This window comes from Eleutherodactylus coqui, chromosome 2, assembly GCF_035609145.1.
Source record: "Eleutherodactylus coqui strain aEleCoq1 chromosome 2, aEleCoq1.hap1, whole genome shotgun sequence".
Lineage (NCBI taxonomy): Eukaryota > Metazoa > Chordata > Amphibia > Anura > Eleutherodactylidae > Eleutherodactylus > Eleutherodactylus coqui.
The window spans coordinates 64,066,288-64,138,376 of NC_089838.1; the positions used below are offsets into that span (position 1 = coordinate 64,066,288).

At 47.7% G+C, this 72,089-nt stretch overlaps 2 protein-coding genes across 2 annotated transcripts; both read left to right on the forward strand.

Annotated features, from left to right (window-relative positions):
* The first annotated feature begins 6,506 nt into the window (after window positions 1-6,506).
* LOC136610568 (rab9 effector protein with kelch motifs-like) lies at window positions 6,507-17,439 on the forward strand. Its single transcript, XM_066589797.1, has 5 exons — window positions 6,507-6,526; window positions 14,883-15,044; window positions 15,139-15,288; window positions 15,429-15,578; window positions 16,955-17,439. The coding sequence occupies exons 1-5, from the start codon at window positions 6,523-6,525 to the stop codon at window positions 17,158-17,160; spliced, it is 672 nt and encodes a 223-aa protein (XP_066445894.1). The 5' UTR covers window positions 6,507-6,522; the 3' UTR covers window positions 17,161-17,439.
* A 5,656-nt stretch (window positions 17,440-23,095) lies between these two features.
* On the forward strand, window positions 23,096-37,636 carry LOC136609984 (rab9 effector protein with kelch motifs-like). The gene is made up of 7 exons (XM_066589258.1): window positions 23,096-23,160; window positions 30,535-30,692; window positions 32,482-32,699; window positions 33,759-33,940; window positions 36,802-37,061; window positions 37,156-37,305; window positions 37,446-37,636. The coding sequence occupies exons 1-7, from the start codon at window positions 23,096-23,098 to the stop codon at window positions 37,634-37,636; spliced, it is 1,224 nt and encodes a 407-aa protein (XP_066445355.1).
* Window positions 37,637-72,089: the final 34,453 nt, after the last annotated feature.

Sequence of the window (72,089 nt, forward strand, 5' to 3'; positions counted from 1 at the left end):
TCCTCCCCAATAGTGTTATTAATGCTGTTTAGCCTGGGATGCCCACCGTCAAGCATCATATTTGAAGCATGTTGATTCTGATCTAGAGTTTCACTGTGAAGGTTTTATAGGGTAGGTCACCAGGTCTCTCCCCAACCTATAGCACTTAGCCACACAAACACCACTGTTGGTATGTCATGTGTTGCCACCCTCCCAGCACTATGAGCCAACTATGTGACGGGAGGGCACAGTAGGAAAATCTGCAGCAAATCCACACCAAAAACCTGTGTCAAAATTTGCATTTTTTTGTAAATAACTGCTGTCCCCCTTGACATAATTTTTGATCCAGGAGACATGTTGTGGGCTTTCTTTTGTTTTCCGTAAGGCCCCTGTGATCCGAGTAACTCTCAAATGACTGTACACTATTATTACCACTTTTTTATGAGCAAAGTGTTTCCCAGATGTGTGGCTGCATTCTCATGCAGTTTGGGAGCATTTGGCTGCATTAGGGACCTTCTGGCGGTCAGTGAACCTGATCATTACTCCCATTGACTTAAATAGGAATCAGGTTCAAGTCATCCTGATTTCCTATTATTTTTGTAAAATTAGGCTGATCACTCCTGATCCAATTATTCCAATAATCGCTCATCAAAGAATCGGCCCGTGTAAAAGGGCCTTCACCCATGTACCTAAAATTGGTTTGAAATGTATACACTATTTGCAATCTAAAAAATATTTTAAGAAAAACATTCATTTTGAACAACAATTTTTAATATTAGATGTACATGAAAGGAATGTATTTAATACTTTGCTTTTGCTTTACTTGTACAGATTATAAAGAAGTCATATGGTTCTGGACAAACCAAGATGGCCACACCACTTTTCTGACAATTGGATGCACACTCTAGTACATCGGTAGTCTAAGATACTGCATTCTGCTCAGATGGGCCAGCACTGTTTGGCCATCACTTCTCAAGTCAGCAGTGCTGGCCAATCAGAACAGCATGTAGTGTATTAGACTACTGATGTAGTAGAGTGTGCATCAAGTTGTTAGAAAAGCGGTCTAGTCATCTTGGTTTGTGCAAGACCAGAGGGTCATACTGAGTTACAAGGTGTGTTCTTCTACATTCATTTGCAAAACAAAATTCGGAATTCTGATGGTTTTCTGGAAAGACCATTATGCAAATGACCTGACTCAAAAAAGTTTGAACTCCCAGGCAAAGGGCTGCCAGCATGCCCAGTGATGCTCCCATCCCCCTTCCTCCTTGACATTGTTAGGGCTTAAAATATGAATTTGTTTTTCTCCGCTTATGCGGCCGTGGTAATCACGTCCGCGTAACGGATCGAAGCAAAACCACTGATTTCAACGGATTCCAGTGGTTTCATTTTCACTATCGGGATTCTCGCCAGTCAATTGTACAGGCGAGAAAAGATAGGATTGCCCTATCTTTGCTGCATGTACTATTAAAGGAGATGTCTCGAGGAAGCAGTGAATTTTTTTTTTGCCCAGTCCCCCCCATTAAGTACACATTACTAAGCCCCCCTGTAAATGACATTTCTAGCTGGTTCGTACTTACCGTTCCAGCGTTTCAGCAACTTATAAAAGTTTCCCCAAGATGGCCGCCGGCTCTTTTCCCGTCGCTCGCTGCAGCCCGACGTGCGCGCTCCCGAGACGCTGCCAGCTGTGTCTCCATGGCAACCAGACGCCCCGCAGCCGCCGACCGGACCCACCGCAGCCGCCGACCAGTCACCCACCGCCAGGCAGCAGGTAACCGGCGCAGCCCCCCCGGCGCAGCGACAGCCCCCCCCCGGCCCAGCGCTAGTTCCCCCGGCCTAGCGACAGCCCCCCCCCGGCCCAGCGACAGCCCCCCCCGGCCTAGCGCTAGTTCCCCCGGCCCAGCGACAGCCCCTCCCCGGCCCAGCGACAGCCCCCCCCCCGGCCTAGCGCTAGTTCCCCCGGCCCAGCGACAGCCCCTCCCGGCCTAGCGCTAGTTCCCCCGGCCCAGCGACAGCCCCCCCCGGCCCAGCGCTAGTTCCCCCGGCCCAGCGACAGCCCCCCCCGGCCCAGCGACAGCCCCCCCCGGCCCAGCGCTAGTTCCCCAGGCCCAGCGACAGCCCCCCCCGGCCCAGCGACAGCCCCCCCCGGCCCAGCGCTAGTTCCCCCGGCCCAGCGACAGCCCCCCCCGGCCCAGCGACAGCCCCCCCCGGCCTAGCGCTAGTTCCCCCGGCCTAGCGACAGCCCCCCCCATCGCAGCGACAGCCCCCCCCCTCGCAGCGGCAGCCCCCCCCCCCCCCCGGCGCAGCCCGGCGCAGCGGCAGCCCCCCCGGCCCATCACTTACCAGGACAGCTGGACGGCGGGACAGCTGGGCGGCTTCTCCGGACAGCTCGGCAGCTCTGCACCTTCCTCTAACAGTGGAAGGTACAGAATGGCCGCTTCAGCGCGCTCCCGAGCAGTGACAGCTCGTCTGCGCATGCGCAGAAGAGCTGTAGCGGGGAGCACACTGAAGCGGCTCGTGCTGAATGGAGAAGACCGGACTGCGCAAGCGCGTCTAAAAAAGCAAGCTGCCGGCGAATTTAGACGGAACCATGGAGACGAGGACGCTAGCAACGGAGCAGGTAAGTGGAATAACTTCTGTATGGCTCATATTTAATGCACGATGTATATTACAAAGTGCATTAATATGGCCATACGGAAGTGTATAACCCCACTTTGTTTCGCGAGACCACCCCTTTAACTACATATGGGAAAGATAGGGCAGCCGCAGGACCCATCTTCCAGCTATTTAGCGCAGGAGTTTGTAGCGGCGAGTGTAGTTAAATAAATAAAAATAAATCATGGTATTTGTATAGTAGTTACGCATACAGCTGTCTAAAAAACCAAGAGATGCAAGATTTATATAGCAGTTATTGGGGTACATGTTAGTATACATGGATCTTCATCAGCTGCTAAATGATTCAAACAGGGGAGAGAACAAATGTTGTTTAGAAGTACCACGAGTTTGTGATCTGCATCCTGTCAGTGCTTATGGCTAAATTCTCTGCAGATAAGGCTGCCCCCTGCTGGAAGCAAGTAGTCTAGTAGCTTAAATAGAATAAAACCATGTTCTTTAGGCTAGGTGCACACTTGCGTGAAATATAAAATGTCCATTTTATGTCCACAAAAAACGAATGTTTTTCTTAAAGGATGCAGCTCTGTGTGGCCTCTGTATTCAGTCTGTTTGTCAGGGTTTTTTTTTCTCTGTATGACATACTTTTCATGTCTGAAAAAAAAATCAAATTCTTTTTTTCTGCATCTTCAAAAAAAACCAAACAAAACCATAGCGGACGGCAAACGTTTTTTCTTCTGTCCCCACTAACTTGAATGGGTGAGCCTCGTCCGTAAAGTGTATTCGAATAATTGCATGTGATGACTCTGCATGCTGTCCGTATGTAGTCTATTTTTTTATGGACTACACCCGGATGAAAAAAACACTAGTGTCTCAGAGGCCTTAGGCCTCATGTGCACCAGTGGATTTGAATTGTGGAATCCGCGCAGGGCACCCACATAGAAGATCTGCAGTTCAAGCTCCCCAATAGGCAAAGATGGTCGTCCACACCTGAATTAAAACATGCAGATTTGATTTGTGGATGTGGAAATCAAATCGCAGCATGTTGCATTTTACTGTGGTTCCCACATGGACGGCTTGCATTGAATGAAATGGAAGCCGTCTGATTGTGGACGGGCTGTGGTTTCCGCGGGAAAGCAGGAGTTTAAAAAAAATAAGTGTACTGCGCATGTGCATCGGTCCGCCAATCGGCACTTCCTCACACATCCACAGTACAGACCCGGACAGGTACGCAGGTTGGCCGGCAGCGGGCAGGGTCAGATTCAGCTGCGGTCTCCCGCATGCGGGATCCGATCGACCCGTGGACATGAGGCCTTAGACTGCATGTATATTTAGTGTTCAGGAGACATTACCAAAACTAAAGCCAGAACAAAACTGCAAAAGTTTCTTCTTTTACTGCTGGGTTCTGTTCCGAGTTTGAGAATCGAATGACTATGGTAGAATGGAGCTCCTGAGTGCCTGTGTGAATACACCCATGCTTTATGGGATATGCAGTCATGGGCTAGTTCACAGTGCATCTACATTGCCTGTTTACAAGGATATACAACATATTAGCCCTCTTCCAGGTGACTTTATACACTCATCCTCCACATAATTAAAACATAATATAGCGTAGGTCTTCTCACATGTTCCAAAACAGCTCTGATCTGATGAGAAATGGATAACCACAAGACCTCTGAAGAAGCCCTGAGATATCTGGAACTAAGAAATTAGCAAAAGATTCTATAAACATGTAGCCTGGGTCGTAAAACAACTTTTTAAAAGTGGATCTAACTTTGTTAAAATAATAAAAGCAGTTGTACTTGCCTGTCTTCTGTCCTGGTGATCTAGCGCTTCAGCCCAGCGGTCCTCCTGGTCAGGGGCGTACCTAAAGGCTCAAGGGCCCGGGTGCAAAAGTTCAGCTCAGGGCCCCCCCCTTACCTTTCTCACCGCGTACCCATACCTAAATCATGCTGCATACAGCTGCAAAACGCATTTCCATACATGAATTAGCCCTATTAACGCGTTTCCTGCACTAGATGAAAATCACACACACACACCGCTTTTTATGGCGGTATACTGCTTCCATTGATTTGAATGCGATTACTCAGACATGAGCTCGGAAGCGGTGATTTTTAAGCGCTATCTGTCCTGTATTTGCGTTTTCTAACGCACCTCCCCACCCATCACAATTGTGGGGTGCATTAAAACCGCTTTACCATGCGTTCAAAAGTGCTGCTGAAAATTGAGGTAAAAAACCCATGATTTTAAGCTGTGTTTTCTGAACGCACGTCTTAGAGCAGCCTTAGCCCCCCTGCACATGGGCGGAAATTCCGCTGCCGGATTTCCCGCAGAATTTCCACCCATGGAAGCTGCCATAGGATTGCGTTAGAAAACGCAATCCTAGGCAGACGGCCGCGGTTTGTCCGCGCGAAATCACACGTGGAAAACAAACCGCGGCATGCTCTATTTCTGTGCAGGGATTGCAGAGCCCCGCACAGAAACGTCACTCACCCGCCGCCGGCACCGGTCTGCGCATTTAGGATGGCAACTCCCACAGCCTAGAAGTTTGTATGATCTAGAGGCTCAGTCACAGCAAATGTGGACACATAATACCATATGGAACCTGTATGCCTCAATTGCCCCCCATATCACATCTTTTTTTATGACCGCAGGGAGAGAAAACGCATCAATTCTGCCATAGAATTTTGAGGTTTTTTTATAGCGTTAATCATGCAGCATAAATGATACACTACATTTTTTTCTGCGGGTCGGTACGGTTACAACGATACCAAAATTCTTATATATTTTTTAGGTTTTTCCACTTTTCCACAATAAAAAGCCTTTTTTGGAAATTATTATTTTTTTCTAAACTCACTGCATTCAAAGTCCTATAACTTTTTTATTTTTCCATGGACGGAGCTCTCTGAGGGCTTAATTTTTGCGAGACAAGCTCTAGTTTTTATTGATAACATTTTGGGGTACATACGCTTTTTTTAATCACTTTCATTGTGTTTTTTTTGTGAGGCAAAATGCTAAAATGCTTACTATAGCGATCTTAGGCGCTGGCAATACAGGACGCCGGTATCTGGCGTCCTGTTGCCCTAACAACCAGCCGGGCTCTGCGATAACATTGCGAGAGGCGGCTGAAGTCACAGAGGGAGCGCGCTCCCTCTGTGAACCCTTTCCCTGCTGCGATCTACATAGATCGCGGCAGGGAAGGGGTTTACAGTAGGGAGGCACATCTCCGATGCCCCCCGCTGTCGCAGCGGGAGGCGGGCTACTAGTGACAGCCGATTCCCGCTGCGGGATAGTGTGAGACCTGCTATGATCTTGCGCTATCCCTATGACATAAGGGTACTTCATTTTGCGAGAAGTACCACCCTGCCATGACGTACCCTTATGTCATGGGGCGGGAAGGGGTTAAATAAACAACTTTTCACACAAAAACAAGTCCTCAAAACAAACATGTCAACAAGAAAAAAAAAAAAGAGTTCTGATCCCAGGAATGCACAAAAATAAAGATTGAAAAACTGGTTGCTCATTAGTGCTTAAACCAGGCCAGTCATGAAGGAGTTAACTGCGGGCATTCACTGCTGGTCAGTGAGGTTACAGATGGAGGGTTGTTGGGTGAACTGCATGTAAATCTGCAATAGTTTGGGGGACTCCCAGCAGACAGAGGGGTTCTCCTCCAAGAAGCAGGCAGCACATGGTTAACTACCTGAGCCGGGTGCGGGTGGGTGCTGTCTGTCAAGGACCTCTGATGTCACACTCATGTGGCCAGTCATGTGACCAGCCTGTGGGAGGAGCCAATCGGGACTTTACTTCAAGAAAAAATGCTTACAGAACCAGAGAGAAGCCTGTTTGTCCCTGCCTGGACGTCACATTGTTGGCTGCCGACACGCTGCGGGAGGAGAAGTAACTGGAGAACTAACCCACGTCTGCAGTGTTCTCTGCATGGGTAAGTCAGCCTTGCCTCGCCTCCCCTCCTCGCTCCTCCCCTCCAGCAGCCACACACCCCAGCCGCACCAATCACGCAGCTGCTAGTGTAATGCCGGTCGCGCTGCTCCGCCTTCTATAGAATGCACAAGTGTGCATTTTAAATATGGCGGGGCTTCTGGGCCCCCTGCAGAGCAAGGGCCGGGTCGCAACGGCGACCCCTGCTCCCCCTCACGATACGCCTATGCTCCTGGTCTTTGTTGTTAAATGGCTACCACCTAACCTGTACTGCCAATCAGAGGCCACAGCAGTCAGATGGCGTTCTCCTGGCATCTGACCAGGTAAGTATGAGAACAGAACCTGACTAATCAGATGCTGAAGTAGTCAGGAGGCAGCCATTCCAGAACAGAGCCCTGGATGACCGCTGGGCTGCAGCGCTGGATCGTTGAGTCTGAGGACGGGTAAATACGGCTACTTTTATTTTCACAGAGTTGAATGTATTTTTTAAAGGTTGTTGTAACACGCAAATTTCATCTTTAAGTCCCGTAAGTTGTGAAGTGAGATTTATATGGATCGGACTTGTTTTTCAAGCATATCCCACAGATGGACAATCAGAATAACATCTGGGAAATTTGGAGGCCAAATCAACACCTTGAACTCTGTGTCATAAGCTTTAAAGCAATATTGAATACTTTTTGCAGTTGCTTTTGGTGGTGGACAAGAGTCAACAAGGGTACTCTGACGAGTCTGTGACTATGCAATCCCATACACAATAAGCTGTAATCAGAGGCGTAACTTGAAGCTCCCGGGCCCCAATGTAAAACTTGTAACAGGGCCCCCAACTATAATGCTTTACTCATAGTACTGGGCTCCCTATATGGAGAAGAGAGGCCTTATGGGCCCCCTAAGGCTCCTGGGCCCGGGTGCTACCGCATCCCCTGCATCCTCTATAGTTACGCACCTGGGATGCACAGTGTGTTCTGACACCTTTCTATTCTAATCAGCAGTAACATTTTCTAGTAATTTGTGCTAAGTAACTCTTCTATGGGTTTGAATCAGATGGCTAGCCTTCACTTACTACATGCATCAATTAGCTTTGGGTGCCCATGCTGCCAGTTTACCGATTGTCCTTCCTTGGACCACTTTTAATAGGTACTAATTGATTTCATCTTTCTTGAATCCAAAATCAATTGCAACGGCCAATCTGGACCAGAAATCAAGAGACGGATTACACTTGGTAGGAATGCAATGCAAGGAATGGAAAAGATCTGGAAAAGCAAGGACATTAGCATTGCAAGAAACACCAGAATGGTCAATGCAATCGTCTTTCCCATAATGACATATGGTTGCGAAAGTTGGACGCGCAGGAAAACAGACAGAAGAAAAATTGAGCGTTTGAGCGTTTGAACTCTGTTGCTGGAGGAAAATGCTGCGGATACCTTGGACTGCCATGACAGGTCACGTTAGATCACGTCAAACCGAAAATATCACTAGGGGGCAAAATCGTCAAACAGCATCTCTCTTTTTTTGGCCACCTGATGCGCGCTAACTCACTGGAAACAGTACTGATGCTTGGCAAGGTCAGTGGAAAGAGAAGATCAGGACCACAAAGAACAAGATGGCTAGATACAATCAAGGCCACCAAGAACATGTCAATCGCTGAATGCGTGGAGAACATTGATCCATAGAGTGACCGAAGGTCGGACGCGACTGAACGGATAATTATCATCATCAATCACTGCATACCAAGACCCACAATTTCAAAGATGCCCTGACCCAGTCATGCAGCCATCACGATTTGGCCATAACGTCACACAGATCCTTACATTTTGCTGCTTACATCAACTTCAAGAACTGACTGTTCCCTTGCCTCCTAATATATTCCATCCCTTGACAGGTGTCATATTCAAGAGATAATTAATGTTATTCACCTCAATTGTAAGTGGTTAACATGTTACAGCTGATTGGTGTACATAGTATATGATAGGTAACAGTGCTTTATTGAAGCACAAGCTGCTATGACCAAACTGCACACACACAGCGCCACCTTGTGGCAGAAGGCTGAAGTTGTTATTTGTTTTCACCTTGTATCAAGATAGTGTATCACATTGAATTTCAACACATGGCCATTTTTCTTGTTATGCTTTTAGTGATTGAATATTTATTTTTATTTATTTTTCTTGGACAACTTTAATGCACAGATCCCTTTATTTGCTGTGTGCTGAATTAAAAAATGGTAAATAAAAAATGATACAATGTATGATAAGAAAATATCATATGTAATCTAAATAAATTGAATTGCAACCTGACCACCAGATATGACAAGGCAACTATCACATCACTGCCAGCACACCTTTACTACAGTTGGTTCTATCCTGACTAGCTAGGGTTAATGTCTCCTGTCCTGACTAGTTCAGTTTAATTAGTCCTGCAGCTGTTAGCTGAGGTAGTGGTTGGTGATTGACAGCTTTGAAAGCCAATCAGCTTCTCCCTATATAATCCAGCTCTTCCTGGCTAGAAGTGACAGTTATATTTCAGTATTTCTAGTTAAGTCAGCTTGCTCAGTCTACCTGTCTGTTGTCTGGCTCCTGTCTTCTGATTGGTTCCCTGTGTTCCTGTTTGTTTTGTATTCTGTGTATTCTCATCTGTTATTTGTTGTCAGCGCTGTTTGTCCCTGGTTACCTGGTTCCCCTCTGACTCTGGACCTGGCCTTGTGCAGGTAGTGGGGTTATCCCTTTCAGGATGGGTGCTCTGCTTTGAGGCAGGTTCTATCAGAGGGGTTGAGAATGTCCCACTCTGATCGTTACACCTTGGTTCTGTCTGCTCCTGTGTCTAGCCACCTGAAGAGCAAAAACATACGCCTGTCCTGACTGCTCCGGTACCAAATCACCCCGAGGTTTTATCAGCAGTCCAGGATGAACGTGACAGGAAGCTCATACAGATGGGTCCCCACACTAAATAAAACTCACCTCTCTTAGGTTTAGGCCTACAAGATGAATACAGCATAGTAAAAAATTGACTTTTTTCTGCTTTAATTATTATTACTTACCAACAAAAAAAAACATTAATCCCAGAGCGCTGTACCTAATAATGAGGATTACAGTATATAACGATTCAAAAGCAAGTTCAATAAACATGACTAAATGAGTGGTACAGTTTGAGGCAGAGGAAGAGGGGACCTTGTCCACAATGGTTTATAATCTACAAGGGAAGAGGGAAAGAGATAGAAGCTGCTCTTATTGTGGTGGATAATCTGATATGTTGGGATAGCAAGTTCCAGGCTATAGGTGACACATGAGAGGAATCTTGGAGAGAATTATATGAGGAACGGACCATTGGAGAGCAGAGAAGGAAGTCTTGTGGGGTTAGGAAATGACATGTAGGGAGGTATTGGAATATTGGTCAGAAATGCATGAATGGGACAGGTTGTGGATAGCTTTGTGTGTCGTTGTTAATAAGTGAACTGAACCAATAGCTCTCGGTTTTGGGTTGAACTTTGAGAAAAGTTCAAGTCAGTGAGAGCCTGATCCTAAGGTGGTTTGTATTGGCTGAACCGAAAGTTCATAAAACAGACTAAAAATAGCATTGAACACCGTCAAATAGCCTTGAAAATGTGGTTCAATGGTTAGCCCTGTTGCCTTTCAGTAATAAGGCCCTAAGTTCAAATCTGACCAAGGACAATATCAATATGGACTTTGAAAAACTCCATGCAGATATTGTCCTTGGTCAGATTTGAACCTAAAAGTCCTGCAAGGCAACACTGCTAAACACTGAGCCACCACACGTCTTTTTACTTCACCAGAGGAAGAGAACAGGGAATACAAAGATGGCAGTACTGCAAGGCAACAGTGCTAGCCACTCAGTCACCATGCTCATTCTTTCTTCCCCCTTCTTCTTCTGAAGAAGAAAAAGAATGAGGTAGAGGAGAAGAAGCAGATTTCCTCCTTTCTATCCCCCCTCCTTCTTTTTCTCATTCTTCTCCTTCTCATCCCAAGAAGTTGTACTGCTTAATCATATACAGATCAGCGCTGGTTGTCAGGTACTATCTAGACTTGCCAACTGAAACAATTAAAGGTGCAAGTGCCACCCAGCAATTAGTGATGATCCGCTGACAAATTATCAGTATGATTGCTGAGAAACAAGCACATTATGCTGATAATTATATGTAAATGTCTCTTAAATGAGACTTAGCGCATAGGGCAGCATGAACTGTAAATACAGTCCATCTTACAGCTCAGGACCATTGCAGAGCCTTGTGCAAGAAGCTAATACAGGAGTGCATGGAACCTGTTTGGCAAGTGCCGTACAGCCTCTTTGCACTGTTGTACAGGCTCCATTAGACTCTGTATAAACACAAAGAAATGAGCAGCACCCAGAAACATGTACTGGTGTATGCCCAATAAGACTCAGTCCACAGTCCCTATCTTTATATGTATACAAATGAACTGTTGTTTGTTATATACGGCCAAATGACAGGACCAATCAGCAACAAACTTGCCACATAAGTAAATCTTGCAGTCTGGCCGTAGTGAAAAACCGTGAGATTTCCGCCAGGAAAGAGCTGCTTTAAAACCTGCAGCACTTAACCGCGACGAATTGGCTGTCCCGTGTAGACAAGATATTTGACAAATGTCATCCATATGGCTGGCTAATTCCGGGATTAGCAGCCGCAGGCAGATTTGCCGCCCTGTGTGAACCCAGCCTTAGGGCTTATTCACAGGTCCCTATATCGGCTGGGTTTTCACACCCGGACGATATACGGTGTCCCTTTCTGCAGGGGGAGGAGGCGGGCTGGGCTAGGAGCAGTGCACTGAACTCCCGCCCCCTCTCTGCCCTTGTCACTGTTTACAATCAGAGGGTTGGGACGAGGGCGGGGCTACGTTCCGCACGTTCCGTCCCCTCCCATTGCAAATAGTGGCGAACGGCGGATAGGGGACGGAGAGAGGGTGGAGAGGGGGTGGGAGCTCAGTGCACTGCTCCCACCCCGCCTCCTCCCCCTGCAGAAAGGGTCACCGTATATTGGCTGGGCATGAAAACCTGTCCGATATACGGACATGTGAATAAGCCCTTAGATTGGGTTTCTGCTCTCTATGACCTACACTTCTCGCATTATTCACAAAACATTTGATGCTGAAATTCAGTGTCAGACTCAGACATGACTGCAGTCTCAGCTGCTGGCTGCTCAGTAAATACTCAGACCCTGCTGTCCTCTTCCCAACCATGTTAGGGACAAGGGCTTTATATGCACTGCAATAAACTAGATATACACAACTAGATATACACCATACCTCCCAACTTTACAGGGCAGGAAAGAGGGGCAGGAAAGGCAACTTGCATAATGCCCTATGGCAATTTTTCTAAGCCCTGCACCCAACCAGTCCCAGCCCTTGACCACACCCACTTCCTCCCACCCCCTTGACCATGTCAAATCATGCAATATCAAATATAATAATAATGAAATAACGCAAGCATATTTCAACTGCGGATTTTAGGTCTTTAAAAAAAAAAGAAAAAAAATAATAAACTATTAATACCACAAAAGTTATAGATCAGGCTGTATCTCTCTATATCTACCTAGTTTGCATGAAACATGTATCTTTCGAGGGACAAAAAGTTTAACGAAAAAAAAATAAAAAAAAAATTCACCCCCATCCCTACCAAATGCCTTTTTTTCAGGAAAAAAACAACACATATTAGGTTTAAAGCAACCTGTACTATAAAAATATTATGTCCATTATCCAGTAAGGTGAAGGCCATAATCAATTTGTGAAAAGACTGCCAGAATTGCTATTTTTCACTCATTTGCCTCCTAAAAACTGCAATAAAAAGTGCTAAAAAAATTTCCATGTGCCCCAAAATGATACCAATAAAAACTGCAACTCATCCCACGCTAAACAAAATAAATCTTGGTATTTGTATAGCGCCAACTTATTCCGCAGCGCTTTCAGGTAATTTATTTATTACCCTCCAACAAGCTGGGTACTCATTTTACTGACCTCTAAAGGATGGAAGGCTGAGTCAACCTTGAGCCGGCTACTTGAATTGAACACTCTGCGCCACACGAGACTTCAAATGGTTCAGTTAACGAAGAAGTAAACATTGTATGGGTTATGGGATGCAGTAATGCAAATACAAATTTGGTATCATATTGACCCAATGAATTACGGTAAGTTGGCATATTTTTTATACTGCGCAGCAAGTGCCATGAAAAAAAGGAAAACAAAAAATCTATGCCAGAAGTGCTGTTTTTAGTTCATTTGCCACCTAAAAAGTGCTCAAAACATGCATGTATCCAAAAATAGTACTTTGGATCCATGTGACTTAGCATTAATGTAAATAGTCTTATAGCTACTGCAGATGAGCGTGATGTTATAACGCTCGTGAGAGCGTGACGTAATTGTGTTCTGAATGGGGCACTATCACGTCCTCTTGCGAGCTCCTTACTGTACTTTATTGCTGCCGGGTCCGTTCACAGTGGCGAGGGATATACCTGCACTATGTTTGAACAGGCGGGGCAGCCTACATAGTAGTCTACTTAGTCCCAGGTGTAATCGATTGATTGCTCTGTTCAATGCACGATTTTGTGCAGCTATTGAGCCTCGGGTGTGCAAATGCACACAACAGTAGAGTATGTTGCATATTTTTTCACCCAACAGAAATGCGGGTGCAAAAACCCTCCTTGTGAGGGAACTCATTGAAACGAATGGGTTCTTTTGGATGCGATTTGTGCGAGCGATTTTGTGCATGCAGAACCACGCTCAAAATCACCCATGTAAAGGAGCCATTATATTGTATAATGGGTCTGTGTGCTATCTGGGAAATTTGCAGTCAAATTAGGCTGTCTGAAAAAGGCATAATGATTCCACCAGATTTGGTAGAACGAGAACTTTCAGCAGAAAGTTTCAGATGGCCTGCACCATCGCCACATTTATTACCAATAGAACATGTATGGAACCTTTGGGACCCCAACCTCAACAGCCTATGAGTTTACATGATCTAGAGGCTCAGTTACAGAAAATGTGGACCAATCTGCTGCAGGATACCATACAGAACCTGTATACCTCTATGCCCGGCCGTATCACATCTTGTATCAAAGCTAGAGGCGGGCCAACAGGGTACTAAAGCCTCCATGCCCACCTGTATCACATCTTGTATCCAAGCTAAAGGTGCCCCAACAGGGTACTAGAGTCTCCATGCCTGCCTGTATCACATCTTGTATCCAAGCTAGAAGTAGTACAACAGGGTACTAGAGCCTCCATACCCCCTGTATCACATCTTGTATCCAAGCTAGAGGTGATACAACAGGGTGCTAGAGCCTCCATTCTTGCCTGTATCACATCTTGTATCCAATCTTGTATCCTGTGAATTCCTTTGTACTTGGAGGCTTGAAAAAAGCCCCCGATTGGGGCTGAAACGTTGCTTATCTCTTTTAAGTGTCTATTTATGGAGGATAAATAAAGATTTTCTTTCATCTATTGCTGTGCTGCCTGACATCCATTTTCTGCCATAATTTTTTTGGGACGGGGATCCAGTCCTGGTTTTGGCGTGCACGCTTGTGCTTTGCATCTAGACTGCAGCCGTGTGATTCATTCGGCAATATATATTGAGTGCTGCTGACATCTGTACTGTTACACATCTTGTATCCAAGCTAGAGGTGGTACAACAGGGTACTAGAGCCTCCATGCCCACCTGTATCACATCTTGTATCCAAGCTAGAGGCGGTACAACAAAGTACTAGAGCCTCCATGCTCGCCTGTATCACATCTTGTATCCAAGCTAGAGGTGGTACAACAGGGTACTAGAGCCTCCATGCCCACCTGTATCACATCTTGTATCCAAGCTAGAGGCGGTACAACAGGGTCTTATAGACTACCTTCTCAAGGGGTCAGTTTTCCACAATATATGATCCTTTTGCTCGGATATTCTAATCACTTACTTGTATCAATGTTACAATCACACATATAAAGCTCCATAACTGCTTCTAAGGGATTCTTTTTGACTGAGTGTACATTGGTTGCTCAATAAAGACTTATTTTATCCTATTCAAAGCCTTTTTTATTCCTTCCGTCACTTGATTTGTACTTGATAATCGTCCTTTCTTTACTGCAATTAGTCATCTTCCTATTGCCTAACAATCTCATGAGCCTCTGCTTCTACACAGCAGACTATGTGTATAAGCAGTTATGAAGTGTAAAGCATGGGGGAGCAATACTTTAATAACCAAAACACAGTAGAGGATACAGATAAAATGGAGTGACATGTCTGTTTGCCCTAATGGAGCAGAGTTTTACGACACCAAAGTGCAACCAATTTATCGCACCAGTATATTCATGACCTGTGTTTCAGTGGACATGAGTATTATCCTCTCTGTTTCTCAGAAGGCTTATCTTGGAAGAACCCAAATGTAGAAGGACCTTGCCCTTCCCCAAGGACATTTCATACATCCTCCTCCGCCACTGGGCACAAATTTTATGTTTTTGGAGGAGAAGAGAATGGTGCAGAACCTGCCGCAGATAACAAACTCCATGTGTTTGATACAGGTAAGTTATATTACTTTCTTTTCACATAAGGAGACCTAAATATGAACTTCATCTTAAGATACATGTTTTATTGCACATTTTGTTCTCTTCGTAGTCAGCTTGACATGGATGCAGCCTGTGACATCCGGTGATCCCCCTAAGCCACGTCATGGACATACTATCACAGCTGTAGGATCCAAACTATTTATTCATGGTGGGATGGCAGGCAGCTCATTTTTTAGTGACCTGTTCTGCATTGACACAGGTAAAATGACTGCATATGATTAATGCTATTATAGATTAGCCATTGGATAGGCAGTAATGTTAAATGGGTTTATGTCAGATTTAGTCGTAAAATTAACTCTATTCTTCTAGTTCTATGTATAAATTGCATCTATTCTTTAGATACTATGACGTGGGAGCAGCTGAGGACAAAGGGAGAGCCGCCTCCACCTTGTGCAGCACATTCTTCAGTTTGCTGGAAGAACTTCATCTATATCTTTGGTGGGATGACTGAAGCTGGGCCAATAAGCACAATGTACAGATTTGATACAGGTATGCAAGCCAATGCCAATGAAAGCTCCAAATTGGAGTAACTTTAAAGTTTTGTTTCTTTTCTTCCTTGAAAAAAAAAGTTATAGACAGGTTGTTCAGTTGTAAACTAATGATGGCCTATCTTCAGGATAGGTAAACAATAGTTGACTGGTAAGGGTGTGTCATCTGTCAATCCCGTTGATCAGCTATTATCTAGGCCAGTGGTGGCAAACGTGTGGCATGCGTGCCAGAGGCGGCATTCCTAGCCCTCTCTGCTGACACACGCGTCGGCTGCTGCTCACCACAGTAGTGAATACCGGCTGGGGTGCTGCAGCTCCCCTGCCAGTATTTACTCAGCAGTGCTGATCCCAGGTGCATGCTGTGGTGAGCAGCAGCCGACACGTGTGTCGGGATCCTCCTCCCCTGACCTCTCCTCCTTTGTTTCGCGAGAGCAGAGGGGAGGAGGCGTCTGGACGCATTCACTGACGTCCGCAGCGGCGCTTCGAAGAGAAGGTTAGTATATGGGTCTCAGGGGGGCACTATTTCCACTGGGGCTGATATAGGGGATACTATTAGTAATAGTGTTGCCTATATTGAACCGTTATCACACTCAGGAACATGTGATTTTGCTGTGGATGTGAAGCCTTTTTGTGTCAAACCTTGCATCACTTCAGGAAAGTAGCGTTCCTCCGGAGGATCGGCAAGTGTTTCCCAATGCTTTCAGGCCATGCAATTGTTTTTCCCAACCCCACTGAAAACAATGGACAAGGAATTCTGAGAATGAATGGCCAAAGATAGGACATGCTGCGATTGTTTTCCTGCACCGTGATATAGGAATAAAATCACTCGTGTATATGGCTCCATTCAAAAGAATGGGGTTCATATTCATGCGAGATTTGTGCCTCTCGCAAACACACAAATCTCGTGCAATTTTCTTTTGAATGGAGTCATATACATGAGCGATGTTTTCCCTCACAGCAATGCTCCTAGGAAAAAAATTGTAGCTAATTTTTTGCATTCCTTGGAAGTCCTCGCCCATTTATGCGAGTGCGATAATCACTGAGAAAGACTTCTGATTGCCTATTGCTTGTGAAAGTCACGAGAGAGGATCAAATTTTCATATAAGCAAGGCGTTTTTGCCTGAAAAACACTGCGCATTTGCGGATAAACCGCATGTTGATATCGTGTTTGTCAATGTGCAGTTAGCATTACTTATTTTTCTTTATTTTAGTCCCCGCAAGTGATTTGAACTTGCGATCGTTTGATCACTTATACAGTACAATGCAATACCTGATAGTGTGGCTATTTCATATCAGTCCCTTTTTAAGGTCGTCTATGAAGATGTATAAATGGAGGTTAATGCTTGAATATTTACAGGTTGTTTTTTTTTCCAATAGAGGAACACTTATGGGCACAGATGAAGTTTGAATCCCCGAGTCCGCCATCACGATTAGATCATTCCATGTGTCTGGTTCCTTGGAAAATAAGGGCAGACGCTTCTGCTGAGGATCACAAGTCTGTGCCAATCTGCCTCATTTTTGGCGGCATGGATACCGCTGGACAACTGTTCAATGACTGCTATGTAACTGCACTACAAGAGTAGAAACTGAAGCAATTCTTCAAAAATCAGATTACAACTATCACTGAATATTGTAGACTGTCCCAATAAAGATCTACATCAAAGGTTCAAAATGGCTGCACATTGTGCGTTTACTACTTGCCTGTCCGAGCGCCTGAGCTGAATGTCATTCCTCTTCTCTCTGATGTGGAAACTACATGTGAGCAGCCACCAGACAAGCATTCCTGATTGTGGACTACACAGAATGGCATTGTTGGCCACAATTCGGGAAGTGTCCCTCTACAATAAATGTCTTATGTTTTATGATTTGTAAGTACTTTTGTGTTATACTGAGCTCCAGCTAGTCTTACAAAGAAAATAAATTCGTCATACTAGAAGATCTCAAACCATAAAGTCACTGAGCGGTGGGACTTGTCTATCGCCAGCGGGGGCTGTACGACCGCTGATGCCTTCATTGTTACATATTCAAGAGCCCCATTCTCGGAGATCCAAGAGAAATCCACAGCACTCTCCTTGGTGATGCCAATGATGAAATCTTCTATTAATTTAAGTATATACATCCAGATTCAGTACTAAATAGTAGGAGTGTGGACAGAAAGCATCAAGCTCAGTCCATTTGTCTGGCAAAAGAAGAGATATATCATATGGAGAGGTCTAATGTGACTGAAATGTTCATTGACGATGATTAGCCATTCAGTTGTCGAATACGGATCAACTCGCCATTTTCATTTATCAAGTACAGCTTCTTCTAACAAGCAAATATTCATGCCAGTGTCTGCCATGATTGTGTCTAACCCGCGAGTTCTTTGATGACCTCTTCTTCATGAACCCGGCATAACATTCTTCTCCAGTCCATTCGCTCAAATGATGTGTCCAAATTAAGATAGCTTTTGTTTTGAAATCTTTGCGTCTTGGGATGTTTTAGTTTGTTTTTTTTTAACTCGTTTTAATGAAAAGTAAATAAATTACAACATCTTTTGTAGCATTGTAGCACATCAAAAGGTATTACAGATTAACGTACAAGTGGGAACACATTATAAAGAGAGCAACTCACCACAATAGCGTAAGTCTTTACATAGAGGGAAAGAGAAGGCCTTTAGACCTATTGTCAGTGGGCCTTGGGTTCCAACCCCCAAGATGAGCTTGTTAACGGGGGCGTCTCTGAATCATTAAAATGGAGGATGAGAGTAAGCATCAAATTTTCCTAGGCGTCTGCACCTTTTATAAACTATATAGTATAACGGAATTGACCAATTTCCACCACGTTGACACTAAGGGGTTCATATGATCCATCCAGCGCAATGCTATTACTTTCCTAGCTAAGAAAAGTACCTATCTCAAGAATATTCTAAGATAATGCTGCCAAATCTCCTCCTTGAGTATCCTGAAGAGGCCTATTTCAGGGATTTCCAAAACCTCAGAGAGAAGTTCCGTTACCTCTCCCCAGAAGCCTTGAATAACTGGACACTCCCAAATCATGTGCCAAAAATCAGCAGAGTCGTGTGGGCATCTAATGCACTTAGATTGTGGTATTCTGCCCATTCTCTGCAGCCTCAATGGAGTAAGGTAGCACTGGTGTGCAATATACAACCGTATCAAACTACTAACGACCACTTGTCTGTGAGTATGTATGTGTGTGTGTGTGTGATTCTTATGCTCCACCACTGGTGATGGCATTGCTCCGCCCCCTGCTGACATCATTGAAAATCGTACAACATTTATAAAACACAGAGACTGACTGACAGAAGAGCAACACAGTTAGGGCTCTTGAAAAGGGGAGGACAAAAATAACTAAATGAGAATACAACTAAACCGCTATTATGTCAGATTCAACTCAGCAGTCCTGACAGAACACACTGACCTACCAACTCCACAGAGATCCGGTGGGCTGAAGGACCTGTGCTGATGTTACTGCTGTGGGAGAAGCCAAGCTGTGTTTGTCTTGTGTGGTAATCAAGCTGCTGTGTGTGTGATGTGTGGGGATCATAATGCATGTACCATGTAGCAGAGCTGTGTGTGTGCATGTACCATGTAGCAAAGCTGTGTGGCGCATTGCGCCACCAGAAACACTGGTACTATAATTTCCTAATAATTACTAGTCATTTTTTTATTAGCTACAGGAGAAACAAATAGAGGGGATGCTAGTAGTTCTTGAAAGGAGTCGTCTGTCAAATACGGTATCAGAGTTTTCCATTTTAGCAGGGCCGGGGGAGTATTGTGTGAGGTCTTTGATGTGACTAGATAGGAGTACAACATGGATATGAGGCCCTGTGGGCCTTTGGAGCGTAGTATACCTATCAAGGGGTCTCTAGGGAAATTTTCAGCCAGACATGATCTAGTACTTCCTTGCTAGTGATTCTCGCTGTCCATGGGATCCATAGCATTCTTCTCCAGCACCATAATGCAAAAATGTTAAGGTTCTCCTGTCATTCTTTTAAAGTGTCCAGCCATCACAAGCAAACGTTGCAATGGGAAAAATAATTGCATTTACTAGGCAGCACTTGGTTCTCAAACTGATGTCTTTAATGAAAATGTTCAATATATGTCAGTTTCACTTTCCTACTAATTAACACTGAGTCTGGCTATATATATATATGGAAGAACAATTAAAGATTTCATAATAATTTAAATCACCCAGTAAGGTGATGTGGAATTCTGCGGAATTCTCTTTTATTTCTGATAAACTTGCCACATGCGCACCACCTGACTGAGCTACCGGTGTACCGAACACCTTGCATCTCTGAATGCCAATTCTTAAGATCAGTCCCAGCGGTCCACGTGGCCTGAGATTGCTCCAATGTCTCCGACGCTCAGTATCTAAAATCTGACGTGCCCAAATGTGCTCTAGGGTTTCAGTAGCTCTAACAGAGACACATGACGGTCGGCATCTAGGGTTCGGGGGACCTGAGACTGCTCCAATAGATCTCTAGCTCTGAGAGATGCGTGACGGTCAACATGTATTGTTCGTCAGACCTGAGATTGCTCCAATGTATCTCTAGCTCTGAGAGACACATGACGGTCGCCATCTAGGGTTCGGTGGACCTGAGATTGCTCCAATGTATCTTTAGCTCTGAGACACGCGTGACGGTCGGCATCTAGGGTTCGCTGGACCTGAGATTGCTCCAATGTATCTCTAGCTCTGAGAGACGTGTGACGGTTGCCATCTAGGGTTCGGTGGACCTGAGATTGCTCCAATGTATCTTTAGCTCTGAGAGATGCGTGACGGTCGGCATCTAGGGTTTGTCGGACCTCAGACTGCTCTAATGTCTCTGCAGCTCTAAGAGACACATGACACTCATAGAGATGAGCGAGCACCCAAATGCTCGGGTCCACGTTATTCGAGTCGAGTCTTTCGTAAAATTCGAGAGCACTACTCGAGTAACAAACCCCATTGACTACAATGGGAGACTCGAGCATTTTTGTACGTGGGATGCCGTGTCCCGAGTTTTTTTTTTCTCTTGGTTCTCTCTCTCTCTATCGTAACGAGCACCATCGAGTACGCTAATACTCGAATAAGCATCAAGCTCGGCAGAGTATGTTCACTCATAATCTAAAGGCCGACGGGCCTTAGCCTGCTCCGGGGTCTCTACTGCTCTAAGAGCAGCTTGTCTTTCATCTTGTTGATGCCTTCTTGCCTCAGATTCTTGGGTTCTAGTAATTTTCGCAACTTGAGCTCCGCTAGATCTGATTTGCGCAGCATATTAAAAGAAAACCAAAAAATGGATAGGAAATATGAATATCAAAAGGAAACCATTTCTTACACTGCTGAGGTAAAATAAAAGCTGCGCTGTGATTGGTTGGTATTGCTTATACTGCTGAGGTAACATGAATGCTGCGCTGTGATTGGTTGCTATGGGCAACACAGATTTTCTTTAAAATCTTAATCCATGCTAATGTGCCTTTCGTTCAAGTTTTAATCCCGGGCAACACGGGGTATCCCTGCTAGCTTAATAATCGCATACGAGCGGTAACTACATCTGCCCATTTGTGTAGGCATGGCTTATGATGTGCACCCTCCTTCCCTCCACCACAGCGCGGCGATGGAGCTGCACCTGCACATCACCAAATAAATCTGTCTTGTCACGCTTCTTAAAGAACTCTATATATTTTGGGGATATAATGTAGCCTATATCCTTCCTCAAGATGCAAGCCATCTCCCTGTCAAATTTCACCAAAATCTCTTCAACGGTTTAGCTGTGAAAAAGGTAACAGACAGAGTTACTTTCATATTTATAATATTAGCATGGATTTCTAATCCAGTGTCAGCCCTCAACAGACATTAGGATTTCCCTGTGTAGCTCTGATGTCAGAGGCTGTTCTGTATACTGTAACAGACGTATGCAGAACTGCCTCCAACATTGGACTTGTGCAGGGAAATATTTATGTCAGACGAGGTCCAACACTGGATTGGAAAGGGCTAAAAGAGAATTTTCATTAAAAAAAAACAAAAAAAACTCAGCTTTCTGCTGCCTTCCTTTTATTCATACGGTGCAGTTGTTGCAAGAGTTGTAGACATTCTCAGATTCAGTCTGGGCTTTGGTTTATATGGGCACTATGAATAGGTAAATCTCCTACGGCCACATGGGCAAAAGGTGCATTTTCTGGGAACATGATGTGCGGTTCTTGTAGACATGACTGTCAGTCTCTGACTTCAAAGTTCTCTGGGGAGAATACTACCGATGTATCATCAGGAAAGGTCATCAATAGTTGATTGGCTGGGTCCATCGCTTGGGACCTCAACCGATCAGCTGAGCGGGCACATGCTGTCAGCACCGCAATAACACTGAGGTCGGAGCGGGAGCCTCCATGCAGATCTCTGTGTAGTGGCCGGCGCTTGTAACTGCAAGTACGGCTCTCCTTGAAATAAACACAATTTCAAGTTTTATGGATGCCATTGTTGGTCAAAACATGTTGCTTTATGGATTTGTTACCACAAATACATTGTTCATGCCAGCCAGATAATTTAAATGGGTTTTCCTGTTGATGACCTATTCTCTGGAAGGGTTATCAATAGTTGATCAGTGGGGATCCTCTGGTCTGCTGTCAGCACAGCAGGGCTAGATATACTTCTAGCTCTGACAATGATGATTAAGAGAAAGGCTTGGTTCCCATTGAAACCAATGTGAGTAATTCTATGATACGTCTGGCTCCTCCTGCACTGACAGCGGGCTAGAAGATCAGCAGCATCCCCACAGATCAGCTGTTGATGAACTATCCTGAGGAAAACCCCTTTAGGCAGTGCAGTTTTGAAAAAGCATGCCGTTACAGTAAGGCTATAGTTTCTACTAGGCTTTGGCTGCCAGAGACATAGTCCTGACCATTTAATGAAAGTGGTTTCATTGCAACACTTACTGGAAGTGCATCAGGTTTATAGTTCTGGTAAGTGTCATGTCACCTTGTGGGTTGCAATATGACCATATTTCGATGCTGGCAAACATAGGACAGCCATAGATAGCAACGCAGCCCAAGCCTTACAAAACCTGAAGTTATCCAACCTGTAAGGGTTTGAAGCTGATGATATTCTATGTGGCATCACTAACTATATATACACACCAAGGTAAAAGTTTGTACAGATATACATTGGATTCTACTGAATGCTTGATTAGCTAGTCTAGTCTAGTTTCTGGTAAGTTATGCCTTGAATTTAACAACCAGCTTCCGTTTATGGTGGGATTTATTACAGCATATGTCACATTTTTAGGCTTCATTCACGTTCTGTAGCTAGTTTTCATCATTTACCAAGGTCAGTTTTAGGCAGCCTGCACACAAGCCGGTCGGAGTCCCACAGCAGTATTCGGCACTGCCAGCAGTGGCGTCCGCACATACCTTTGTTTTTCTTCATCTGTACAGATAAAGTCATGCTTTTTCCGTGCCGTCGCTAGGTGAAGTAAAAAACTGACATATATAATGCCAGGGTGATAAAGACAGAATAAGCCATTTTCGACTTGCGCTCGCCAACATGCAATTTCCCCGTGGATGTGAGACGTTTCTTGCATCAAATCCACCTCGCATCACTTCGGGAAAGTATGGATCCTTCAGCGAGGCTGACACCCAAGGCAGAGGATCGCAGAGTTTTCTCCCATTCTTTTCAAATGGGAGACCTCGCATCGCACTTGTGTGCACCTAACACAAGGTGCGATGCTGCTGTCAGCCCTATTAAAAAGAATGGGCGATGCGAGGGCATGCCCAATAACTGTATATGTTGCAGTTTTTTTTCCACATCGCAGCATTCATATCTGTATGTTTCGCAAACGCACAAATCTCACACGAGAATCTCGTCCGTGTGAAGCTGACCTTGGACCTCCAACACACTAGAGGGGTTTTTCACTCCATGTTCTGACCAAATAAAAACCGGACGAGTCTCACGCAGCACACGGTTCCCCACCGCTTTGGCCTCCCTGCGGCAGTGAGTGACTGTCCCCCCGCGTTGTCTATGGACTCCCTGCTGTCGTACACCTGCGGTACTCTGCCATCGCCGGCTGTCACAGTGTGTTTTGTGGCCTCCTTGCTGTCCTCTGCTGAAACTCTGCGGCTGCCGGCGCTGGCAGTGAGTCACTGCCCCCCTTCGTGCTGTATGGGCTCCCCGTTCTCCTCCTCCTGCTGCCGCCGGCTATGAATTTGTGTCCCATGGCGGTCTGGCCTCCGTGCTGCAGCGCCGGCGGAAAAGGCGCTTTACGGCGCTGCGGTGTCCCTGCTGAGGCCCCCCTCTGCGGTGAATAGGGTGCTGCCGGGGAAGGAGCTTCACGGCACTGTGATGTCCCTGCTGACGACCCCCTCTGTGCTGAAACACAGAGCGTGGGGCTGCCGGCTGGGAAGACATGCTCCTAGTGGCGTGCATTGGCTGGAATACACAGGCTGCTAGGACCTTGAATTCTTGCACCAATCGGGAGATAAGGGCGTGACAGGGGCGTTCCTCCATGGAAGGCCTGTTAAATCCCCAGCTTCCAATGGCGTCAAGATACACCAGTACCCACAGTGACTCCACCAGCAGAATAGTGAGTGCAGCTATGGAGTATTAAAAACAGCAGGGGTCCCCAACCACCGGTCCGCGGACCGGGGCCGAGCCGTTAGGTGGTTAGCGTCGGTCCACGGCACCGCCGGAACTTTTCTTCTAAAAACAAGGCTCGCGGGCCTAATCTAGCCCGCTGCCTCGTGTTATGTGGCCCGTGACGTGCCGACGCCACTCACCACTGAAGCGATTATCAGCAGGGGCGCCGCAGCTCCCCGCTGGTAATCGCGCTGATCCCGGCGCACACTGAGGTCTGTGTGCAGCAAGGATCCTCCTCCCTGAGTCCCCTGCTGATTAGTTCCACAGGAGAGGACTCGGGGAGGAAGCGCGCCGGGCTGCACACTGACGTCAGGGCAAGCAGAGAGAGAGCGACGCTGACAGCAGGGAGGAGGTAAGTATATGGGTTGGGGGGGCTGTTTATTTCTGGGGGGGGGGCTGCTTACTACTGGGGGGACTGCCTATAACTGAGGGGTGGGGGCTGCCTGTAACTGGGGGGGGCTGCTTACTACTGGGGGGGCAGCTTACTACTGGCGGCGGCTGCTTAGAACTGGGGGGCTGCTTACTACTGGGGGGCTGCCTGTTACTGGGGGCAGCTGCTTAGAACTGGGGGGGGCTGCTTACTACTGGGAGGGCTGCTTACTACTGGCGGCAGCTGCTTAGAACTGGGGGGCTGCTTACTACTGGGGGGGCTGCCTGTTACTGGGGGCGGCTGCTTAGAACTGGGGGGGCTGCTTACTACTGTGGGGGGGGGGGCTGCTTACTACTAGGGGGGCTGCTTACTACTGGGGGGGCTGCCTGTTACTCGGGGGGCTGCTTACTACTGGCGGCGGCTGCTTAGAACTGGGGGGGGGGGCTGCTTACTACTGGGGGGGGTGCCTGTTACTGGGGGAAGCTGCTTAGAACTGGGGGGGGGGGCTGCTTACTACTGGGGGGAGCTGCTTACTACTGTGGGGGGGGGATGCTTACTACTAGGGGGGCTGCTTACTACTGCGGGGGCTGCCTGTTACTCGGGGGGCTGCTTAATACTGGGGGGGCTGCTTACTACTGGGGGGCTGCTTACTACTGGGGGGCTGCTTATTACTGGGGGGCTGCTTATTACTGGGGGGGTGGGGCTGCTTATTACTGGGGTGGGGCTGCTTATTACTGGGGGGGGCTGCTTATTACTGGGGGGCTGCTTTTTACTGGGGGGGGGCTGCTAATTACTGGGGGGTTGGGCTGGTTATTACTGGGGGGCTGCCTATTATTGAGGGGTGGGGGCTGCTTATTACTGGTGGGGGGGGGGCTGCTAATTACTAGGGGGGGCTGCTTATTACTGGGGAGGGCTGTTTTACTGGGGGAGGAGATAAATTATATGCTGCCCTATGTGTGTGCTGGGGGGGAGATAAATTATATGGTGCTCTATGTGTGTGCTGGGGGGGAGGGGAAATAGATTATATACTGCCCTATGTGTGTGCTGCCAGGCGGGGGGGGGGATATATTATACTGCCCTATGTGTGTACTGCCAGGACATTCTAAATGTCATAATTGAATACGTATGCACTAAACTCCAACCCACTTCATAACCCCGCCCCATAGAACCAAAGCCCCGCCCATGTCCTGCCCAGCGCTGCCGGGCCTTGTAAAAATGTTCTTGCTTGAAGCCGGTCCCTGGTGCCAAAAAGCTTGGGGACCACTGTAATACAGGATGTAACACAGCATTGGTAGAAGATGTAACCACTACAGAAAGAATCCTAGGGACTCTGGTGATACATAGCAGCTGTGTCATATTGTGCTCCTGGGACCTGTAGTACTATGAAGGTGTGGATGATTCGTTTGCTGTGTGTGTGGATTGCTCCAGCCAATCACCATGGGAGTCTGGTTTCTGATCTGCATGCATGCGGTTTTGTTCGGTTTTTGTCTGATGTCCCTTGTCTAAACATCATCCTGTCTGATCCACCCATTCATTAGTGGTTGGACGCCTGTTCCATGTTTGTTTGTTTGTCCTGCCTGTCCGTTGGTGGGCGTACACCCAAAACATGTCCAGTTCATTCCCCTCTGTCCGTTGGTAGGTGGACGCTAGGGCCTTGTCTTGTCTGTCCATCTGCAGGTGTGCAGGCGCATTATGTGAATGATGTCCGATGTTTGAATTCACCTGCATCTGTATGTCTGCAGACATTTTTTGTGTTACGTTCTTGTGTGGTGTTCCTGCCTGTTACCATCTAGGCTGAGCCAGGTTTCCCTAGGTTCCAATGTGGAGCCGTCCTTATTGGGACTATTGCCCCGTTTGTAGGCAGGGTTCCCATGCTGTGGTTTAGTTGCCTTGTCTTGGGAGTTCTTACTCTAACAACGAGGACCCTTGACGTGGGCTTGTAAGCTTACGTGTTTTGGCCAAAATACAAACCAATACCTCGTATTTCTCCCCATTACCTTCTGTTTGTGTATTACTATGTTTGGTAAGTATTTTGATGGCTATTGTTGCCGCTTGGACTTCCGGTTTATGTTTTGGTGTGTACGGTGTTGGTTCATATATTCCCTTTCCACTCATCGCTCAGCCGGCTAGAAATTGTGTTCATGTAGGTTGCTGTTCATACGACTTGCAGGAACGTAACAAGCTGGTGAGAGGAGCATCCAAAGAGCGGTGTGACTAGTGACATGGATGAGACTGAGCGCTGCTCCGGCTGCCTCTTACTACAGCTGGTGAGAGGAGCATCCAAAGAACTGTTTTACTGGTGATATAGATGAGGTTGAGCGCTGCTCGGCCGCCTCTTACGACAGCTGGAGAAAGACAGACTGCACCCTGCAATAGTCGCAGACACACTACATAGTATTGGATGAGACGGACACATTATATGCCAGATATATACAACATCCGGCATTGTGCACCTCGCCTCGTAATGTGAACGCTAATTACTTATGAGGATTTACAATTATGGGTGTAACCCTCTGAAAAATACAGAAACAGACGACCAAATACGGCAGATTTATTAAGAGACGTGCGCAAATCGCCCCAGCTACCCTCTTGCTGTAGAATAGCATAAAATATACCCGTCTTTGGGTGTTTTTACATTTTGCTTGTTCGCTCGGCCGTCAGTTTAAACACAAAGATAAGTTTTATTTATTTTTTTTAGGCAGAATAGTTCATTCATTCAGTTCGCTGCATCAGTGAATGAGAACAATGGAACAACCGCTGTTTAAGGCCTTATTTACACGGGCTACAAAACCGCACGACTTTGTAGCGCTACAAAAAACACATGTATGTGAAGCTGATGGTTTCCTATGGGTTCTTTCAGGCTACAAAACGTCTCTCATGTGAATGAATCCATTGGAAACCATCAGCTTCACATACATGTGTTTTTGTAGCTCGTGTAAATAAGGCCTAAACCGAACGTCTAGCGAAGATGCAAACAATGATTTTTATGCTTGTATAAAATGACGAATGAATAAGTGAATGAATTATCATATATTGTTCATTCGTTGGCTGTGTTTACACTGAGCCATAATCGTTCTGTGTAAAGCGTCCTTAGTAAATGTGGCCATTACTTGCTGATATCGGTCATTGTGTAGTGGCGCTCCCTTCCATGTTATATTGGGTTACTATGACCACTTTTTGCATCCCTGTGAATGACACCTCTTTAGTCTGTCTCCTATTTTTTATACGAGACCCTGTGTGTCTTCTGTACTCAGTTACTCTTCTTGTTAGTCTTCAGCCTTTTTCAGGTAGTCTGTTGTGTAGACGCGAGGATACAGACAATGTTAGCGCCCCCATCAGAGACTGAACCCCATAACACTTATAACTGGAGGTAGGAGCTGACATGATGACCTCGCTGTAGGTGGAGTTATAGGTTCTCTGCTCTCTATATGGAGCCCCTATAGTTCCTGCCCTGCAGCAGCTGTCTCCGTGTCTTTGGGAGATGATACACTATATTATATGTAAGATAAGACTACTTCTGGAATATTAGGCTGCAGCGATCACTCCCATGATGGCCACTGTGCAAGAAAAAACTCAGATAAAAGACAAACACCACGATGTAGGTGAATAGAATTTTCTTTTATTAGAAGAGCAATAAGCAACATTGTAATGAAATATTACCGGCCCTTTAATAAATTACACAATGATCACAGTGACTCTCAGGTTAGGACTGGTGAAGACCACAGAACTTGCTGTGGTCCTTCTCACCAGTCCATCAATGTCCTAAGATGAGAGCCGCCGGATCCAAAGATCCAGAGGAAGGCAAAAAACCCCCCGGAGAGTTCTACCTCAGGGGCGCAAAAAATTCCTTCCTGACCCCATATGTGGCGATCAGCTATCACCCTGGATCTAATCTGTCCTGCTGCATATTGCTGTATATATGATTGTAGCCGACCTCGCTCTGGCCCCTGCTTCAGGCGACCTCGCTCCGGCTCCGGCCCCGACTTCACGCGACCTCGCTCCGACTTCATGCGACCTCGCTCCAGCCCCGGCTTCACGTGTCCTGGCTCCGGCCCCGGCTTCACGCGTCCTGTCTCCGACCCCGACATCACTCGTCCTGGCTCTGGCCCTGTCTTCACGCGTCCTGGCTCCAGCCCCGGTTTCACGCGTCCTGGCTCCGGCCCTGGCTTCACGTGTCCTGGCTCCAGCCCCGGCTTCACGCATCCTGGCTGGCTCCGGCCCCAGCTGCACGCGTCACGGCTGGCTCCGGCCCTGGCTTCACGCGTCCTGGCTTCGGCCCCGGCTTCACGCGTCCTGGCTCCGGCCCCGGCTTCACGCGTCCTGGCTCCGGCCCCGGCTTCACGCATCCTTGCTCCGCTCCCGGCTTCACACGTCCTGGCTCCGGCCCCGGCTTCATGCGTCCTGGCTTCAGCCCTGGCTTCACGCGTCCTGGCTGGCTCCGGCCCCGGCTTCATGCGTCCCGGCTGGCTCCGACCCCGGCTACATACCTGGCTCCGTCCTCGTCAGGCTGTCCTGCTGAAGTGACACCAGATGGTTCTGGTTTAGAACTTTCACATTCTGCACCAATTATGATGTCATGTACTCTCTATGATGTCATGTACCCTGTGAAATCATGTGAATTGTGATGTCATCATACGCTCTACTGCAGTTTTTTTTTCATAAGTTTTTTAACCTAATATACAGTACACTCCCTGACCCTAATAGCTGAAAAGTCAGCGATTAATGAGAATTGAAAGAATAGTAAACAATTTTTTGGCATTTACACGAGACAATTATCACTCAATTTTATTCGTTTGAATGAATTTTGACCAATAATTGTCCCGTGTAAATGGCCCTTTCAGACAACAAAAAGGTCACATGTTGGCACACAAGATGTGTCAGAAAATCTACACAAAATCCCTGCAGAAATCGACGTCGGTGCGGATTTTGATGCAGACTTTCAGTTACGGTTCTGCTACGGACAATCCACAGGTAATCCGCCCGATGTGAACATGCCCTTATAGATGGCAAATAGAAGCTTTTCCAGGTTTTTTCATAGATATAAATGTATTTTGTGCCTTTTCCATCCCGCTGACACCGCACCCGCTTCTTCTCACCACTCCTAGCAGAGATATTGAGATATGTCACCATCCACCCTAAATACAATTCATGCCGTGCCCCCACGCTGGCACACGGCACCATGTCCAATAATTCCACAGACTTGGCATAAATGCTCGGACGGCGGTCTGAAAAGAGTCAGATTGTCAGACCATCAGACCATGCACGCACCTCACTGGCAGACCCCACTGAGTATAAATGCTGCTCTCAGAGTGGGCTGCATAAGATCCAAAATCCCTTCTTTCCTGCTCACAAACTAAGGGGCAGTCTAGACGGGGCTGATTTGCCAAATAATTTATGTGTGGACCCTTCGCACAGAAATTCCGCAGTGTTAACAGCAGCAAAGTGAATGAGAATTTGAAAATCTCATCCACAAGCTGCGGAAATCGACGTGCGGTGCGGAATTCAATTGCAGCATGTCAATTTTATTGCTGTTTCGGCTGTGGAATTCACCTTTTCAATGAGGAGGTGAATTTCACACAGAAATACAAAAACCGAATTCAAAATCTGCACCAAATGGTGTGGGTTTCGGGAGAGCCTTTCCTCTGCCCACATTCCGCTGCTGATCTGCCCCCGTGTGAACCCAATCTTAGGATTTCATGATAAAAAAAAATCATTTGTATCCTGCCCGGGTTGTCCACCTCGCACCCTGCTAACTTTTAACACTATATGTAATGGGAATACCATTACACCTAGTATGTAATGCAAAATGGTTTTATGTTGGTATTAGTATATAAATAGGCTGACATGTAATAAGACATCACACTGTTGATGGCTAAGTGTAATCCGTACCTGATACTATACAAATGTATCATCGTTCTTTTCAATTAGTTTGTTTGATGCATTAAACACTTTCTGTTCTGTTTTGGATATATCTTCACAGGTACGCTTTCGCACCCAGCGGAGAAGCCCCAAGTCATCGGGTTGGTCACACATGTCTTTATGTTCCTGACCCAGATACCCAAGGAAAGGGAAAAGTGGTCATTGTTGGAGGGGCAGATCCAAGCCGCTGCTACTCTGATGCACACATTATAAATCTAGGTAAAGCAAATGATTATTGGTCCCTTAAGGAAATATAGTTCCATTTATATAAAATAATAGTCCCTCACACTGGGTTTGTTTTACTTGGGGGCTCCTGAGCTGTCCAGGTTCTCAATTAATCGCTATTCATAAGTTGGGGATTACCCTTCCAGAATGGAGTGTTAGTTTAGAAGCCACAACCTCCTTTGTTCCCAGTAGATCAGCCAAGCCTCGAGTTCAAGATCTTCTTTCAAAGGCTGCACCAACAACTCCTGAACTAGTGCTTACTGCAACTATGTAATGCAAGCAAAATATTGTGCGCTAATGTCTTAAAGGGAATGTGTAACCGGGTTCATGCTGTCCCAACCACAGGACAAGTGTGCACCTTCCTATGTCTTATTGTGGAGCATACTTTGAAATTTGACTCGGAGGGGCGCTCCAAGTCAGAGGTGGTACAGCACTGGCAGCATCTAGAGTGACAGCTCTCTCCCTGTTTCTGTATAGGTAGAGAGCTGTCACTCCACGTGATGCAGGCAAGGAGAGGCTGGGGTGGCACCAGCTCCCTTCCGAGTCAAACTTAAAAGTATGTTTATTGTGAAGTGTCAAAGCATGATACACATACCTGTCCGGGGTTCATGCTGTCTGTGGTTCGGGCAACATGAACCTGGTGACCGGTTCCGTTTATACATCTTGAAGGGAAAAAATAATAATTTATACTACTCACAAACATTGGCATGAAATCAGCATGCAATGAAAAGGGCAAGTCTTTGTATGGCAATCACCTCCACCCGACTCAAGTTTTGCTTAACCCAACTTCTTCCAGGACATAACTCCTTCTGTCACTGAAGGTTTTTAGAGCTACTGTTCACAATTAGCATTAATTGAAACGACATAACATTTTTTTTTTCTTCAAACACTCAACACTTCATATAGGCTGTGTGCACTCACACGATCAGAAGATGGGCGTCTTGGTACAGCCATTGAACGCCATACACTTAGTCACGTGACCCTGGGGTATAACGGGGGTGAGAGACTGTAGTCCAAATAAAGTGTAATTGTAAGTTAGAGTACTTGTGTTATGGACAGACCTTTAAGTTACAGGTCTGATCATTGCAGTTCTTCAGATCCATATCCCCATCTCAACACTTCCTGCACTGAGTTAGTTTCCATCTTCTCTCAGGGATATTGTGTGGATCCATCGTGGGCTCACATCAGTTTCCACATCCAAACTGAATAGCAGCAGTTTTATTTAGATTAAAGGGGGGATTCAAATTCTTTGTTTTACATAAAATTCAGCTCACCCTGCTATAAAACGATAAAAAGCCATATACTCTCCTCTGTCCAGTGTGTCCCACGACTTCCTCTGGATCTCCCCTCTGACGTCACGTTTACAGGCTTCCTCAGCCTGCTGACTGGATGTCATAGGCCTACAGCCAATGACAGAGCTCAGCGATTAAGTGCTGAGCTCTGTTATTGGCTGCAGCTTCTGTGACGTTTCAGAAACTGGGCGGGACTGCTGCTTGTAAACACCAGGAGCAGAACCATGCGGCAGCACGGTACACAACGAGAGTGAGGAGTATAAGCCTTTTTGTTATTTTATGGTAGGGGGAGCTTAATTTTATGTAAAACAGAGATCTCAGAAAACCCCTTAAAAAAAAAAATTATATATATACAGTTATTTATTTTTTAAGGGGATTTTCCAAAACTTTTGTTTTACATAAAATCCATCAAAATATATTCTTGCAATATAATATCATATCTTACTGCTTGCTGTATATTGATCAATACTTGCCTACCCTTTTACGTTTAGACACTTATGAATGGATTAACCCTGATTGGAAGGATCTGTTACCGCGCTACGAACACGCGTGCTTTACATATTTCAGTGATCCTACTAGAATTTGGGTGTTTGGTGGAGCTGAACAGGCAGAGAACAGAAACAGTATTCAAGTAATAAGCCCAGTTATCTTATTTGTATGTTTTTGTATGTATACTGTATATTCATGTATGTTCTTATGTTACCTATTAGTATTAAATACAATGTAAAACATATCATACTCTCATTTCCTTCCAAGGTATCTTGGAATATTGCTTTTGCACTTGAAGGTTTGTACCTCTTTGCAGGGGTTGTACCCGTATTTACTTTTATCACTTATCCACAGGAGAGGTGATAAAAAGTTTGATTGGTGAGGTTTCACCTCTGAAAACCCCACCGAACCCAAGAACAAGGGGTCCCTATCCACCTCTTCTTAGCACTGTGGGCTCGCTGCACCAATCTATAGGGACTTAGAGACTGAATAATACGGCAGTCATACATCTAATGGATCTAATGGAAATAGACAAGTACAAGTGCTTGGAAACCTATGGGACTCCCAATGAAGATGAATAGAGCGGTACCTTGCATGCTCATCCACCATTCCAATCAGTCTCCTCCTCACTGCTGGACATCCAGTGGTCCTGCAATGAGGGGGACATGGGTCCACTTTTTTCTAGATCAGTGGGGAGCTCAGCAGTGAAACTCTCACCAATTAAACTAATTACCTACCCTATGGAAAGCTCATAGAAGTCGATTTTTGGAAAACCCCTTTAATGTTCTTGTAGCTGTCCATGCATTAATGTAAATGTTGGTGGACTTTGCCCATTTTGACAGCATCCACTGACAATCTTATGTGTATATTGGCATGCCAAGTGTCCTCAACAATAGACATCAGAAGAAACAAGGATCAAGCATGTTGGATTTCAAAATACCGGAACTTTCATTTTGCCTAAAACAAGCTGTTATCCCAGCTATCTCGTGAAATTGGTCTAAAATAGTTTTCCTGGGAGCAATTACCTCCTTCCATAAACTGGATGTAAGGAGATGTGTTTTATAGTATTTAACTTCTACAGAGCCATGGAGAAAATCTGAAAGCCTGTTTATTGTCAAAGATTCAGCTCGGCAATTGTCAAGAAAACATCAACGCTAGCAGCAGCCGTGAACAAGCAGCCTAACACCAAAGGATTCTCTAAATGCGACTGGGGAAGAACAAGGTCTGAGTACAAGTAGTCACGGTTTTCTGACGAGAATTGACATTTTTTATATTCTAGGAATTAGCGAGTTGCACTGGACAGTTAATGGATATTTTCAGTCCGATGACTTCACATTGCACTATGCCGGACACGAGGAAATCAGAGGAATGGAGTAACCTTTATTACAAACTAGCAGACCTCAAAGGCAGTAGAAAGTTAAAAAACAATCAGAGACTGTATCATTGCTATCAGGATACATGGTAAGCCAGTGAACATCTCCATCTTACTGGTCTATGCCCGACGTCCAGAAAACTCCAAAGAAGGACATCATTTACATTATGGGCGACTTCAATTCCGAAGTTGGCAGCCAGCCAGAAGCAACCATCACAAGAAGTTTTGGGCTTGGTGAAAGAAATGAAGCTGGTGATCGCCTGGTACAGTTCTGCCAAGACAATCGGCTCAGGATAACAAACACATGGTTTATGCAACCCAAATGCCAACTGTAGAGTAATGGTGTGATTACATGAACGGTCTTGCCACCTGTGGTCCTAAAAGTGGTTCCACCCTTGTCCTATGAAAAGGCTCAGAGGCTCCTTGTGTGTAGTGACCTCCTCTTCCGCTTGTGTAGAGCTTGTTGACCACTAGACACCTGTATGACGCCATCAAAGATATTTCATCCAGTTACCAGAATTTGAGAGGGGGTGCATTAGTGGAAAGTGTAAAGCTAAATGGTCATATCGATAAACTACCCACCACCTGGGCCATTTTGACCAGACTGTTTGGTGTTGGGACCAGTGGATGCGTCTGATCGTCCGACAAGCACAGGCAGCTCAAACTATTTATTTGTCTACCATCCACGGACAGATGGCACCTTCGTTACACCCTGTGTCTGTCAGAACCATTTTTGGGCACTTCGCTGAAGGACGTTTGGTCTCACGGTGCCCATTACGTCTACTGACTTTGACACCCACTGTCGCCTCTGTTTGCAGTGGTGTCATGAACAATTAAACTGGACTGCTACAGAGTGGAACTGAGTTGTCTTCAACATTGAATCCCGGTTTAGTTTGGGCACTGACGATGGCCCTGTTCGTGTCTGGAGACCTATGGGTGATCGCCTCAATCCCGCCTTTGCTGTGGAGTAGCACACTGCCCCCTGCTGGTGTGATGGTCTGGGGAGCCATCGCATACGAGTCGGTCACCCCTAGTAGGAGTACGAGGGACAATAACAGCTAGGCTATATGTTCAGGACATCCTGCTGTCACATATTTCCTTTAATGGCTGTTTCCAAGAGGCATCTTCCATGAAGTTCATACTCGGCCGTACACACAATGGTGACAAAGGAATGCCTCCACAACATTGCCACACTTTCGTGGCCTGTACCATCACCACATTTATTACCAATAGAACATGTATGGGACCATTTGGGACCCCAACCTCAACAGCCTATGAGTTTGCATGATCTAGAGGCTCAGTTACAGTAAATGGGGATCGATCTGCTGCAGGATGCAATACAGAACCTGTGTACCTCTATGCCCGGCCGTATCACATCTTGTAACAAAGTTAGAGGCGGCCCAACAGGGTACTCCATGCCCACCTGTATCACATCTTGTATCCAAGCTAGAGGTGGTAGAACAGGGTACTAGAGCCTCCATGCCCACCCGTATCACATCTTGTATCCAAACAAGAGGTGGTACAACAGGGTGCTAGAGCCTCCATTCCTGCCTGTATCACATCTTGTATCCAATCTTGTATCCTGTGAATTCCTTGGCACTTGGAGGCTTGAAAAAAGCCCCCCTATGGGGGCTGAAATGTTGCTTATCTCTTTTAGGTCTCTATTTATGGAGGATAAATAAAGATTTTCTTTCATCTATTGCTGTGCTGCCTGACTTCCATTTTGTTCCATAATTTTTTGGGACGGGGATCCAGTCCTAGTTTTGGCATGCACGCTTGTGCTTTGCATCTAGACTGCAGCCGTGGGATTCATTCGGCAATATATATTGAGTGCTGCTGACATCTGTACTGTTACACATCTTGTATCCAAGCTAGAGGTGGTACAGCAGGGTACTAGAGCCTCCATGCCCGCCTGTATCACATCTTGTATCCAAGCTAGAGGCGGTACAACAGGGTACTAGAGCCTCCATGCCCACCTGTATCACATCTTGTATCCAAGCTAGAGGTCGCCCAACAGGGTACTAGAGCCTCCATGCCCGTTCGTATCACACCTTGTATCCAAGCTTGAGGCAGTACAACAGGGTACTAGAGCCTCCATGCCCACCTGTATCACATCTTGTATCCAAGCTAGAGGCGGTACAACAGGGTACTAAAGCCTCCCTGCCCGCCCGTATCACTCCTTGTATCCAAGCTAGAGGCGGTACAACAGATTACTAGAGCCTCCATGCCCACCCCTATCACATCTGGTATTCAAGCTAGAGGCAGTTTAACAGGGTACTAGAGCCATCATGCCTGCCTGTATCACATCTTGTATCCAAGCTAGAGGTGGTACAACAGGGTACTAGAGTCTCCATGCCCACCTGTATCACATCTTGTATCCAAGCTAGAGGCGGTACAATAGGGTCCTAGAGTCTACATGCCCATCTGTATCACATCTTGTATCCAAGTTAGAGGTGGTACAACAGGGTACTAGAGCCTCCATGCCCACCTGTATCACATCTTGTATCCAAGCTAGAGGCGGTACAACAGGGTCCTATAGACTACCTTCTCAAGGGGTCAGTTTTCCACAATATATGATCCTTTTGCTTGGGTATTCTAATCACTTACTTGTATCAATGTTACAATCACACATATAAAGTTCTATAACTGCTTCTAAGGGATTCTTTTTGACTGAGTATACATTGGTTGCTCAATAAAGACTTATTTTATCCTATTCAAAGCCTTTTTTTTCCTTCCGTCACTTGATTTGTACTTTATAATCGTCCTTTCTTTACTGCAATTAGTCATCTTCCTATGGCCTAACAATCTCATGAGCCTCTGCTTCTACACAGCAGACTATGTATACAAGCAGTTATGAAGTGCAAAGCATGGGGGAGCAATACATTAGTCACCAAAACACAGTAGAGGATACAGCTAAGCTGTAGTAACATGTCTGTTTGCCATAATGGAGCAGAGTTTTACGACACGAAAGTGCAACCAATATATCGCACCAGTATATTCATGACCTGTGTTTCAGTGGACATGAGTATTATCCTCTCTGTTTCTCAGAAGGCTTATCTTGGAAGAACCCAAATGTAGAAGGACTTTGCCCTTCCCCAAGGACATTTCATACATCCTCCTCCGCCATTGGGGACAAGTTTTATGTTTTTGGAGGAGGAGAGAAAGGTGCAGAACCTGCCGCAGATAACAAACTCCATGTGTTTGATACAGGTAAGTTATATTGCTTTCTTTTCACATAAGGAGACCTAAATATGAACTTCATCTTAAGATACATGTTTTATTGCACATTTTGTTCTCTTCGTAGTCAGCTTGACATGGATGCAGCCTGTGACATCCGGTGATCCCCCTAAGCCACGTCATGGACATACTATCACAGCTGTAGGCTCCAAGCTATTCATTCATGGTGGGATGGCAGGCAGCTCATTTTTTAGTGACCTGTTCTGCATTGACACAGGTAAAATGACTGCGTATGATTAATGCTATTATAGATTAGCCATTGGATGGGCAGTAATGTTAAATGGGTTTATGTCAGATTTAGTCGTAAAATTAACGCTACTCTTCAAGTTCTATGTATAAATTGCATCTATTCTTTAGATACAATGGCGTGGGAGCAGCTGAGGACAAAGGGAGAGCCGCCTCCACCTTGTGCAGCTCATTCTTCAGTTTGCTGGGAGAACTTCATCTATATCTTTGGTGGGATGACTGAAGCTGGGCCAATAAGCACAATGTACAGATTTGATACAGGTATGCAAGCCAATGCCAATGAAAGCTCCAAATTGGAGTAACTTTAAAGTTTTGTTTCTGTTATTTTTGAAAAAAAAAGTTATAGACAGGTTGTTCAGTTGTAAACTAATGATGACCTATCTTCAGGATAGGTGAACAATGGTTGACTGGTAAGGGTTTGTCATCTGGGAATCCCGCTGATCAGCTATTATCTAGGCCAGTGGTGGCGAACGTATGGCACGCGTGCCAGAGGCGGCATACCTAGCCCTCTCTGCTGACACAAGCGTTGGCTGCTGCTCACCACAGTAGTGAATACCGGCTGCGGTACCACAGCTTCCCTGCCAGTATTTACTCAGCAGTGCTGATCCCAGGAGGAGGTCTGCAAATGTCAGGGCATATTAGAAGTTCTAGTCCTATCAAAAACTCAACAGACCAATGACATGCTGGGATTTGTAGTGAACATCAATCACTGTCCGAGGTGTAAGGGGCTGGTTTATCGAAATAACTCTGCTACATGCTACAACTCTGCTCAGTGAGTGGAACAGGTTGTCATGGGAGGTGGTGAGTTCGCCTTCAATGGAAGTCTTCAAACAGACCAATATCACGCTTGCAAAAATTCAATTTTTTAGAAATGCGTAATACATCTCTGAACATGCAATTTTCACGCATGTTTTTAACACACATGAAAATCTGATGTATTTTCCATAGGAAGAAGTAAAAATCGTATACCACGCACATAAAACTTGAATGTACATGGGAGTGCAATGTGTTTGCGATTTTGTCTCATTTTTTTAACACCCATTGGAAATAATGGGCGAGATTTCTGCAGACTTGCAAAAAAAAAAATAGAACATGCTGCGATTTTTCAATCTCACTGCAAGAGAAAAATCATCCATGTGAATAGACACATTGAAAATAATGGGTTATACTTCTGTGCAACTTCCAGCGCACAAAATGCAAGCGATAAGATCGTCTGTGAAAATATACTCTTAGGCTACTCTCACATGTGCATTTAGAAAACGCTGCTCTAAATCACAGAATTTTTACCACGATTTTGGGCGGCATTTTGGACGCATGTCACAGCATTTGACAGAACTTTTTAACGCACCCCATCATTGTGCTGGGTGATAAGGTATGTTAAAAAGCACTAAAACAGGCAAAAATAGAACAGACAGCGCTCGAAAATCACAGCGTTAGAAACGCCGTGTTCAAACGCATGTCTGGAAAGCCCCAATGAAATCAATGGTAGTGTTATACCGCTGTTAGCACGGCGCTCCGGATGCTGCGTTAATCGCAGTAAAAAGTGGAGTGTGTGAAAGAGTTCGGCCGGCTTTACACAGGCAAGATTTGTGTGTTGTGAGATGTATAAGGCTGCCTGTCCATGGGCGTAGCGATATCCCGCGGCAGATCGCCGCCGTCCGGGAGCAGGGGAGAGCTGATGGTTCTCCGCACTGAGCCTGAGGCTCACTGCGGAGAATCGCGGCAATTCTCAGCATGCTTCGAATTGCCGCCCGCGAACGGAGAATCGTTTTGATTCTCCACTTGTGGACAGGGGGGCTGCACTCTCCATAGCAACGCTATGGAAAGCGTTCACTGCGTTCCCCATGACCGGATTATCGCTGTGGGGAATGCAATGAAAATTCGCCTGTGGACAGGCAGCCTAAATCTCGCACAAATTTGAACCTCTTTCTTTTGAATAGGGTCATACACGTGAGTGATCTTTTCCCGCATCACATCAGATATCTTTAGGTGCCCCATCGCATCGCCCATTGTTTTTAATGGGGCCGGTGGCAGCATTGCACCGTGTGCAAAGTGAATGCTAGTCCGATGCGAGGTCTCCCCAATGAAAGCAGTGGGAGACACTCCACCATTCTCAGCTGCGGCTGTCATCCGCGCTTGGAGGATAGCTAATTCCTCAAAGTGATTCATGGCGGTTTTGATATACAAACACCTCACATCTGCGTGGGAAATCTCATGTTGGTGGCCAGATATTGCACTTGCCTGTATGAAGTTAGCCTTAGGCCTCTTTCACATAGATGACAGCAATTTTGCCACGAGAAAAATCACATCTTTGTTCCTGTGATTTTTTAGTGATATTGCTATTTTTTGTTAGAGTAATCACGCATTTTTTTACCACAAAAGTCAATAGGACTTTCTAATGTTAAAAATTAGAGATGAGCGAACGCGTTCGTCCGAGCTTGATATTCGTGCGAATATTAGGGTGTTCGGGATGTTCGTTATTCGTGACGAACACCATGCGGTGTTCTGGTTACTTTCACTTCCTTCCCTGAGACGTTAGCGCGCTTTTCTGGCCAATTGAAAGACAGGGAAGGCATTACAACTTCCCCCTGCAACGTTTAAGCCCTATACCACCCCCCTGCTGTGAGTGGCTGGCGAGATCAGGTGTTCGCCTAATATAAAAGTCGGCCCCTCCCGCGGCTCGCCTCAGATGCGGTGTGAGTTAGATGAGGGACAGTGCTGTTTGTACCGGAGCTGCTGTAGGGAAAGAATTGGTAGTTAGTGTAGGCTTCAAGACCCCCAAAGGTCCTTATTAGGGCCACTGATAGCTGTGTGTTGGCTGCTGTTAGCAGTGGGATTTTTTTTTCTTCTCAAAATCGGCTCTGCAGAGCGTTGCACCTGGCATTAGGGACAGAAGTGCTGCATAGGCAGGGAGAGTGTTAGGAGTGAGTGTAGCCTTCAAGAACCTCAACGGTCCTTTCTAGGGCCATATTTATCCGTGTGCAGTACTGTCCAGGCTGCTGTTAGCTGTGCTGCATTTTTTTTGGGCTTCTCAAAATCGCCTCTGCAGAGCATTCCACCCTCCATTGATACTGCAGGGAAAGAATTGTATAGGCAGGGCCACAACACAGTTATTATTCATAGAATATACGCAGTGCTGCCTGTTGGTGGGAAAAAACTGAAAACAAATCTATTTGTCCAGCCTCTGTCCGTCCTTACGGGCGGTGGACACGTGTGAGCTGCGTGAAAAACATTGCTAAATCATACGCAGCCAGCTACGCTTTACTGCTGGGTTCGCCATTTGCTTTCCTTAATTGGGAAAAAAAATACCTGCTCTCCAAGAGTTATAATAACTCTGCTACCCTCACGTTCTGTGACACATAAGCAGGGACACAGCACAGTTATTAAACTTCTCAGGTTCATTGAATATACGCAGTGCTGCCTGTTGGTGGGAAAAAACTGAAAACAAATCTATTTGTCCAGCCTCTGTCCGTCCTTACGCCTGTGGAGACGTGTGAGCTGCGTGAAAAACATTGCTAAATCATACGCAGCCAGCTACGCTTTACTGCTGGGTTCGCCATTTGCTTTCCTTAATTGGGAAAAAAAATACTTGCTCTCCAAGAGTTATAATAACTCTGCTACCCTCACGTTCTGTGACACATAAGCAGGGACACAGCACAGTTATTAAACTTCTCAGGTTCATTGAATATACGCAGTGCTGCCTGTTGGTGGGAAAAAACTGAAAACAAATCTATTTGTCCAGCCTCTGTCCGTCCTTACGCCTGTGGAGACGTGTGAGCTGCGTGAAAAACATTGCTAAATCATACGCACCCAGCTACGCTTTACTGCTGGGTTCGCCATTTGCTTTCCTTAATTGGGAAAAAAAATACTTGCTCTGCCACAGTTAATAACTCTGCTACCCTCACGTTCTGTGACACATAAGCAGGGACACAGCACAGTTATTAAACTTCTCAGGTTCATTGAATATACGCAGTGCTGCCTGTTGGTGGGAAAAAACTGAAAACAAATCTATTTGTCCAGCCTGTGTCCGTCCTTACGCCTGTGGAGACGTGTGAGCTGCGTGAAAAACATTGCTAAATCATACGCACCCAGCTACGCTTTACTGCTGGGTTCGCCATTTGCTTTCCTTAATTGGGAAAAAAAATACCTGCTCTGCCACAGTTAATAACTCTGCTACCCTCACGTTCTGTGACACATAAGCAGGGACACAGCACAGTTATTAAACTTAGATAATTCATTCACTAGAGGCAGTGGGGCCTTTCGTTTTCCAAAAAGGGCAAAAATTATATTTGGCCTGCAGTCTTGCGCCAATTTATTTCCTGCCTGTGAAATCAAATCACTGGTAATACAGCATGCTGAGGGGTAGGGGTAGGCCTAGAGGACGTGGACGCGGCCGAGGACGCGGAGGGCCAAGTCAGGGTGTGGGCACAGGCCAAGCTCCTGATCCAGGTGTGTCGCAGCCGACTGCTGCGCGATTAGGAGAGAGGCACGTTTCTGGCGTCCCCACATTCATCACCCAATTAATGGGTCCACGCGGGAGACGGTTATTAGAAAATGAGCAGTGTGAGCAGGTCCTGTCCTGGATGGCAGAAAGTGCTTCGAGCAACCTATCGTCTACCCGCAGTTCTGCGCCGTCCACTGCTGCCAATCCGAATCCTCTGTCTGCTGCTCCTCCTTCCTCCCAGCCTCCTCACTCCACTACAATGACACCTGCTCAGGAGCGGGAACACTCCCAGGAACTGTTCTCGGGCCCCTGCTTAGATTGGGCAGCAGCGGTTCCTCTCCCACCAGAGGAGTTTATCGTCACTGATGCCCAACCATTCGAAAGTTCCCGGGGTCCGGGGGAAGAGGCTGGGGACTTCCGCCAACTGTCTCAACAACTTTCTGTGGGTGAGGAGGACGATGACGATCAGACACAGTTGTCTTGCAGTGAGGTAGTAGTAAGGGCAGTAAGTCCCAGGGAGCAGCGCACAGAGGATTCGGAGGAAGAGCAGCAGGACGATGAGGTGACTGACCCCACCTGGTGTGCAACGCTTACTCAGGAGGACAGGTCTTCAGAGGGGGAGTCAAGGGCATCAGCAGGGCAGGTTGCAAGAGGCAGTGCAGTGGCCAGGGGTAGAGGCAGGGCCAGACCGAATAATCCACCAAGTGTTTCCCAAAGCGCCCCCTCGCGCCATGCCACCCTGCGGAGGCCGAGGTGCTCTAAGGTCTGGCAGTTTTTCACAGAGACGCCTGACGACCGACGAACAGTGGTGTGCAACCTTTGTCGCGCAAAGCTCAGCCGGGGAGCCAACACCAACAGCCTCACCACCACCACCATGCGCAGACATATGATGGCCAAGCACCCCGCAAGGTGGGACAAAGGCCGTTCACCGCCTCCGGTTTGCACCCCTGCCTCTCCCCCTGTGCCCCAACCTGCCACTGAGATGCAACCCCCCTCTCAGGACACAGGCACTACCGCCTCATGGCCTGCACCCACACCCTCATCTCCGCTGTCCTCGGCCCCATCCAGCAGTGTAGTTCAGCGCACCGTTCAGCCGTCGCTTGCGCAAGTGTTCGAGCGCAAGCGCAAGTACGCCGCCACGCACCCGCACGCTCAAACGTTAACCGTCCGCATCGCAAAATTCATCAGCCTTGAGATGCTGCCGTATAGGGTTGTGGAAACGGAGTCCTTCAAAAGTATCATGGAGGCGGCGGCCCCGCGCTACTCAGTTCCCAGTCGCCACTACTTTTCCCGATGTGCCGTCCCAGCCCTGCACGACCACGTCTCCCGCAACATTGTGCGCGCCCTCACCAACGCGGTTACTGCCACGGTCCACTTAACTACGGACACGTGGACAAGCACAGGCGGGCAGGGCCACTACATCTCCCTGACGGCACATTGGGTGAATTTAGTGGAGGCTGGGACAGAGTCAGAGCCTGGGACCGCTCACGTCCTACCCACCCCCAGAATTGCGGGCCCCAGCTCGGTGGTGGTATCTGCGGAGGTGTATGCTTCCTCCACTAAAGCACCCTCCTCCTCCTCCTCCTCCTCTGTCTCACAATCAAGATGTGTTAGCAGCAGCATGTCGCCAGCAGTCGGTGTCGCGCGGTGTGGCAGCACAGCGGTGGGCAAGCGTCAGCAGGCCGTGCTGAAACTACTCAGCTTAGGCGATAAGAGGCACACGGCCCACGAACTGCTGCAGGGTCTGACACAGCAGACCGACCGCTGGCTTGCGCCGCTGAGCCTCCAACCGGGCATGGTCGTGTGTGACAACGGCCGTAACCTGGTGGCGGCTCTGCAGCTCGGCAGCCTCACGCACGTGCCATGCCTGGCCCACGTCTTTAATTTGGTGGTTCAGCGGTTTCTGAAAAGCTACCCACGCTTGTCAGACCTGCTCGTAAAGGCGCGCCGGCTCTGCGCACATTTCCGCAAGTCCCACACGGACGCTGCCACCCTGCGCACCCTGCAACATCACTTTAAGCTGCCAGTGCACCGACTGCTGTGCGACGTGCCCACACGGTGGAACTCTACGCTCCACATGTTGGCCAGGCTCTATGAACAGCGTAGAGCTATAGTCGAATACCAACTCCAACATGGGCGGCGCAGTGGGAGTCAGCCTCCTCAATTCCTTTCAGAAGAGTGGGCCTGGTTGGCAGACATCTGCCATGTCCTTGGTAATTTTGAGGAGTCTACCCAGGTGGTGAGCGGCGATGCTACAATCATTAGCGTCACCATTCCTCTGCTATGCATCTTGAGAAATTCCCTGCAAACCATAAAGGCAGCTGCTTTGCGCTCGGAAACGGGGGCGGGGGAAGACAGTATGCCGCTGGATAGTCAGGGCACCCTCCTGTCTATTTCTCAGCGCGTACAGGAGGAGGAGGAGGAGCATGAGGAGGATGAGGAGGAGGGGGAAGAGACAGCTTGGCCCGCTGCTGACGGTACACCGGCTGATTGCCTGTCATCCTTTCAGCGTGTATGGCCTGAGGAGGAGGAGGAGGAGGAGGATCCTGAAAGTGATCTTCCTAGTGAAGACAGCCATGTGTTGCGTACAGGTACCCTGGCACACATGGCTGACTTCATGTTAGGATGCCTTTCTCGTGACCCTCGCGTTGCACGCATTCTGGCCACTACGGATTACTGGGTGTACACACTGCTCGATCCACGGTATAAGGAGAACCTGCCCACTCTGATTCCCGAAGAGGAAAGGGGTTCGAGAGTGTTGCTATACCACAGGACCCTTGCGGACAAGCTGATGGTAAAATTCCCAGCCGACAGCGCTAGTGGCAGAAGGCGCAGTTCCGAGGGCCATGTTGCAGGGGATGTGCGTAGATCGAGCAGCATGTACATCCCAGGCAGTGCAACAGTCTTTAAGGGCCTGGCCAGCTTTATGGCTCCCCACCAAGACTGTGTCACCGCTCCCCAGTCACGGCTGAGTCGGCGGGAGCACTGCAAAAGGATGGTGAGGGAGTACGTAGCGGATCGCACGACCATCCTTGGTGACGCCTCTGCCCCCTACAACTACTGGGTGTCGAAGCTGGACACGTGGCCTGAACTAGCCCTGTATGCCCTTGAGGTGCTTGCTTGTCCTGCGGCTAGCGTGTTGTCGGAGAGGGTGTTTAGTGCGGCTGGGGGAATCATCACAGATAAGCGTAGCCGCTTGTCAACCGACAGTGCCGACAGGCTAACACTCATCAAGATGAACAAAGGCTGGATTTCGCCAGACTTCTGTTCTCCACCAGCGGACAGCAGCGATACGTAAGCAATACGTAGGCTGCACCCGCGGATGGAAGCTACGTTCTCTCTCACCATCCAAAACGGGGACATTTCTGCTTCATCAATCTGTGTCTAATATTCCTCCTCCTCCTCCTCCTGCTCCTCCTCCTGAAACCTCACGTAATCACGCTGAACGGGCAATTTTTCTTAGGGCCACAAGGCTCACTCAAATAATTTTTCTGAACAATTTTTATAAGTTTCAATGCGCTTAAAAGCATTGGAACTTTAACTTGAACCAATTTTTCGTTACACTGGGCTGCCTCCAGGCCTAGTTACCACTTAAGCCACATTAACCAAAGCGATTAATGGGTTTCACCTGCCCTCTTGGCTGGCCATGGCCAATTTTTGGGATGTACATTAGTACTGTTGATACAGCAATTTTTGTGGGCCCTCGCCTACAGTGTAATCAAATTAATTTTTAGCCCACCTGCATTACAGCTGACGTTACCTCAGCTGTGTTGGGCAATGCAATGGGATATTTTTGTGTACCGCCGGTGGGTTCCAGGGAGCCACCCATGCTGTAGGTGCACACTGAGTTTTTAATACTTCTGTACACTTCTAAAGAACCCGTCTGACTGGGGCATGCAGTGTGGGCCGAAGCCCACCTGTATTACGCACGACATTACTACCTCAGCTGTGTTGGGCAATGCAATGGGATATTTCTATGTACCGCCGGTGGCTTCCTGGCACCCACCCAGGCAGTGGGTCCACAGGGAGTTAAACCTACATGTGTCCACTTGTAAAGAACCCCAGTCTGACTGGGGCATGCAGTGTGGGCCGAAGCCCACCTGCATTACGCACGACATTACTACCTCAGCTGTGTTGGGCAATGCAATGGGATATTTTTGTGTACCGCCGGTGGGTTCCAGGGAGCCACCCATGCTGTAGGTGCACACTGAGTTTTTAATACTTCTGTACACTTCTAAAGAACCCGTCTGACTGGGGCATGCAGTGTGGGCCGAAGCCCACCTGTATTACGCACGACATTACTACCTCAGCTGTGTTGGGCAATGCAATGGGATATTTCTATGTACCGCCGGTGGCTTCCTGGCACCCACCCAGGCAGTGGGTCCACAGGGAGTTAAACCTACATGTGTCCACTTGTAAAGAACCCCAGTCTGACTGGGGCATGCAGTGTGGGCCGAAGCCCACCTGCATTAACCCTTTCCAGTCCACTGTGTGACCTGTGAAGACATTAGGGTTTAAGGCTGTACAGCTCCGTTGTTGGTAGACGTCCGTCGGGGTTCTCTTACTGTATATTGCCAGCCTCTCTGCTGTCGGAGCCTATCCTACGTGTCAGCTCATGCAGTACTGGCTTTAGCCAGCATATAGCGCCGTTGTATAACAGCAGAAAAAGAGTAAGCCCCCTAGGAAAACCATATACAAATTGGATTGGAAAGGGTTAAGCACAACATTACTACCTCAGCTGTGTTGGGCAATGCAATGGGATATTTCTATGTACCGCCGGTGGCTTCCTGGCACCCACCCATGCTGTAGGTGCACACGGAGTTTTTACTACATCTGTACACTTATAAAGAACCCCAGTCAGACTGGGGCATGCAGTGTGGGCCGAAGCCCACCTGCATTAAGCACGACATTACTACCTCAGCTGTGTTGGGCAATGCAATGGGATATTTCTGTGTACCGCCAGTGGGTTCCAGGGAGCCACCCATGCTGTGGGTCGACAGGGACTTCACAATAGGGAGTTGTACCTGCCTGTGTCTATGAATTAAAAAGCCCGGTCTGACTGGGGCATGCAGACACCTTGACAGAATGAATAGTGTGTGGCACATAGGTTCCCCATTGCTATGCCCACGTGTGCAGCTCCTGATGGCGGTGGCACAGGATTCTATTTCTCATTGCTTCTGTACAGCATTGTGGGCTATCGCTCCGCCACTTTTAAAGAGGGTCGCTGCCTAGCCGTGCCAACCTCTGCAGTGTGTGCCTGCGGTCCCTCGTCATGGCAGACGCAATTCTAAATAGACATGAGCGTGGTGTGGCATGAGGGCAGCTGAAGGCTGCGCAGGGACACTTTGGTGTGCGCTGTGGGGGGGAGGGGGGGCGGTTGGGCAGCATGTAACCCAGGAGAAGTGTCAGTGGAGTGTCATGCAGGCAGTGATTGTGCTTTGTTGGAGGTAGTGTGGTGCTTAGCAAAGGTATGCCATGCTAATGAGGGCTTTTCAGAAGTAAAAGTTGTTGGGAGGGGGGGGGGCCCACTCTTGCCGGTATTGTGGCTTAATAGTGGGACCTGGGAACTTGAGATGCAGCCCAACATGTAGCCCCTCGCCTGCCCTATCCGTCACTGTGTCATTCCCATCACTTTCCTGAATTGCCCAGATTTTCACACATGAAAACCTTAGCGAGCATCGGCGAAATACAAAAATGTTCTGGTCGCCCATTGACTTCAATGGGGTTCGTTGTTCGAAACGAACCCTCGAGCATCACGGGAAGTTCGTTACGAATAACGAACACCCGAACATTTTGGTGTTCGCTCATCTCTATTAAAAATGCATCACACGAAAATCGCAAGTTTTTGTGATGCGATAAACAAGCAGGCTCCATAGGGAAACATGGGCTACAAAACCAAAAAAAAATCACAAATCGAAGCAAGTTAAAGCACGCAGCAATTTTTTTTCTTGCAAGATAGTATCAGAGAAAACATCACTAAAGTAAAGGAACTCGCGTTTTGTCACACTGTCACATCGCACCAATTGCACGATTTGTTGCCCGTGTGAAAGAGGCCTTAATGTGATGCAGTGTGGTGTGAGCAGCACACCAGCCCGACAGAGGAGAAGCTGCTCTGTGTGGCGAGGCAACCTTCTGCTGCTGTTAAGGGGAGGGGATAGGCAAGTCAGTGGTAGGACAGGGGCGGGGCCATTCGGCCCTGGGCCCCCCCCTCGCCCGACCCATTGCACCCATAGCAGTGACTTGGTTTGCCTACATTGGCAACACGCCACTGGGTCCTACATGCCTTGTGTTGTCCATTGGTTTACTGGGATGGCTAGTATGCTAAGGCCAGTTTCACATCTGCTTTGGAACCTCCAGCCAGAGGTTCTGTCATAGATCCGGCTCAAAATACCGGAAGAAAAAGTGTCTAAAGGCCCTTTTACATGCAACGATTATTGCTCAAAATTCGCTCGAAAGCCATCTTTCGAGCGATAATCGTTGTGTGTAAATGTGTGCCCATTGTGCACTTACAGTGTACTTTTCGGCCATCACTGACTTTAGGTCCGCAGGAAATCCATAGTCCCTGATATGAGGGACTACATGCTGAGTTCTCCATGGGCAGAGCTGATAACATTCTTCCAGCAGCTGTCCCACTGGAGAAGAATGGAGATGTATTTAGAGAACAGACCATTTGCTGTTCTCTATAGACATGCAAATAAAGCTAGTTAGCGTCCAATAGGCTGATTAGCCAATTAGTACCTATGCAAAATGATCACTCAAAACTGTCAGTTTCTGACAAATTTTGAACGATCATCTATGTGTGTGAATGCACCTTAAAAGCCGGGCAGCTGGGTGAAAAGCAGATGGACCCCGTTGTAGTCAATGGGGTCCGTCTGGTGCTATTCGCCTCCGTTTAGAGATGGAACCGTTGGGTCACACAGATTCCCCTTGCCTGCTTCCAAAACAGAGCAGAAAAGCGGAACCCCAAGTGCAAATGTGAAAGCACCCTAACTTTTTTATTAATCAAAGAATAAGTATATTTAATAATATATAGATGTAATAATAAAATAATAATATAAGTATATTTAATAATAAAAGAATAACTTTATAGCATATGTTGGCTTCATGTCAGTAGCAAACAAACAGTTACACAAAATAGACCTGCGCAAAGCAGGGTAATTCTGCTAATACCGTCTAAAAAGAAATGTAGGCTGCTGTCCTGGACTTCATAATTGTTTTATTGACAATATTTGAATGGTAAGACTGCAATTCACCACGTCAGCCACAAGGTGGTAGACCGACACTATTTCAGGAGGTAACATTTGCTGCAATTTCCAAGCTACTTGCTTATTTTTTTTAAACAAAGGGACACATATAGAAAGTGTTTTTAAAAATGGTGCAAATTTACTAAATTGTTTATTAGATGAACGAAATCAGCACACATGAGCAAAAATATGGTGAAAGCTCTATTTATTGGATCATGCGCGCTACATTTTGAAGTTTAGTCAAATAAATGAAATGGTACTGACACTTTTTACATAGGATATATTGCACACTCTATAAAATTTGTGAGCAGTTGGATATCAGGAAAACATGCAAAACAAAAGTCAACTAGATGCTTTACAAATACATCACAAGTGCTTTCTCAATCATCAACTCCAGATCAACTTCCAAAGTTTAAAGTTATCACCTGCGCTTCAAGACGTGCTGTGTGCAGCCTGGTTTTGGGATGTTCTTAGGCTACACGCATATGCTCTATTTACCCCTGTTTGGGGTCTCCATCCCAGAGCTCCTTCTGGGTGGTTGATAATGGTGTCCAGAAGGAATCCTGGATGGCTCCATACCTCACTATTAATAAAATGGAGACTAGAGTTGCAACATTTTTAGCAGCCTTCCATTTAATTCTGGCGTTTTGGCAGGACAGAATTAAGTAGACACCATTGTCGACCATCCAGATGGAGTCCTATGATGGAATCCACAAATGTGGTTCTAAACACGGTCTGAATGAACCCTTACACAAGTTTATCACTTCTGACACATTGTTAAATATGCCTTCTATTATTTATAATACAGGTGAGTAAAGACATGTAACATTGAATGGGAGTAATCCAACACTCTTGTATGTTAGTACACGTTTCTGCAAAGCCACTGAATGAGTCAAAACTTCACAGGCTCATCATGGTCTTTGGTTTAGCTTGCAATTTTCCCTCACTTATGGTAAAACCAAACTCTTACCTTGCCCAGGCAGAGCCTGACTCTAATGTAGTGATGTGCCTCCTGCAGTTGAGCTGAAGTTCTTGTAGGAGGGGACAGAGAAAAGTCCATAGAAGGACATTCCTTGGCACCATAGTGGATGTGTGCAGTGGCTGAGGAACCTGGGTAGAGAGTGTTTAGACCAGTGTTTCCCAACTCCAGTCCTCAAGGATTCCCAACAGGTCATGTTTTCGGGATATGCTATAGAGAGAGCACCTGAACCCATTTCTGGGACAACTGACAACAATTCCATCTCCTGTCCAATATTGAGGAAATCCTGAAAACAGGACATGTTGGGGGTCCTTGAGGACTGGAGTTGGGAAATATTGGTTTAGAGCGTAGGCACTGAGGAGCATGCCAGTGGGCTGAGGGAAGACAAAGCAACTGAGGGGCTGAGTGAAGCTGCTCAGTGTGGTCTATGGATAGCGGTCGTTAGACTGTCAGTGTGATCTAGAGGGAGAGAGAACTATTGTGCCAACATGTTGTGCAATTAGACCTGTGTGTTGTCACTGAGAAGTATACGGTGAACTGATTGAGAGAGTGTTAGACCATGGCAGCCATTGCAGGATTGGAGTGGGATGTGGAAAGGTTAGAGAAAAAGTGACCAGCGGACAGTAGGAGACTTACTGCTGTGAGGTCTATGGAGAGCCTGTGTAATCCAATCCTGTGAAGTAGAGCGATGGCATTTGCTAGGACACAGTAAGACCAAGTGACTTAGTCCTCCTTCCCGATGCATGGAAGCTTTAGATATTGTACTGTATATTACCAGTTACATTTGACCTGTGTAAAGACTGTAAAAATGTGTGAAGTTAATGTTACAAATGTGCTACTGTATTAATGCTGTTGCAAGTTGAATTGTGTAGTCCTCAAAACAGTATGTTTTCTAAGAGGGACCAGAGGCTGAACTGTGTTAGTTACATCCTGTCCTGGAGACCATAGTCCTAATACACAAAGCTGGGCAACATGCACACAGGTTCATGAATAGCAGTAGTGTACTAGCCACAAGATCCCACAGGACTACAGGGCAAACCCATATTTAGTGACTGTTACAGCCTCTTGCGAAATACCTAGGCAGAGTTAGCTGAGATATGGAGTTGCCTCCGAGTGATGCACAGGAACATGGTTGGAAGGACAAAAGCCATCAGTCACTTGTGTGCATCCTAGCTCTGATGGACCTATTAGAATATCACATGGTCCCAGGCCTAGGTGGAGGACTGCTCAGACACCTTTCCTGACATTGAGATTGTTCAGCAACCATGAAGCAAACTGTGCCACTGTAGTGTGACTGTGGATATGACAGAAAAAACAGAGACTTAAAGACTAGAGATGAGCGAGCACCAAAATGCTCGGGTGCTCGTTACTCGAGAAGAAATTATCGCGATGCTCGAGGGTTCGTTTCGAATAAAGAACCCCATTGAAATCAATGGGCGACTCGAGCATTTTTGTATATCGCCGATGCTCGCTAAGGTTTCCATTTGTGAAAATCTGGGCAATTCAAGGAAGTGATGGGAACGACACAGCAACGGATAGGGTAGGCGAGGGGCTACATGTTGGGCTGCATCTCAAGTTCACAGGTCCCACTATTAAGCCACAATAGCGGCAAGAGTGCCCCCCCCCCTCCCAACAACTTTTACATCTGAAAAGCCCTCATTAGCAATGCATACCTTAGCTAAGCACCACACTACCTCCAACAAAGCACAATCACTGCCTGCATGACACTCCGCTGCCACTTCTCCTGGGTTACATGCTGCCAACCCCCCCCCCCCCCCGCACGACCCAGTGTCCACACAGCGCACACCAAAGTGTCCCTGCGCAGCCTTCAGCTGCCCTCATGCCACCACCCTCATGTCTATTTATAAGTGCGTCTGCCATGAGGAGGAACCGCAGGCACACACTGCAGAGGGTTGGCACGGCTAGGCAGCGACCCTCTTTAAAAGGGGCGGGGCGATAGCCCACAATGCTGTACAGAAGCAATGAGAAATATAATCCTGTGCCACCGCCATCAGGAGCTGCACACGTGGGCATAGCAATGGGGAACCTATGTGCCACACACTATTCATTCTGTCAAGGTGTCTGCATGCCCCAGTCAGACCGCGGTATTTTATTAATAGTCACAGGCAGGTACAACTCCGCAATGGGAATTCCGTGTGCACCCACAGCATGGGTGGCTTCCTGGAACCCACCGGCGGTACATAAATATATCCCATTGCATTGCCCATCACAGCTGAGGTAATGTCATGTTAAATGCAGGTGGGCTTCGGCCCACACTGCATGACCCAGTCAGACTGGGGTTCTTTAGAAGTGGACACATGCAGTTACAACTCTGTGTGGACCGACAGCATGGGTGGCTCCCTGGAACCCACCGGCGGTACATAAATATATCCCATTGCATTGCCCATCACAGCTGAGGTAATGTCATGTTAAATGCAGGTGGGCTTCGGCCCACACTGCATGCCCCAGTCAGACTGGGGTTCTTTAGAAGTGGACACATGCAGTTACAACTCCGTGTGGACCCACAGCATGGGTGGGTGCCAGGAAGCCACCGGCGGTACATAAATATATCCCATTGCAGTGCCCATCACAGCTGAGGTAACGTCCGATTAAATGCAGGTGGGCTTCGGCCCACACTGCATGCCCCAGTCAGCTGGGGTTCTTTAGAAGAAGACACATGCAGTTACAACTCCCTGTGGACCCACAGCATGGGTGGCTCCCTGGAACCCACCGGCGGTACATAAATATATCCCATTGCAGTGCCGAGCACAGCTGATGTAATGTCAGCTTTAATGCAGGTGGGCTAAAAATTAATTGGATTACACTGTAAGCGAGGGCCCCAAAAAATTGGTGTACCAACAGTACTAATGTACGTCAGAAAAATTGCCCATGCCCAACCAAGATAGCAGGTGAAACTAATTAATCGCTTTGGTTAATGTGGCTTAATTTGTAGCTAGGCCTGGAGGCAGCCCAGTTAAAATAAAAATTGGTTCAGGTGCAAGTTTCAACGCTTTAATGAGCATTGAAACGTATAAAAATTGTTTACAAAAATTATATGACTGAGCCTTGTGGGCCTAAGAAAAATTGCCCGTTCGGCGTGATTACGTGAGGTTTCAGGAGGAGGAGGATGAATATTATACACCGATTGATGAAGCTAAAAGGTCCACGTTTTTGATGGTGATAGAGAACAATGCTTCCATCCGCGGGTGCAGCCTACGTATTGTTTAGGTATCGCTGCTGTCCGCTGGTGGAGAAGAGAAGTCTGGGGAAATCCAGGCTTTGTTCATCTTGATGAGTGTAAGCCTGTCGGCACTGTCGGTTGACAGGCGGGTACGCTTATCTGTGATGATTCCGCCAGCCGCACTAAACACCCTCTCTGACAAGACGCTAGCCACAGGACAAGCAAGCACCTCCAGGGCATACAGCGCGAGTTCAGGCCACGTGTCCAGCTTCGATACCCAGTAGTTGTAGGTGGCAGAGGCGTCACGGAGGATGGTCGTGCGATCGGCTACGTACTCCCTCACCATCCTTTTACAGTGCTCCCGCCGACTCAGCCTTGACTGGGGAGCGGTGACACAGTCTTGCTGGGGAGCCAGAAAGCTGTCAAATGCCTTAGAGAGTGTTCCCCTGCCTGTGCTATACATGCTGCCTGATCTCTGCGCCTCCCCTGCTACCTGGCCCTCGGAACTGCGCCTTCGGCCACTAGCGCTGTCGGATGGGAATTTTACCATCAGTTTGTCCGCCAGGGTCCTGTGGTATAGGATCACTCTCGAACCCCTTTCCTCTTTGGGTATGAGAGTGGAAAGGTTCTCCTTATACCGTGGGTCGAGCAGTGTGTAGACCCAGTAATCCGTAGTGGCCAGAATGTGTGTAACGCGAGGGTCACGAGAAAGGCATCCTAACATGAAGTCAGCCATGTGTGCCAGGGTACCTGTACACAACACATGGCTGTCCGCACTAGGAAGATCACTTTCAGGATCCTCCTCCTCGTCCTCAGGCCATACACGCTGAAAGGATGACAGGCAAGCAGCATGGGTACCCTCAGCAGTGGGCCAAGCTGTCTCTTCCCCCTCTTCCTCATCCTCCTCATGCTCCTCCTCCTCCTCCTCAACGCGCTGAGATATAGACAGGAGGGTGCTCTGACTATCCAGCGACATACTGTCTTCCCCCGCCTCCGTTTCCGAGCGCAAAGCGTCTGCCTTTATGCTTTGCAGGGAACTTCTCAAGAGGCATAGCAGAGGAATGGTGACGCTAATGATTGCAGCATCGCCACTCACCATCTGGGTAGACTCCTCAAAGTTTTCAAGTACCTGGGAGATGTCTGCCAACCAGGCCCACTCTTCTGTAAAGAATTGAGGAGGCTGACTCCCACTGCGCTGCCCACGTTGGAGTTGGTATTCCACTATAGGTCTACGCTGCTTATAGAGCCTGGCCAACATGTGGAGCGTAGAGTTCCACCGTGTGGGCACGTCGCACAGCAGTCGGTGCACTGGCAGATGAAACCGATGTTGCAGGGTGCGCAGGGTGGCAGCGTCCGTGTGGGACTTGCGGAAATGTGCGCAGAGCCGGCGCACCTTTCTGAGCAGGTCTGACAAGCGTGGGTAGCTTTTCAGAAAGCGCTGAACCACCAAATTAAAGACGTGGGCCAGGCATGGCACATGCGTGAGGCTGCTGAGCTGCAGAGCCGCCACCAGGTTACGGCCGTTGTCACACACGACCATGCCCGGTTGGAGGCTCAGCGGCGCAAGCCAGCGGTCGGTCTGCTCTGTCAGACCCTGCAGCAGTTCGTGGGCCATGTGCCTCTTCTTTCCTAAGCTGAGTAGTTTCAGCACGGCCTGCTGACGCTTGCCCACCGCTGTGCTGCCACGCCGCGCGACACCGACTGCTGGCGACGTGCTGCTGCTGACACATCTTGATTGCGAGACAGAGGTTGCGTAGGAGGAGGAGGAGGGTGGTTTAGTGGAGGAAGCATACACCGCCGCAGATCCCACCACCGAGCTGGGGCCCGCAATTCTGGGGGTGGGTAGGACGTGAGCGGTCCCAGGCTCTGACTCTGTCCCAGCCTCCACTAAATTCACCCAATGTGCCGTCAGGGAGATATAGTGGCCGTGCTTGTCCACGTGTCCGTTGTTAAGTGGACCTTGGCAGTGACCGCGTTGGTAAGGGCGCGTACAATGTTGCGGGAGACGTGGTCATGCAGGGCTGGGACGGCACATCGGGAAAAGTAGTGGTGACTGGGATCTGAGTTGCGCGGAGCTGCCGCCGCCATCATACCTTTGAAAGCCTCCGTTTCCACAACCCTATCTGGCAGCATCTCCAGGCTGATAAATTTTGCTATGTGCACGTTTAACGCTTGAGCGTTTGGGTGCGTGGCGGCGTACTTGCACTTGCGCTAGCGACGGCTGGACGGTGCGCTGAGAGACATTGGTGGATGGGGCTGAGCACAGCGGAGGTGAGGGTGTGGGTGCAGGCCAGGAGACGGTAGTGCCTGTGTCCTGAGAGGGGGGTTGGATCTCAGTGGCAGGTTGGGGCACAGGGGGAGAGGCAGCGGTGCAAACCGGAGTAGGTGAACGGCCTTCGTCCCATCTTGTGGGGTGCTTGGCCATCATATGTCTGCGCATGCTGGTGGTGGTGAGGCTGGGGGTGGTAGCTCCTCGGCTGATCTTAGCGCGACAAAGGTTGCACACCACTGTTCGTCGGTCGTCTGCACTCTCAGTGAAAAACTGCCACACCTTTGAGCACCTCGGCCTCTGCAGGGTGGCATGGCGCGAGGGGGCGCTTTGGGAAACAGTTGGTGGATTATTTGGTCTGGCCCTGCCTCTACCCCTGGCCACCGCACTGCCTTTTCCAACCTGCCCTGCTGCTGCACTTGCCTCCCCCTCTGAAGACCTGTCCTCAGTAGGCGTAGCAAACAAGGTGGGGTCAGTCACCTCATCGTCCAGCTGCTCTTCCTCCGAATCCTCTGTGCGCTCCTCCCTCGGACTTACTCCAATTACTACTACCTGAGTGATAGACAACTGTGTCTCATCGTCATCGTCCTCCTCACCCACTGAAAGCTCTTGAGACAGTTGCCGGAAGTCCCCAGCCTCATCCCCCGGACCCGGGAACTTTCCAAAGGTTGGGCATCGGTCACGACAAACTCCTCCGGTGGGAGAGGAACCATTGCTGGCCATTCTGGGCAGGGGCCTGGGAACAGTTCCTGGGAGTCTGCCTGCTCCTCAGAATGTGCCATTGTAATGGACTGAGGAGGCTGGGAAGAAGAAGGAGCAGCAGCCAGAGGATTCAGAGTTGCAGCAGTGGACGGCGCAGAACTTTGGGTGGACGATAGATTGCTGGATGCACTTTCTGCCATCCACGACAGGACCTGCTCACACTGCTCATTTTCTAATAAAGGTCTACCGCGTGGACCCATTAATTGTGAGATGAATGTGGGGACGCCAGAAAAGTGCCTCTCTCCTAATCCCGCAGCAGTCGGCTGCGATACACCTGGATCAGGAGCTCGGCCTGTGCCCACACCCTGACTTGGGCCTCCGCGTCCTCGCCCGCGTCCACGTCCTCTAGGCCTACCCCTACCCCTCAGCATGCTGTATTACCAGTAGTGCAGAAACAGAACGCTGTAATTAAATGTGCCGCTTATTGGCCTGTGGTTGGAGGCTGACTTCCCTTACGGAACGCACAGCAGAGCCAGGAAACAATTTTGCGCACGCCTGTAGTGAGACGTAGGTGCGTATGACTGAGCTAGTGGAATTCACAGCGCAGAAGCAGTCAAGTGGCAAGTATTTTGCTTCAATTTTTTAAAAATGCTGAGCTGATACAGCAGACAGATACTGTAGGCAGCGTATAATATTATGTATACTGTTTCCCTCTGGCGGGATGACGGCGATCATGTAACAGAGACAGCAAATCCAGGAAACAATTTTGCACAAGCCTGCTGTAACGCTTAGCTGCGTATTAATTACGACTACTACCCCCAGCAGATAGATACTGTAGGCAGCGTATAATATTATGTATACTGTTTCCCTCTGGCGGGATGACGGCGATCATGTAACAGAGACAACAGATCCAGGAAACAATTTTGCGCAAGTCTGCTGTAACGCTTAGCTGCGTATTAAGTACGACTACTACCCCCAGCAGATAGATACTGTAGGCAGCGTATAATATTATGTATACTGTTTCCCTCTGGCGGGATGACGGCGATCAATTTTTTGGAAAAAGCCCACTGCCTATATAGCCTGAATATCTCTTTCCCTGCCTCACCAGTACTGCCCCTATACTCTGTACAATGACTGCAATGATGCAATGCTCTGCACGGCCAATATACAAAAAAAAAACATTGTGCAACACTGCTAAGAGCAGCCTCAACAGTACTGCACACGGTCAGATGTGGCCCTAAGAAGGACCGTTGGGGTTCTTGAAGCCTAAAATTACTCCTAACGCTCTCCCTATAGCAGCTCCGGCATCAGCAGCACTTTTCCTGATCTCTGTCAGAATGCATCTGTGGCGAGCCGATTTATATACCTGGGTGACACCTGATCTCGCCAGCCACTCACTGCAGGGTGGTGGTATAGGGCTTGAACGTCGCAGGGGGAAGTTGTAATGCCTTCCCTGTCTCTCTTTTGGCCAGAAAAGTGCGCTAACATCTCAGAGATGAAAGTGAAAGTAACTCGAACATCGCATGGTACTCGCCTCTAGTAACGAGCATCTCGAACATGCTAATACTCGAACGAGTATCAAGCTCGGACGAGTACGTTCGCTCATCTCTATTAAAGACACATTTTTCAGTTTTTACTATTGAATACTAAATAGATTCAAAACAAAAGTTTAACATTGACTTGCAGGACTGCTGCCTTGCAGTAGGTGGCACTGCAGAAGCATTGTTTTATCTTCCATTTGCATAAGTTTGCCAGTGGAGCATGGATGGACTAATAAATCTCCTCACACCTTCTCACAGATGATTTTCCTTCCTGATCCACATGATTAACAAGGTAAACAATCTGAGTCCTCTCACACCTTAACCATTTAAGGACACGGCCTATTTTGACCTTAAGGATGTAACAATTTTGGCCAGATTGTGATCCCCACTTTTCAAAAGCCATAACTTTTTAATTTTTTTGTCGAAATGTCATTTGAAGCTTGTTTTTTTGCGTGGCTAACTGCAGTTTTTATTGGGAGGCGTTTTGGTTTTTTTTACAGCTTTTGCATTTAAGATAATGTTTTTAAATTATTGTACAGGTTGTTATGGATATGATGATACCAAATATGTGTTGTTGTTTTTTTGTGTTTTTTTTTAATACAAAGACAGGAAACAGTGCAAAAAGGGATGTTTTGTGTTATTATATTACATGTTTTTTACATCATTTTTATTTTTACATTTTTATGCCCCTGTAGGGTACTTGAACCAGAAAAGCTCTGATCACTATGATAATGCATTGGCGTACATCTGTATGGCAATGCATTATTGCTCACAATGGTGATCACAGGCCATGGTACGCCCAGATACCAGTGTCTGGCATCCGGTTGCCATGGTAACTTATCGTCCCTCTACAATTGCACAGCAGAGGGCTGATAATGTCACAGTGGGACACACACCCTCTGTGAACTTTTCTACATGCCGCAATCTACATTGATCATGGCATGTAAGGGGTCAACAATGGGGATTTGTATTCTCATCAATTCCTGCTGTTGCAGCTGGAGGCCGGCTGTCAGTCACAGTCGGCACCCACTGTGGGATGGCGCAGGCTAACTTCTGAACCCATGCCATCTATAGGACATAAGTTTTTGTCTTGACGCGTTAACTATAGAGATGAGCGAGCATACTTGCTAAGGGCAATTGCTCGATCGAGCATTGCCCTTAGCGAGTACCTGCCCGCTCGGGAGCAAAGATTCGGCTGCCGGCAGCAGGCGGGGAGAAACAGAGGGGAGATCTCTCTCTTCCTCTCTCCCCCCCATTCCCCCCTGCTCATGGCCGCAACCCACCTGTCACCCGCGCCGACAGCCGAACCTTTTCTTCAGAGTGGGGAGATACTCGCTAAAGACAATGCTCGATCGAGTAATTGTCCTTAGCGAGTATGCTCGCTCATCTCTAGTTAACTACCATCTGGCCAGGATGTAAACTTATGTCCTGTGACATTAAGGGGTTAAAGTCCAATAATACAGCCTCTATTGGTGGTTTGGGTACCCTGAACATCTTGGGAAGAACTCCAGATTGCCACTGGCAGTAAAGTCCTGCGCTCAAAAAAATGGTGGTCATCCAAGCTTTAGTTCAGCCCTCGCTGCTCTGAAGTTTGCACACTGTACTCTTGTCCAAGAAGCCGCTCTCTACTTGCAATTGTTGGTGTAGCTGGTACCTTTTATTCCCACAGCACTGGCCAGTCCTCACAGGAGCCACTGACAACCTGCTGCTGTAGGCTCCTCTCACTGTATGTTACTTCTCTGCCCTCGGCAGCTCTCTCCCAGTAGAGTCAGCTTGGAGGGCCCACGCTCACTCTCTCTGCACCAATGAAACTTATCTGTGTCACACACTTCTTCTCAGGAAGTTGTAAGATGTGAATTACGTGACTTGTAACTAACCAATTAGAGGATGTGCCATAGGAAGCAATACTTCAATGCAATAACACAAATTGGCCCCCGGAGATCATTAATACATAAAATTTTACATTAACCCCTTAATGACACGGCACTTTTTTTTTTTCCATTTTAGTTTTTTCCTCCACCACTTTTTAAAAATTGTAACTTCATTATTTATTTATCGACATAAGGGCTTATTTACACGAGTGTAAAACGGCCTGAGTTTTCACGGCCGGCCGACTAATGCTTCCATCTGAGCAGTCCCCCCTTTCACCTCTCTGATTTTCTCCTCCCCTCCGAGTGGTTTGCAATGGGAGTGGGTGGGACAGTGGCGGAGCTAAGCTCCCTCCCTCTTCCCTTGTCCATAGCCAGCAATGGGAGTGGGTGGGACAGAGCAGAGCTTCGCTCTGCCCCTGTCCTGCCCCTCCTATTGCAAACGCCGGAGTGGAGGAGAGAGGCAGAGAGTCAGTGAGGGGGAGGAAAGGGGGGAACTGCTTAGATGGAAGCGTATATCGGCCAGCCGTGAAAATGCTGGCCAATATAAGCTCGTGTAAATATGTCCTAACTGTATGAGGCTTGTTTTTTTGCGGGCCGAGTTGTATTTTTTAATAGTACTATTTAATGTACCATATAATGTACTGAAAAACTTTAAAAAAGTTCTAAGTGGAGTAAAATGAAGAAAAACGACATTCCGCCATTTATCTGTGCATCTTGTTTCTACGGCACACAAACTGCAACAAAAATGACATGATAGCTTTATTCTATGAGTCAGTACGATTGCTACGATACCAAACTTATGCAGTTTTTCTTTCTGTACTCCTTTTTTTTTAAAGACATTAAATTTTTGTAATTATTTTCTGCCGTCATCTTCTGCATGCAATAACTTTTTTATTTTTTCATCGACATAGTTATAAAACGGGCTCATTTTTTGTGAGACGTCCTGTAGTTTGTGTTTGTAACATTTTGGAATACATACGACTTTTTGATCACTTTTTAATCCGTTTTTTCTTGGAGACAGAGTGACCAAAAAAAACCGCCTTTCTGGCATTCTTTTTTTTCGGATGACATTCACCTTGCGTGATAATTAATGCTTTACTTTCATAGGTCGTAAGTTTGTCAATGCAGCGATACCAAATATGTATTTTTATTTTATTATTTAGATTCTTTTATTGTAAATGTGGCAAAAGGTTTTTTTTTAACTTTTATTAGTTTTTTTTAATAATTAGTAAAATTGTATTGATCTTATTATTATTTTTTTTAGTCCCCTGCGGGAACAACAACTTGCAGTGCTTTGATCGCTCCTGCAGTATGATGTAATGCCATAGAATTACATCTAGAGATGAGCGAGCATACTCGGTAAGGCGATATACTCGAGAGAGCATCGCCTTTTTCGAGTACCGGCTGGCTCGTCCCTGAAGATTCGGGGGGGCCACGGGGGTGAACGGGGGGTTGCAGAGGGGATCGGGAGGGAGAGAGAGAAAGAGAGATCTCTCTCACTCTCCTCCCCACTCCCCCTTGCTGTCCCACGGCCCCTACGAATCTTCAGGGATATGCCAACAGGTACTCGAAAAAGGCGATGCTCTCTCGAGTATATCGCCTTACTGAGTATGCTCGCTCTTCTCTAATTACATCATACTGCTATCGGGCAGGCAGTCTATCCATGGTGATGGCTGAATAGGCATACTGCCAAGACAGCCCTGGGGTCTTTCAGAGGGCTCCCGGCTCCCTGCAATCTCATCACGGCAGGGTCCATAATGGACCCTCAAATGATTTAAAGGGTTAACAGCCCCAATCAGCAGCGCTGTTTGAAGAGAGTTCACGCCTCAATCTCTCTTCATACATACCACGATATAATCACACAGAGAAAAAGTCCTCAGCGCTCCGTTAATTTAAGTGTAAAAAAGATATTGAGGATCTTACTTGTTTGGGGGTGCCGGTTCCGTTGCACCCCTCTTATCCAGGAGAACTTCTATGATGCAAGGAGATGCTTCTTTAATAAACTTCTTATTTTTATTGCAACGCGTTTCGGCTTATTCTTAAGCCGAAACGCGTCGTATTAAAAATAAAAAGTTTATTAAAGAAGCATCTCCTTGCATCTCCTTGCATCATAGAAGTTCTCCTGGATAAGAGGGGTGCCACGGAACCGGCACCCCCAAACAAGTAAGATCCTCAATATCTTTTTTACACTTAAATTAACGGAGCGCTGAGGACTTTTTCTCTGTGTGATTATATTGCCTCTCTCTCCACAACAATCTTGTTTCTGGAGCCCCTCAAAGCTGCTCTCCTTCTGGGATGTCATGCTGTGACCGTTGATCTATCAATGAAAAACACACGTTGAGGAAAAAGCCTTCGTGGATAAGACGACTAACCGGTACCCTCCAGGACCGGTTTAGTCGGGGTGAGTCCATATCTTTAACATCAAATATATATATATATATATATATATATATATATATATATATATATATCTTTCTACCCTACACCATTGGAGCGACGCTTTTCTTTATTGTTGTTCTTCATACATACCACGATGCTGTAGGATGTAAATGTACATCCTATAGCAGTAGGGGTTAATCTCTATACATTTGCCATCTATAGCTTTGTGATATGACATTTCTGCACATGAAGTAATCTTTGCACTCTTTTTTACACATCCCAAGAGGGTAGTCATCAATAGAAATTAATAGAAAATTGCAACCAGTAATTGTGTGTCTCACTGCTGTGAAGAAAATAAATATCTTCTATTGTAACTGTCATATTTGTGCTCATCTAATAGGAAAATCCCTCTTACACACCTGTTAATCATGCAGTTGTAACACAGTAAGGCCTTAGTCAGACGGGCGTTTTTAGCCGCGATTTGCGCATGCGCATGCGTCCGGCGATTTTATAAAACCATTGCTTTGAAATGGTATCGGACACATGAGCGCTTTTTATGCGCTCGTCCGATAAATTATAGAACAAAAAATCGCAGATCGCACCTATCTGCGATCTGCGATTCCTGTTCTCTTCTGTATATGCGCTCAATGGGGCCGGCGGCAGCAGCGCCGACCCCATTGAGAACATATAGAAGACAAATCATTCTTCTCTGCCACAGCTGTAACAGCTGTAGCAGAGAAGAACGATGTTTGCCCATTGAATTCAATGGAGCCGGCAATACAGCCGCTCCATTGAAAGCAATGGGCTGCCGGCGTGCGCGGGGTGAATTGTCGGGAAGGGGTTAAATATATAAGCCCTTCCCTGCAATTCATCCTAAAATGTGTTAAAATAAAAAAAAATTGTATACTCACCTTTCCGCTGCAGCCGGAGTCCAGCCGTGGCCGCTGTCAGTTCTCCTGAACTGCTTCTTGGCACTATTCAGCCGGCGGGGCTTTAAAATCCCCGCCTGCTGAATGATCTGCCTCTGATTGGTCACAGCCCTGACCAATCAGAGGCCGGTTTCACTCACACACCCATTCATGAATTCATGAATGGGTGAGTGACTGCTGCCTCTCAGCGCTGAGCCAATCAGGGGCAGGTCTGACTCACATCCATTCATGAATTCATGAATGGGTGTGAGTGAGGCATGCCTCTGATTGGCTCAGCGCTGAGCCAATCAGGGGGCAGGTCTGACTCACACCCCCTTCACACCCACTGCAGGACGGCCGCGCGGAGCTCCGGCTGCCGGGAGAAGGTGAGTATACAATTTTTTAAAATTTTAACACATTTTAGGATGAATTGCAGGGAAGGGCTTATATATTTAAGCCCTTACCGACAATTCATCCCGGGCTCGCCCGCAGCGCATTGCTTTAAATGGAGGCGGCTCTATTGCCGTCTCCATTGAATGCAATGCGCTGGACAGCTCCGACCCTTTTCTAATGAAACGCGGCTAGGAGCAGATTTTCGGGCGATTTGCGGGCGACTTGCGCGCACCGGTCACGCGATTTGCGGATGCGCATCCGTCATGCAATCCGCAAATCGCGCGAAAAAACGCCCGTCTGACTAAGGCCTAACATAGCATGTAAGACCGAAAAAAGACACATGTCCATCCAGTTCAGCCTATTACCCCCCAATGTTGATCCAGAGGAAGGCAAAAAAAAAAACAAAGAGGTAGAAGCCAATTTTCCCCATTTAAGGGAAAAAAGCCCTTCTTCCCTGGAATAACAATCTGTTCTCGTTATGTGCCAATAGACCTTTTTTGATGCACCCCATAATCCTATTTGCCTTGGCAGCAGCTACCTGACACTGATTGCTCCAGTTATGCTTACAGTTAACTAAAACCCCCAAGTCCTTTTCCATGTCAGTGTTCCCCAGTGGTTTCCCATTTAACATGTAATGATTAGAGATGAGCGAGCACCAAAATGCTCGGGTGCTCGTTACTCGGGACGAACTTTTCGCGATGCTCGAGGGTTCGTTTCGAGTAACGAACCCCATTGAAGTCAATGGGCGACCCGAGCATTTTTGTATTTCGCCAATGCTCGCTAAGGTTTCCTTGTGTGAAAATCTGGGCAATTCAAGAAATTGATGGGAACGACACAGCAACTGATAGGGCAGGCGAGGGGCTACATGTTGGGCTGCATCTCAAGTTCACAGGTCCCACTATTAAGCCACAATAGCGGCAAGAGTGGGCCCCCCCCCTCCAAAAACTTTTACTTCTGAAAAGCCCTCATTAGCATGGCATACCTTAGCTAAGCACCACACTACCTCCAACAAAGCACAATCACTGCCTGCATGACACTCCACTGCCACTTCTCCTGGCTTACATGCTGCCCAACCGCCCCCCCCCTCCCCCCCACAGCGCACACCAAAGTGTCCCTGCGCAGCCTTCAGCTGCCCTAATGCCACACCACCCTCATGTCTATTTAGAAGTGCGTCTGCCATGAGGAACCGCAGGCACACACTGCAGAGGTTGGGACGGCTAGGCAGCGACCCTCTTTAAAAGGGGCAGGGCGATAGCCCACAATGCTGTACAGAAGCAATGAGAAATAGAATCCTGTGCCACCGCCATCAGGAGCTGCACACGTGGGCATAGCAATGGGGAACCTATGTGCCACCCACTATTCATTCTGTCAAGGTGTTTCTGCATGCCCCAGTCAGACCGGGCTTTTTAATTCATAGACACAGGCAGGTACAACTCCCTATTGTGAAGTCCCTGTCGACCGACAGCATGGGTGGCTCCCTGGAACCCACCGGCGGTACATAAAAATATCCCATTGCAGTACCCAACACAGCTGAGGTAGTAATGTCGTGCTTAATGCAGGTGGGCTTCGGCCCACACTGCATGCCCCAGTCAGACTGGGGTTCTTTACAAGTGGAAACAGATGCATTTATAATTCCCTGTGGACCCACAGCATGGGTGGCTCCCTGGAACCCACCGGCGGTACATAAAAATATCCCATTACATTGCCCAACACAGCGGATGTAACGTCAGCTGTAATGCAGGTGGGCTAAAAATTAATTTGATTACACTGTAGGCGAGGGCCCACAAAAATTGCTGTATCAACTGTACTAATGTACATCAAAAAAATTGGCCCTGGCCAACCAAGAGGGCAGGTGAAACCCATTAATCGCTTTGGTTAATGTGGCTTAAGTGGTAACTAGGCCTGGAGGCAGCCCAGTTTAACGAAAAATTGGTTCAAGTTAAAGTTTCAACGCTTTTAAGAGCATTGAAACATATAAAAATTGTTTAGAAAAATTAGATGAGTGAGCCTTGTGGCCCTAAGAAAAATTGCACGTTCAGCGTGATTACGTGAGGTTTCAGGAGGAGGAGCAGGAGGAGGAGGAGGAATATTAGACACAGATTGATGAAGCAGAAATGTCCCCGTTTTGGATGGTGAGAGAGAACGTAGCTTCCATCCGCGGGTGCAGCCTACGTATTGCTTACGTATCGCTGCTGTCCGCTGGTGGAGAAGAGAAGTCTGGGGAAATCCAGGCTTTGTTCATCTTGATGAGTGTTAGCCTGTCGGCACTGTCGGTTGACAGGCGGGTACGCTTATCTGTGATGATTCCCCCAGCCGCACTAAACACCCTCTCTGACAAGACGCTAGCCGCAGGACAAGCAGGCACCTCCAGGGCATACAGCGCTAGTTCAGGCCACGTGTCCAGCTTCGACACCCAGTAGTTGTAGGTGGCAGAGGCGTCACGGAGGACGGTCGTGCGATCGGCTACGTACTCCCTCACCATCCTTTTACAGTGCTCCCGCCAACTCAGCCTTGACTGGGGAGCGGTGACACAGTCTTGGTGGGGAGCCATAAAGCTGTCCAGGCCCTTAAAGACTGTTGCACTGCCTGGGCTGTACATGCTGCTCGATCTCCGCACCTCCCCTGCTACCTGGCCCTCGGAACTGCGCCTTCTGCCACTAGCGCTGTCGGATGGGAATTTTACCATCAGCTTGTCCGCCAGGGTCCTGTGGTATAGCAACACTCTCGAGCCCCTTTCCTCTTCGGGAATGAGACTGGGAAGGTTCTCCTTATAGCGTGGGTCGAGCAGTGTGTACACCCAGTAATCCGTAGTGGCCAGAATGCGTGCAACGCGAGGGTCACGAGAAAGGCATCCTAACATGAAGTCAGCCATGTGTGCCAGGGTACGTGTACGCAACACATGGCTGTCTTCACTAGGAAGATCACTTTCAGGATCCTCCTCCTCATCCTCCTCAGGCCATACACGCTGAAAGGATGGCAGGCAAGCAGCAGGGGCACCGTCAGCAGTGGGCCAAGCTGTCTCTTCCCCCTCCTCCTCATCCTCCTCATGCTCCTCCTCCTCCTGAATGTGCTGAGATATAGACAGGAGGGTGCTCTGACTATCCAGCGACATACTGTCTTCCCCCGCCTCCGTTTCCGAGCGCAAAGCATCTGCCTTTATGGTTTGCAGGGAACTTCTCAAGATGCATAGCAGAGGAATGGTGACGCTAATGATTGCAGCATCGCCGCTCACCACCTGGGTAGACTGCTCAAAGTTTCCAAGGACCTGGCAGATGTCTGCCAACCAGGCCCACTCTTCTGAAAATAATTGAGGAGGCTGACTCCCACTGCGCCGCCCATGTTGGAGTTGGTATTCCACGATAGCTCTACGCTGCTCATAGAGCCTGGCCAACATGTGGAGCATAGAGTTCCACCGTGTGGGCACGTTGCACAGCAGTCGGTGCACTGGCAGATTAAAGCGATGCTGCAGGGTGCGCAGGGTGGCAGCGTCCGTGTGGGACTTGCGGAAATGTGCGCAGAGCCGGCGCACCTTTCCGAGCAGGTCTGACAAGCGTGGGTAGCTTTTCAGAAAGCGCTGAACCACCAAATTAAAGACGTGGGCCAGGCATGGCACGTGCATGAGGCTGCCGAGCTGCAGAGCCGCCACCAGGTTACGGCCGTTGTCACACACGACCATGCCCGGTTGGAGGTTCAGCGGCGCAAGCCAGCGGTCGGTCTGCTCTGTCAGACCCTGCAGCAGTTCGTGGGCCGTGTGCCTCCTATCTCCTAAGCTGAGTAGTTTCAGCACGGCCTGCTGACGCTTGCCCACCGCTGTGCTGCCACACCGCGCGACACCGACTGCTGGCGACGTCCTGCTGCTGCTGACACATCTAGATTGTGAGACAGAGGTTGAGGAGGAGGATGAGGAGGAGGGTGCTTTAGTGGAGGAAGCATACACCGCCGAACATACCACCACCGAGCTGGGGCCCGCAATTCTGGGGGTGGGTAGGACGTGAGCGGTCCCAGGCTCTGACTCTGTCCCAGCCTCCACTAAATTCACCCAATGTGCCGTCAGGGAGATGTAGTGGCCCTGCCCGCCTGTGCTTGTCCACGTGTCCGTAGTTAAGTGGACCTTGCCACTAACCGCATTGGTGAGGGCGCGTACAATGTTGCGGGAGACGTGGTCGTGCAGGGCTGGGACGGCACATCGGGAAAAGTAGTGGCGACTGGGAACTGAGTAGCGCGGGGCCGCCGCCGCCATCATAGCTTTGAAAGCCTCCGTTTCCACAACCCTATACGGCAGCATCTCAAGGCTGATAAATTTGGCTATGTGGACGGTTAACGATTGAGTGTGCGGGTGCGTGGCGGCGTACTCGCGCTTGCGCTCCAACACTTGCGCTAGCGACGGCTGGACTGTGCGGTGCGAGACATTGGTGGATGGGACCGAGGACAGCGCAGGTGAGGGTGGGGGTGCAGGCCATGAGACGGTAGTGCCTGTGTCCTGAGAGGGGGGTTGGATCTCAGTGGCAGGTTGGGGCACAGGGGGAGAGGCAGCGGTGCAAACCGGAGGCGGTGAACGGCCTTCGTCCCACCTTGTGGGGTGCTTGGCCATCATATGTCTGCGCATGCTGGTGGTGGTGAGGCTGTTGGTGGTGGCTCCCCGGCTGATCTTGGCGCGACAAAGGTTGCACACCACTGTTCGTCGGTCGTCAGGCGTCTCTGTGAAAAACTGCCAGACCTTAGAGCACCTCGGCCTCTGCAGGGTGGCATGGCGCGAGGGTGCGCTTTGGGAAACAGTTGGTGGATTATTCGGTCTGGCCCTGCCTCTACCCCTGGCCACCGCACTGCCTCTTGCAACCTGCCCTGCTGCTGCCCGTGCCTCCCCCTCTGAAGACCTGTCCTGTGTAGGCGTTGCACACCAGGTGGGGTCAGTCACCTCATCGTCCTGCTGCTCTTCCTCCGAATCCTCTGTGCGCTCCTCCCTCGGACTTACTGCCCTTACTACTACCTCACTGCAAGACAACTGTGTCTCATCGTCATCGTCCTCCTCACCCACAGAAAGTTCTTGAGACAGTTGGCGGAAGTCCCCAGCCTCATCCCCCGGACCCCGGGAACTTTCCAATGGTTGTGCATCAGTGATGATAAACTCCTCTGGTGGGAGAGGAACCACTGCTGCCCAATCTGAGCAGGGGCCCGAGAACAGTTCCTGGGAGTCTTCCCGCTCCTGAGCATGTGTCATTGTACTGGAGTGAGGAGGCTGGGAGGAAGGAAGAGCAGCAGACAGAGGATTCGGATTTGCAGCAGTGGACGACGCAGAACTGTGGCTGGACGATAGGTTGCTCGAAGCACTTTCTGCCATCCAGGACAGGACCTGCTCACACTGCTCATTTTCTAATAAAGGTCTCCCGCGTGGACCCATTAATTGGGCGATGAATGTGGGGACGCCAGAAACGTGCCTCTCTCCTAATCGCGCAGCAGTCGGCTGCGACACACCTGGATCAGGAGCTCGGCCTGTGCCCACACCCTGACTTGGGCCTCCGCGTCCTCGGCCGCGTCCACGTCCTCTAGGCCTACCCCTACCCCTCAGCATGCTGTATTACCAGTGATTTGATTTCACAGGCAGGAAAAAAATTGGCGCAAGCCTGCAGGCCAAATATAATTTTTTAACTTTTTTTAAAAATGAAAGGCCCACTGCCTCTAGTGAATGAATAATAAGTTTAATAACTGTGTTGCGGCCCTGCAAAAGTGTCACAGAACTTAACTGTTGCAGAGTTATTAACTGTGGCAGAGCAGGTATTTCCCAGGCAGGAAAGAAATTGGCGCTAGGCTGCACTCAACCGTAGCTGGTTGCGTCTGATTTTTTTACGTTCTCCACGCAGCACACACGTACACAGAGCCCTTAGGACTGACAGAGGCAGGGCAAATATCCTTTTTTCCCTTTTGTTTAAAAGGAAAGGCCCACTGCCTCTAGTGAATGAATAATAAGTTTAATAACTGTGTTGCGGCCCTGCAAAAGTGTCACAGAACTTAACTGTTGCAGAGTTATTAACTGTGGCAGAGCAGGTATTTCCCAGGCAGGAAAGAAATTGGCGCAAGGCTGCACTCAACCGTAGCTGGTTGCGTCTGATTTTTTTACGTTCTCCACGCAGCACAAACGTACACAGAGCCCTTAGGGCTGTCAGAGGCAGGGCAAATATAATTTTTTCCCTTTTGTTTAAAAGGAAAGGCCCACTGTGCCTATTCAATGACTAATATAACTGTGTTGCGGCCCTGCAAAAGTGTCACAGAACTTTACTGTTGCAGAGTTATTAACTGTGGCAGAGCAGGTATTTCCCAGGCAGGAAAGAAATTGGCGCAAGGCTGCACTCAACCGTAGCTTGTTGCGTCTGATTTTTTTACGTTCTCCACGCAGCACACACGTATACAGAGCCCTTAGGACTGACAGAGGCAGGGCAAATATACTTTTTTCCCTTTTGTTTAAAAGGAAAGGCCCAATGTGCCTATTCAATGACTAATAACTGTGTTGTGGCCCTGCCTACACAATTCTGTGCCTGTAGTATCATTGCAGGGTGCAACGCTCTGCACCGCCGATTTTGAGGAAAAAAAAAACACAGCTAACAGCAGCCTGCACAGTACTCCACACAGTTAAATGTGGCCCTAGAAAGGACCGTTGAGGTTCTTGAAGGCTACACTCACTCCTAACACTCTCCCTGCCTAAGCACCACTTCTGTCCCTAATGCCGGGTGCAATGCTCTGCACTGCCGATTTTGAGAAAAAAAAAAATTTTCTCCACTGCTAACAGCAGCCTGCACACACGTAGATGTGGCCCTAAGAAGGACCGTTGGGGTTCTTGAAGCCTACACTCACTACAAACACTCTCCCTACAGCAACTCCAATAGAACAGCACTGTCCCTCAGCTAACTCACAAGGCATGTGTGGCGAGCCGCGGGAGGGGCCGACTTTTATACTCGGGTGACATCTGATCGCCCCAGCCACTCACAGCAGGGGGGTGGTATAGGGCTTGAATGTCACAGGGGGAAGTTGTAATGCCTTCCCTGTCTTTCAATTGGCCAGAAAAGCGCGCTAACGACTCAGAGAGGAAACTGAAAGTAACCCGAACACCGCGTGGTGCTCGTTACGAGTAACGAGCATCCCGAACACGCTAATATTCGCCCGAGCATCAAGCTCGGACGAGTACGTTCGCTCATCTCTAGTAATGATGACATGAATTTCCTCTGCCCATGTGCATAACCTTACATTTATCAGTATTAAACCTCATTTGCCACTTTTCTACCCAAGCCGCCAACTTATCCAGATCCTCTTGAAATCTCTTGTTCATGGACTTTGCATGACTATGGGCATCAAACACAACAAGTAAACCATATGAACACACATTGAGGCGCTTGTTTTCAGAAGTCTGAGACCCGGAGTTTAGATGTTAATGTGTGGATGTTTTGAATTCATTCATACATGCAAATCGGCCCGGGCTTGAACTGAGAAAATCTGTATGTGTGAAATGGCATAAATTAAGTACTTCATTCACAGATTAAAACCCCAATATCGCCAACTACCTGAAAGGAATGTCTGTTCTCCACTCACAAACAACTTGTATTCTTAGAATGTTACATAGTTAGATTTGAGCAATTTAGTACCTAGCAACGCCACAAAACACAGTCTAAGAACATGGTGTGAGTGCAAATTGGCAAGAAATCGTGTTTCTTTAGAATACTACAATCTACAAAGAGGAGCTTGATTTATTTACATTGGCCAAATTGCTTCAATTCCAAAAGAAGTTTATTTCCCATTTATCTTGTTTACAGTTTATTTTCTGAAGTGATTTAGCAGATAATTAGACTTGCTATAATACCCCTGCCAGTAAACACTCTATATATCAGCTGGTCAAGTTCAGCCTCTTCCCATCATACCCTGTGCAGTTAGAACGTCTCTAGCCGTTCACAGCATATGCTGTGTATAGAGCGTGTTCAGGAGGCGAACCCGCTCCACACACAGCAGGTATTGGCAACACTTGCCCATGACAGCCACGATTGGAGATAACTTTGATCACAGCTGTTAACCCTTTAAATGTCACTGTCAGCTCTGACAGTGGCATTTAAATGTCCGCATCGATCGGCAGTGAGTGATCCAGATGTCAAGGCAGCTTAGGGCATTCTGAAGGCCCCCAGGGTTGCCATTATAATTTGCTTATCAGGAATGTGCCTAAAGCATGTCTCTAATAGGCAGCCTGTTAAAATACAGATAATGCCATATCATAGTATTGCATTATTCTGTAGAAGCGATCAAATTATCAAATTTCCACTTTCCATTTCCACTTTCACTCTTTAGTACATAGCGCACATTGAGCTCTATGTAGGATGAAAAGAAGAAGGCAGAGCCTGTTTAAAACCGCTTCTCTTTTCCCATCCAGGTTCTGTGTCTGAAAAACCGAGAACCTGATCTGCTCCTGCTTGATTGCAGGAGCAGAGGTTTTAATCCTGTACCATAATTCTGCAATAGGCTGGTATTAAAGCCCAGGACCAAATGCCATATATTTACCTCGCGTGGTCCTTAAGGGGTTGAAGTAGCATTCTGGAAGCTAAAAGTTTTTTCAAGTTTTTACTCATCCATTGGATGTCTGAATTCTGGTCGATCTGGCAGCCCCATTGAAGTGAATAGAGCCATGGCTGCTCATGTGCGGTCAATGGTCCAATCACTATGTTGGTATAGCGATAGGGAGAAGCAACCCAGCAGTGAGAAATAGGGGGGAAATGGATACTCCATTCTCAGGTTTAGTGGGGTTCCCAGATATTGAACCCTCTCTAGCAGATGGGTGAAAACTTGAAAAAAACTTTTAGTCCTTGGAATGTT

Bases quoted from the DNA above. Each gene is read 5' to 3' on its own strand.
- LOC136610568 (XM_066589797.1), top strand. The intron at 15,045-15,138 runs GTAAGTTATATT...TTCTCTTCGTAG, and splicing joins ACTCCATGTGTTTGATACAG to TCAGCTTGACATGGATGCAG. The intron at 15,579-16,954 runs GTATGCAAGCCA...TTTTTCCAATAG, and splicing joins AATGTACAGATTTGATACAG to AGGAACACTTATGGGCACAG.
- LOC136609984 (XM_066589258.1), top strand. From the start codon at position 23,096: ATGCAATTTCCCCGTGGATGTGAGACGTTTCTTGCATCAAATCCACCT. The intron at 30,693-32,481 runs GTAAAGCAAATG...TTTTACGTTTAG, and splicing joins TGCACACATTATAAATCTAG to ACACTTATGAATGGATTAAC. The intron at 37,306-37,445 runs GTAAAATGACTG...TCTATTCTTTAG, and splicing joins CCTGTTCTGCATTGACACAG to ATACAATGGCGTGGGAGCAG.